Source organism: Vicugna pacos, chromosome 2, assembly GCF_048564905.1.
Source record: "Vicugna pacos chromosome 2, VicPac4, whole genome shotgun sequence".
Taxonomy (NCBI): Eukaryota; Metazoa; Chordata; class Mammalia; order Artiodactyla; family Camelidae; genus Vicugna; species Vicugna pacos.
Window position 1 is genome coordinate 88,285,989 of NC_132988.1, and position 72,089 is coordinate 88,358,077.

A 72,089-nucleotide genomic window follows, 5' to 3' on the forward strand; every position below is an offset into this window, starting at 1 on the left:
TCCATGCTGCTTACTTTCCACATTCTCCTGTCACCTCCAAACAGGTCCTCAGGTCAGAATGATGGAAGTCCTTCTTGGTACTGACTCCCCACACAGCATTATGTCCTATCTGTTTTACCTCCCTTATCACTGGAAGTCCCCATTTCTCCCCATTTCCACCTTACTCATGTATCTGCTGAACTGCGGCAATAGTCCTTCTAACTAGTCTACCTCTATACAAATATGTGTTTAATTAATGACTTAATAGTTGAAGGAATGAATGAGTTCCAATTATCACCGTTGGAGCAATTTACTCCCTACCTAGAAATTAACTCCTGCTCTAAGATCTGGGACCAATTTATTTCTTTGGATGCTTAACAGATATTATCACTTTAGGTCCTCCTTTTCTTGACATTATGTAACTCTAGGGACTCCTTTCGGTTGATTTATGAAGTTCTCTCTCGTAACTTCACAAAGTCTGTGCAGTGTGAGAGACAGACCTTGAAATTTCTGTGGTACTAGGATGGGGGCATTCAGTGTTTTTCAAGGTCCACTGCTCTAAGCTTTAGGATAACCTCTTCTTATGTCAGAAAAATGAGTTCTAAGACTGAGATTAGTGAATAGGTCTAGTGGAAGTCGTTTAAGCGGAGAGAATACAAATAACCTTCCTTGTAAGTCCCAGCTTTCTCATCACTTCCGGGGGTTTTCTACATGGTTACTTGTCTTTTCTACAGGGATCCCAAGTGCTTGGCTAGAGCATGACTCTGTAGTTCAGTGCTTTAGGATTTGTCTGTCTATAACAACTTGAAATTTATAAAAGTTCTTCTCCATACCCAGCTCCTATAACTGTCTGATTGTATTTATTTTTTCCATCTTGATCAGGGTACGATGTCCTGAGACAATTCCTGAGACAAGAGACCTGCTTACCTTGTCCTCATTCTCTCTGAGAAATGGAATCATCCCTGAGACCTGTTCTTGGTATTGCATCCTTGATTCCAGCTGGACATTTTAGGCACTCCTGCTAGGCTGCTTTTTTATTCCACTGTGCTGCCTGATGTTTCTGCCCTTATCCACTACTGAAACCTTGCTTAGAACTCTTTTCTAGACCTAGGGAAGCTAGTTTTGCTCCTCTCATCACTGAGCTTATCCAACTTGCAGGGCCCATGGCATTCTGTGTTTGTTTATTTTGATCTGATTAAAAAGGTAACATTTATCCAATACAGACAATTTGTAAGACCTAGAAAAGCATTCAATCACAACACAAATTCACACATATACTCACAGTCACTTGTTAGAGGACTAGCATTGAATTGAAGTCAAAATGTCAAAATCTTGGATTCTAAGATTTTAAACCACTCAATGCTTTGATACACTTGAAATATATTGACACACCATCTGACACCTCCTTATTATGGCTGCATATTGATCAAATAAATAGTATAGAAGTAATTTAATCAGCTGAGAGAAAGAAGACTCACTTGGTGACCTAGTTAATAAATGGATTACAAAATTATAACCGATATTGATCATGTTTTACTTTATTCAAAAAATTTTTAGCAGGGAGGGTAGAGCTCAGTGGTAGAGCAGGTGCTTAGGATGTACAGGTTCATGGGTTCAATCCCCAGTACCTCCTTTAAAAATAAATAGATAAATAAATAAATAAACAAACCTAATTAACTCCCACCCCCAAAAAATATTTTTCAAAATTGTATTTTTTTTCTTTTTGGCATAATAATAATAATAATAATAATAAACAATTATACCTTATAAAGACAGGTTCAATAGAGTGTAAAATGTATGATGCATAAAAAATAAAATAATAAAATCCAAAGTGAAATAATACAATCCAATATATAATATACAAATTCAAATGATATTGTATGTGAAAGAGTCTAGCCAACAAGTTGACATTGTGTTGTTATTTAAAGAATAAAAGGATATTTTAATGGAAACCTACAGGCATTTTAGGAAGAGCTTTATGATAAAATGGAATATTTAGTATTGGAGAACGTATTTAAGGCCAAGGTTTATTTATTGAAAGAATAGTGATGAGGGAGGGTGTAGCTCAAGTGGTAGAATGTGTGCTTAGCACACACAAGGTCCTGGATTGAATCCCCAGCACCTCCTCTAAAAATAAATAAATAAACCTAACTGCCACTTCCCTCAAAAAAATTAAATAAATTTTAAAACAAACAAAAAAACCCCCAAAAAACAAACAAACCAAAAAAAAAAATAATGATTCTCTTGTCAATGCTGTCACTTCCCTTAACTGACGTTAAAAAGTTACTGGTTTATACCCTGCATTCTCTTATAGAATAGAAACTACAAATTTTTTTCCACAAGGCTGGATCCCAAGTAGGTATCAGAGTCTAAGTGATGAACAAAGGTCTGCTTCTTGTGGGAGTAGCACACATTTAGCAATCTCCTGTCTATTATATTTTTCTTCCAAGATTCTGCTCCCTTAATACATTTTCTGGAACACTTTACTACTATATCAGAACTGCTGAAAAATGACTCACCTATTTCTTGGGGTAAATTATATCGCCTTTCTTACTTCACAGCTGAGAATGACCGAACAGCGAGGAGTGAAGTCTCCCAAATGGAAATTTCAGCTTGAGCACTGCTTCGAAATTATGCCAGCTCTCCCCGAGTGTTAACTGTTCTACTCATGGTTGTTTAATTCTTTAAATTGCAGGTTTGAGTTCTGGCTATGTTAGATCTACAGATAGAAAAATTCAGATGTTTCACAGGAATTCGGAGAATTAATTTTTCATCCTAATAAGATTTGCTATGTCCTAGAAAAGGAAGTAAGTTAATTATGGTGTATGATTTAATAAAATTCAAAGGGAAAAGGAATGAGTATCTTTATATTTACACAGAAACTTCTTTATAAGAGGCATTGAAAATGTAGTTTGATCCTTAATTTCCTCAATAGTTTAATTTGCCTTATTTTGCTTCCTCTTACCAGAAAAGTGATGTCTAATCCATTGGAGTTTGTCTTTGGGATTAGTTTAGTGGTGGAGAGAAAACACTAGCCCTGTTATCTTCCCTGTGAAGCTCAGAACAGCTTCATTTGAATCCACTAATGATTCCAAGTTAATTTTATGTCTTTAAGGCATACATAGAGTAAAATATAAAATGGGGCCATGCCTCTCTCAATGGAATTTTAAACGGATAGTTTAAATATCACACTAATTTGTGTTTTCTTTCTACCCTTGGAGCAATGACCTAAGAACAGGAAAGAATCTGTAACTTAATCTCATTAAACCCTGGAGAAGAGAGAAGAGCTCATCTTTGACCTCATCTTTTTTTTTTTTTTTTTGGCTCTCTGCTGATGCTCTGTGGGATAGGAGAAGGAACAGAGAGATGCCAGCATTATATATGGTTTTAGACTTCACATTCACTGAGGGCTTAATTTCCCTATTTAAAAATGTATCTAAATTGCTTTAAAAAAGTGCTGACCAGGATTTGTAGCATGTTCAGCAGACTTTTAATTGATGTAGCATATTAAAGATGCTGAGTATATAACTGTGCCCATTTCTTTTTTTTTTATAATGATAATATTAAACTTTAGACTGACAAGAGTATTCTCTTTCAAGAGCACTCAATGTGAACCTCACTTCTTCCCAGCAACTCCATACGGAGAAAGCCATCTTTCTGCCTATCTGCTGGGTGCCTAACAGGCTACATATTTAAGTAGGCTGACCATGTGATTTATTGCCCAGACAGGGACGCTTTGGAGAGGAAAACGGGATGCTATTAATAATTAAACCAGGTATAAATAGGGATGTCTCAAGAAAGGCAAGACTTAAAATGACAATAGAAATTGGGATGAAGTAGGACAAATAAATGATTGAACTCGGATTTGGGGGAGTTTAACTTGACTTTCATGATCACCACAACTCTCTAGAGATTAGTGACATGAAGCCCCAGATTTACTATTCCACACTTTTAACAAATGAAAACTATATTCTAAAGATATCATTCTTTGCTTGACTCTCATGGGTTTCTCTTTGCTTTTTTCCAATAAGTTTCTTTGCTTTGTTTTGGTTGTTGTTGTTGTTGTTATAAATCAGGATTATGAAAGTATAATTTACATACAGGAAGATTTACCCTTTTAGGTTTACAGTTGTTTGAGTTTTCCCACAACATCATCAAGATATAGAATATATCCATCATCCACAAAGTTTCTTTATGCCCTTTTGTTGTCACTTTCCTCTGCCCAAAGTCAGAAACTGACAACTACTTAGCTACACGTTTTCTAAAATGCCATGTAAATGAAATTGTATGGTTTGCAACTTTTTGAGTCTGGCTTCTTTCCCTTTGCATACTGCATTTGAGATCCGTCGATATTGCATGGATCTGCAGTTTGTTTTCTTTTTATTGATCTTTTTGATAAGTGGCATTCCACTGAAGGACATTTGTGTTTTGGGTAATTATGATTACAACCAATATAACTCCTTTTTTTCATCCACACAATGTTTTCATCACTCATCTTTTTATAAAAATTTACAACTAATATAACTCTTGCATACAGATCATTGAGTGGACATTGTTTTCATTATCTCAGAGACTTAGGAGCAGGATTATTGGGTTGGATGGTAAGTGTGTACTTGATTTGACAAGAAACTACCGATTTGTTTTCCAAAGTGACAATACTGTGCTTTATTATGCCAGCACTGCATGAGAATTGGTTTTTCTTCACCTTCACCAGCAATTGATATTGCCATTAAAATCTTTTATCCATTCTTATAGATGTGTAGTGGTACCTCATCATGGTTTAAACTTGCTTTCTCTATTGGTAGTCATGTTGAGCATCTTTGCACATGCTTTTTTATCATCCATATGTTTACTTTTATGAAGCACCTGTCCAAATTTTTGCCTACTTTGAGTCATGATCTTTTCTTATTGTTGAACTTTTTGGACCCAAATCCTTTATAAGAGATGTGTTACGCAAATATTTTCTTCCAGTCTGTAGCTTGTCTTTTCATGTTTTTAATAGTGTCTTTGAGGGGTAGGAATGTTAACTTTGATGAAGTCTAATTTATCATTTTTTTCTTAATGATTTATACTTGTAGTATTCTATCTAGGAAATCTTTGCTTAATCCAAGGTTGTAAACGTTTGTCTCATTATTTTTCAAGAAATCTTAGATTTTTACATTTTACTTTTATGTCTATTATCCACTTTATGTTAATTTTTCTATGTGGTACAAGGTTGAAGTGAGTTTTTTCTGTTTGTTTTGCTATGGATGTCCAATTGTTCCTGCACCATTTGTTGAAAATACCATCTTTTCTCTATTTAATTGCCTTTGGCATCTTTATCAAACATTAATTGACCACATATGTGTGTATCTATTTTTGGACACTTCTGTTCTCTTGATATATGAGTCTATGTTCTTGTCAGTACTACACCCCCTTACTTACAGTCAGTCCCAACATTAAGTAGTGTGATTCTTCCTTCAACTTTGATTTTCTTCTTCTCTCTCTCCTCTTACTTCCTCCTCCCCTCCCTTATTGTCCTTCTCTGTCTTATTCTGGTTATTCTAGTTCCTTTGCTTTTCCACATGCATTTCAATACCAGCTTATAGATTTCTCCAAAATGAACAAACAAACAAACAAACAAAACCCTTGCTTGGGTTTTATTTAGAGTTTTATTGAAGTGTATAAATAAATTTGGGGGATTTGATTACAAGAAGAAATAATGACCAAAAAAATGGGTATTTAATGTGAATCCATGGGTGTTGAAATTTCAACTCCAGCCAAGAAATATGTTACAATCCTTTTCAGCTTTGCATCTGACCCTTCTGCCATCTTTCCTTCAGTCCTGATACTGCCCAACTGGACTTGGTGTTGGCAGACAGTGTGAGTCAAGAAAGCATTTGCAAACATTGGGATCCTGCCAGACTTCAGTTTATCAGGACACCTATACATCAGCTGACAGCGACTTGTTCATGACCAGCCATGGGAGAATGCTGTTCTGGCTACAGGAACTCAGTCAGACACACACCAGGACCCAACAGTTGTAAGTGGAAGCATCAAAGTCAGAAATGAACTGGGCAAAAGTAGCTGCTTCATGACACTGAGGCAATTCGTGGTGTCTGCTACCTGCCTCATGACCCTGGTTTGGGCAGCAGGCTTGACATGTACAATGGACAAGCCAATGTTAATGAAAATTTTGAATAACAGTTATGTCACATTCACAAGAATTAAATTAAAAGAAGGATTTTCTTGTGCACATTCATGTACCCTGATGCTGGAAGAATATATTTTGAGCAGAGGCTTCAAAAGTATTAGCTGAATGAACGAAATTATGTACAATTTTTACTCAAATTCATAGCATTAAGAACCTTATTTTAAAAATGTTTAGCAGTATTAAACCATCAGCTGGCATATGAATCTAATGAGTGCCTTTTCTAAACAAGTAATTTCCAACATTTTAAATTTTCTTTTTAAATATTTTTTTTAATTGGAGTATATTTCATGTACAAAAGATATAAATTACAGGTATACAGTATAGTGATTCACAATTTTGAAAGGTTATACTGCATTTACAGTTATTATAAAATATCGTCCGCATTCCCTGTGTTATGCAGTATGTCCTTGTAGCTTATTTTGTATATAATTGTTTGTACCTCTTGTACCTCTGCCACCATATTGCCCCTCCCCCTTGTAACATTTTAAATTTTCTCCATTTTGCTCATTATGGGTGATTTGTCAGTTTCCTTCTTGTGACCTTCCCAACTTTTCTTGTCTTTTAATCTAACAGGAACTTAAGTGGATCACTTGAAATCCTAGCTCTGTGGATACTGATATCTGAAATTTCTGGCCTGCATTCTTGATTACTCTGAAATGCATGTATTCCGTAAGAAAAATCTAAAAGAAAAGGGGAAAAAGTCTTGGCTACTTTGTTCTTTATTGTTACGTTATACATGAATTGCCTAGCCAAAAAAAAAAAAAAAAAAGTAAAAAGTAACAATGTTTTTCTTTTCCTCACCATGGTTTTCTCAACTTCCCTTTAGATGAATTGCCTGGAGGAGCGACATTGATCTTTTTTCCTCTGACTTTTGTTCTTCAGAATGAATTTGCTCATCTACTACTTGGCACTGGGTGGTATCCTGCCTACTTCTACTGACAGTCTGCACATAAACTGCTGCCTCGCTGTGCCTCGTCTATTTAAATTGCATTCCTTGCATTGTGAAATGAAATGAGCTACGATTTGGGGGCTAAAATCTGGGGCTATCAGTTATTGACATTGAAAAAAGTAAAAATCACCACACATAATGTTGGACTCAAGTACCTATTAAAACTGTACCCTAAAAGACAAACTGAAAATGAGATTCAGACACTCTCTTTACACGAGCTCACCTCACCTCTACTGAAATAGCAATGAAAATAAGCCATAATCTTGAAATCGCTTTGGAAAAAGTCCTCAATTACGTTCTAAATACCAAATCTAATCAACTCATTTAACTTTTGCCTTATTTCAACTTTCTCCTTTGCTTATCATTTTCTCTTTCTTTGCAATGACTTTTCTATAATAGAAATCATATTTGGTAATTTCAGAAAATGTGAGAAATCCACAAGTATTTTTTGAAAAGAGGAAAATCAAGGAACTGGTTAAGAAAATACCATATAGGAGTAATTAATTACTTTTTGCATACACACATAGTGTGCATTATATATATGCACACTGTATGTGTGATTAATGTAATATATATATGCAATGCTTTATACAATGTATATTACATATTTTACTCATATGCATTATGCAATATAGAATATACAGTAAATAGTTGTGAATAAAACATAGAAGTTGATATGTGCATATAAATGATTAATTTTTTACATTTGACATTATAGCTTTTTTGTGTTATAAAAATCACACATAACTATATTAGTGCAGATATTCTTTTTTAACATGTTATTTTATTCTTGCAAATATTTAGAAGTAGAGACATTAGATTAAAGGTTATATACATTTTAAGGCTGGAATATTTTACCCAGGTTACTAGCTGTACTTCTGTATTCTTTTATCAACAATGTATAGGAAAACCTATTTCACATCTCTGAATAATGTCATGCTTTAAAAAAAATGTTAATGTGATGAGAACAAGTAATTCTTGATGATCGTTTTTACTAACGTCTTTCATTATTACTGAAGATGAATATTTTCATGTGATTATTAGCCTTTTGCATTTCTTCTTTTGTGAATAGATTGTTCAAGTCATTTGCCCTTTTTCTTTTCTTTCTGCTAAACTCTATCTCATTGAAACTTACTCCTGCTTTATTTTCCATAAAATCACTTGTACTGATTCTCCCCCACCCCCCAGTTCTCAGAAATTTACTTGTCAAGCTCATCACGAGTTATCCTCCTGGGAATCAGGAGTAATTCTGCTATTTTTTGTATGTCGGGACTGAGAGAAGACACTTGAATATCAATCAAAGTTTTCTCCCAGACTCACATTCCAAATTTCCCTGGAGCATGATATCGCCTTCCCAGCCCTTATTCCCCAAACCCCACATCCCAGGAAGAATTCATATTTGTATAACAGGAATGCTTTTGAGTTTCAAAAATGACATTTACAAAGCACAGCTTTTTAAATTGTGAGAATTAGGCTTTTAGAAAGGAAAGTGACTCCTATTCTAGTATTTGACTTTCGTTTGTTGTTCGAGAAGTCTTTAGGAATCAGAGTCCAAAGCTCATGCCGTGAACAGTGACAGGGAACATGCTGCTGGCCAGGCTGCCTGAGGGGGGAAGCAGAGACAGGAGCGAGGCGGGGAGTCGCTGGTATATGACTCTCAGATGGGGTCCTTTCTCCCTCCTGTGGGAGAACATAAAAACTCTAATTAAGGTGGAAGAATCTGGGAGTGAAGGAAATGTGTTCCTCACTGTCCAAGTTGTAGCTGAGGATAAAGGTAAACTTGGGGTAAAGTCCCAAGCCAAATAGGACACTGTACCAGGAAAGCCACACAGAATTCTATTCTCTCCAAATTTTTGAAGGGAGCAGCAGAAATATCTCCCACCCTGAAATATGGTACAGACATAAATGGGAGAAAGAAAGATTAGAAACACATGCTAGAACATCTTAATGGTGTTGTAGCCATCCTTTCCTAGAATGCCCTTTGGAACATTACCAATCTAGTTTCCTGCCCACACTTTGACCATAGAACTTAAATTTTTATTTCAATGATTGTTCTTGCTTGCTGTACCCCAAACTCTTTGAACACAGAGCTGAATTCCATTCATTATTTGATCCTCAGTGATTTAAATTACTTCTACAGCATAGAAGACATTCAAATAAATAATCTCTTAAAAAGTCGAGTGCAATTTGCAGGTAAGCTTTTAAGGGGAAGGGACCTCTGACTTGGCTTCTTCTTCCTCCCATGAAGACTTTTTGAGGCTCCAGCCTGACTTCATGGTGGAGATAGACTAGAAGGCAAGAAGGAGAGGATGTGTTCATGCTCTTTGACCTCAACTATTGTTAATATAGTCCAATGAATGTCTTAACATCTCACCAACCAAATTGTGAACTTCTCTTTCAGAAAAGAAATGGAAAAGAAGCAGGCAGACTAGGACTAATGGGAGAGGTTCATAAATGTCCTCTCTCCTTTCATTATTATGACTCTTATTTGATAGCTTAGAAGTCAGAAGATAGGATATTGTTATTTTATCAAGATCACAGAGCTATGAATTAACAAAGCCAAAATGGAAACCCCAGCTTATCTGGTCACAAACAACATACTCTTTCCTCTACATCAGGGCTTCCCAGTAAGTGCAAGGAGAGATTATAGGTGAAATGTTATACTGATTCAGTCAGCCGACATGGCCTGGGGCATCTGGAATCCCTGGTTTATTGCCTCTGACACAAGCAGTCTCGTCAAACAATCCCAGAATATACAAAGGTGACCCTTTTCTCTGTGTATCTTGGTATGAAAATGGCTGAGAGGCATCACATCATTCTGCAGTTCCAACTTTTTTTTTTTAAGAGAAGGAGCTGGAGAAGCAAAATGTGGCTGCAAATATATATGAATAGATAACAAGAGAAGAGAGGGTTGTGGAGAGAGCATAATGAGAGCAGGTATACATTCCAGAGATAACAAAGACAATGGATGTCAGTTTACCAGAGAGCAACAAGTAGAAACTGAGTGAGCAGAGCACAGTGAGAAGTTAGCTAGACGAGTCTAGAATGAAGAAGTGAAAAGTCTGTGATGAACATTTGCTAAGGGACCAGGTAACAGTTATAAAATTTGGAAGGGCAGGAATAAGATTTTCACTAACCTGCAAGTAACATCAGGATCCCTAGTTCCCAAGTGTATATTACTCTTCTAAGTGATCAATGCCCACATTAGAACCTGATTTGCTCTATTAGGTTGCCTTGCAGAGGTGTCACCACGTAGGTATACAATAGAAAACCACAGACTTCTTAGTGTTACATGTTTCAGATGATGATGTCTCAACAAATGACATGTTAATTCATCTAATAACAAGCTACCTTTGCCATATCAGTTCAGGCCTCCTTATTATACTCTGGCTTCCAGAGATACACGGAGAAGACAGCCCTGCTTACAGACCTCTGGGAAGTTGTATATATGTTTCCAGGACTCATGGGATTTATACAGGTCTGACATGGAGAATGAGATTGTCATTAAGATAACAAGGAGCTTCAGGCCACCATTACAATACTGTATCCAGGCCTCCAGCAATTATTCTGCTCCTATTTTTAAAACAACTCTTACCCCTTGGAAAGCCATTTTGCATAGTGAGTGGTCAACTCACAGGCTATAAAACCAAACTGCTTGGATTGGATCCTGGCTGAATAACCCTGAGCAGATTACTTAATCCTCTGTGCTTTGGTTTCTCATCTCAAAAGAATAATAACAGTACCTCCTTCATGGTGCTACCACAAGGGTTAAATGCGTGCAGTGTGCTGAGAACTGTGTCTGACACACAGTAAACCTTCAGCAACTGTTAGTTCTTCCTAGCATCACTTTTATAAGAAGGAGCTGGAGTCCTTAACCGAAGTGCTGACTTTTCTTGTTGAACCCTTGGGAAGTGTTATTTTTTATTAGCATTTCAGAATCTAAAGTACTAGCAATTAATTTACAGCCTGCAATTTTCCCAGCCTTTTTGACATCTCATAATATTTAAGTCCATAGGTGTTTTCCCAATATGTAATCTACATACATCAAAACTCTGTAAGTTTTAGACCAGCATGAGAACTTCCTTATTTCTTAAATGCCTTGCCCACATGAGATGCTAAACGAGAAAGTCCCCAGACCATCTCTTAAAATGTGGTGTATCCAGGTTATATATACATAGTAGAGGGCAGAATACAACTAAAATTTCACTAAGAGATAAAAAACAAAAACAAAAAACTGTAGGAAATATGAGCTTTATGAAGACTCCAAGTTAGAATGAACAAGAGGGGGAAAAAATTTAAATTCTCAATCCATCTATGTTTTCAATACAGTTCACTTTAAATTCTATTGAATAGTATGGTGCCAATTGTTAATATTAGGTCTTTGCACTAGTAATAATTCTTAACATCTATCTCACAGGACTGTGTGGGGAGATACTTTTATTTGCTATTTAAATGGCAAGAATCATCTTTGGTGGTATTCTTGAGGACGCCATTAATGGCCCCTTGTCTAAAAGCATCTCTCTCACCTACACAACCAAAGAAAGACATTACTTCTACAGTGTTCCCTCTTTTTTATTTAGCCTCATGTAAGTGTGTAGAGAGACAAAAGAACTTCAAGGCACGCTTGCTTACTTCACAGCTTTATCTATGCCTGACTTCAATAATTGCAATGAAGCTTTCTTTACTACGAACTCAAAACAGTTGATCATGCCACCTCAAGTATTGTCATGACAACCTGGAAACAGTGAAGGGCAGAGTGTATTTTTTCCCTCATCTACAAACTGAGCCCTGGATAAAGTTATTATGGATTTCAAAGTCCCATTACACGGTGAGGGCCAGACAGGTACTAGGACCACTGTCTGTTGGCGGTGTACTGAATTCTCCAAGGACTTCCCTGTGCCAATGATGCCTCCACAGTAAATACACAAACAAAATCCAGGCTTATAAAAATGCACGAAATCAAGAGTAATACTCAGATAGCCATGGCTGCACTTAAGAAACTGTGAATGTCGACCTATTAGATAAATCTTTGTACTCGTTGTTAAATACAGAATTCTTATGAAATTGTTACTGAAACTCCTTTGGTGGACTAGCTTATCCTTGTGAAAAGTCAGCCTGAATCAGATTGTCCTCATTAGTGTATCTTGAATGATGTCCTTACTGCTGTTACATGCATATTAATGCCTTTATTGAAAATACCGATAAGATTGTCTCCCTAAATTAAGGAGTTTGCAAGTTGTTTGGTGAGCTAATATTAATATACATAAAATAATAGCAGAAATAAAATAAACGGATAAAATGTATTAGTACTCCATGAATTCATAAAATGGTAGTTTGAAATAATTCTTTCATAAAGGAGGAAAGTCAGTGTGCTCTGGAGAGAATGAGAGAACAGTGGACCAGGAAATTGGTTTGAAGGAGCAGACCCAGGGTCTGAATAAGAACACACTTCCCCTCCAAGGTCGCACGCCTCAGAACTTCCCTCCGGCAACTCTTGAGCATCGCTGTCAACCCAGCACCACCATGTGCCACCTATTCTTACCCTTTTTGAGTGTGAATATTTGCTAGGATTATCATGTTTCCATACCACCACTGTGTACTACCATTACCTTTGGGTATATGGTGGGTGTATAATTTGTCTTTTTATTTCATAAAGATATAAATCAAGACGAGTCATATCCTGACCTGATATAGACATAGAATGTCATAAGATCAGATCAGTGTTTGATCTTGTGTGTTGTGTGCTGAGTTGTCTCCCTTGGAGAGAGAGTGAGTGTATTTTGCAAGCAGGAGGGAGGAAAGTAAATATTGTGACGAAGAAAGTAGACTGTAGTAGACTTCATAAATTTTCAAAATATTATCTGCTCCTCTTTACAGAAGATACATCCCAGTTCTGTTGACATCAGGCTTAGCTGTGGGATTTTCTGTCCCTCTTCATGTGAGGAAGAAGTACAGCCCCACCTTTTTAACATCAGGCTTCACCAAGTGACTTGTTTTGTCTAGTGAAATGTGAACAGATGTGAAAAGTTACAATTCTGAGCAAAAGCTTTAAGAGGCTCTATCACGTTGAATTTTTTTTGCCCTCTACAACAAGAAAGCCAAAGTCCTAGGGGAGACTACTATATCAGCTTGAGTTCTAGAATAAAGATTGTATGAAGAGAACCCCAGAGAAACTAAGATTAACACAGTATGAGTGGGAAATTAGCTTTTTTTCTTTTTTGTCAATTGCAAAGAACTGGGCGTTGTTTCTTACTACAGCATATCTTAGACAAGCTGACTGATACAGAGTGGGAGGATCTGTACTGGTGAAAGGAGAGACACGTCCTCATATAACAATAGCAGACATGAGTAAAGAAAAGATGCTAGAGGAGTAATAATGAAGAGGTAAGCCTGGATAGAACAGAAGCGTTACAAAGAGGTGAGGTGTGAACATTTGTATGTAGTTCTATTTTTTGGTGATGGGAAATCTGAAAACTAGTTGTAGGGTTTAGACTTGCAGTAGTAACACTGGTGAACATTTAGGTTTTTAGGTAGGAGGTCACAAGATGAACATCCATCTGATGGCAACTAACTTGGCTGTCATAAGTTTGAAAATGTAATTGGGTGAGAGAGGAACAGAAATTCCGGAAAAGTTAAAGAAAGCACTGTTAATAGTCATTTGATGATTGTGAGTGAACTGTGGCCTATGACAGTGGAGACAGGAAGAAGGTGAAGAACAAAATAATTCTTTGCAAGTAAAAATGCAGAGATCTTTGACATTTACAGAATATAGAGAATAAAGGAGAGGAATAAGTCAAAGATGACTTTGTGGTTCCAAATCTAAGGAGCTGGGGCAATGGAAACACCATGGACAAAGACAGGTAACCTGGAAGGGAGGGCTAGTTTTGAGGGAAAACTTTGTGTTTGGATTAGATATGTTAGTTTTTTATACTTGACATGAGCCATTCAGTGAAATGTTAGAGAGCTCTTCTGCCTGGATCAGAGATCAAGTCCCAAGATAGAAATTTGTGAGTCATCTACACATGGATTATTACTAAAGCCAAAAAATGAGTGAGTCTTCCGAGGCAAAAGACATGCAGTGAAAATGAAAGAAATTTAAGAAAAAAGCCATGGATAAGGGGTCAGACGGAGGCAGATAATTATAGAATCAAGAAGTTAGATGTGTATATATACTAGACATATGTATTATCACAACATTGATTTTTTTTCCAAAGATGTTTAGAATTATCTGAGGCATGAGAGAGAGCAAGAATAGAGAAGATGGAAAAAAAATTCATTGGGTGTATCAATTCTTAAGGTCTGTCTGAAAAGTCATTTGGTGATAGAGATAATTGAGATTAGTAAAGTTTAGAGATGGCCTACAGTTGGAACATCAAAGATTCTTAAGAAAAAAAGAAAGGGGATGAGTGTAGAAAGAAGGAAGGTAATTTACACACCAGAAATGGATGGCTTGAGAGATGCAGGTGGAGGGATTAAGTTAGCTCTTGGTGAGACAAGTGCTTGCATTTCATTTGACTTTGGGCTGGGGCGAAAATAATAAAAATAAACAGAGATTGAGTTCTGATTATGTGTGAGGCATTGTAATGAGAACTTGACATATGTTATGTCACTTAATCCTTCAAACAAACTTATTGATTAGGAAGTGTTATTATTATCATCATTTATAGGGGAAAAAAACCTTCTAAGGCAGTGAAAAGTAAAATGAATCAACATTAAGTCATTAGTCAGTGGTAGAATTGAGAGTCAAACTCGTAAGTTTAGATTCAGAATCAGTACCCTAAGCCACTATGTTTGGGATAAAAGTGAGGTGTTCAGTTTGAAACAAGGAAAACTAGGTGTGGCCATTGTAATGAGCAAACTGAGGGGACTAGCAGCATTTCTTTTAGTCACTATATGTATATATATTTTTTTCTAGTAACTACCATTTCAAATACTAGGACATTTCACAATAAAATAAATACCTAAAAAAAATCCAGTAAGTGATTTAGCATAACTCTTCATGGTTAATGAGTCATTTATATTATCTCATTTGATTCTTACAGGAAACTATGTAATAAGTAAGACTGGTTTTATTCCTTCCCTTCTGCTTGCTTGTTTGCTTGCTTGCTTGCTCTTCCTTTTTTCCCTTTCTTTCCTTCCTCCCTTCCCTTTCTTTCCTTCTCTCTTACAGATAAGAAAAACAAAGGTGTAGAGAAGGAAGAGTTTAAGTTTATCAAAGTTGCCCACTAGAATGTGACAAAGTTGAAGTTCAAAGACAGGTCCATGCTTTTACTCCAAACTCAGTGTTTTTGACACTTAGCTAACTGATCTGCCAAATACTCATTCTTTTGCAAATAACAGCATATACACATGCATAGCATTTGATAAAGTCCTCTGAGTTTCTCTAATTATTCCTGAAAAAAGCATAATATAAGAATCAGAGAAATATAACTCTCCAAGAGATACGGCTCCCATCTGGACTGGCTTCCTGACTTCCTCATTCCTGCACAAATCCCACTTATTGTCTTTTTTTTAACATTTTTTTATTGAGTTATAGTCATTTTACATGTTGTGTCAAATTCCAGTGTAGAGCACAATTTTTCAGTTATACATGAACATACATGTATTCATTGCCACATTGTTTTCTCTGTGAGCTACCATAAGATCTTGTATATATTTCCCTGTGCTGTACAGTCCACTTATTGTCTTTATCACAGAAATATTAATAGTTTGTTCAGAAGGAATGCTTCAGACTTCTTTTCCTCTTATTTTAAGAGCCATTTCCCTGAGGTAGTAAAGATGCTCCTGTGTAGCCCTTTCATCATTCCATCCAAAACATAAAGTATTATTTTACCTTTGAAACTGAGCATCACTGGGGCTGGAATGGCATAATTTATCCCATGTTCCTATGAGTCACATATTTTAACAAAGCCCAACTTGTGATCTTTTGTTACAATGCTGTAAAAGCTTTTCTTCAGTATTATTTCTGTTCTTGCTTAAGTTATTAGGAATAATTTAAGCTATAATTAAAAATAACATTTTAGCTCCTATTCTTCAAGTAGGCATTTTACAAATTATTTTTGTTTACTTCAGTCCAATACTGTGATATTACCAGCAAATGTTTGGATTTTGGTCTAAACAAAATAAAGTATTTATTGGGTAAAAGATTTTTAAAAAATGAAATTCATTGCCATTGTTACTAGCTGTGCTCTTTTCCCTAAGTTTAACTGAATAATTTAGCTTCATGAACTAGCATAATTCATTTTGAAAAAGTAAACTTAGTTTGTTGTTTGAGCCTAGATGTCTGGATTTCTTGATTAACAATAATAATAGTGAACATAATGATGCTTAGTATCTTGTATGGAGGCCTGGTATGTCCACGGTCCTGTTCTCCAGAATCTAGCTACTTTCCAAGAGATGGCATATGAAACTTTAGCAGCATCCTATTGAAACAGTTGATTGGAACTCGAAACTGTCCATCCATGCATTGTATAATTCCCAGGAGAATAAAATAAACTAGGTAGAGCTGATTTGAGAAAAGCTTGTCAAATCTGGAATTATCTCAGGATATACAGAGCCAGTTGTCAAGAGAAAACCTGGTGCATGTGGTCCCTAAGCCTCTGGATTCATATTGCTTGGGAGTATGTAGGAAGATGAGCCATTTCATTTCTTCTGCAAGGCAAGAGAAGTCTCTATTCCAAATAGCTCCTTCCCCTGAAATAGTAAAGTCTTACCAACTGAAACTCCTCTTCTGGCTTCATTTGGATTAGCAGGTCATCTTTTAAAATGCAAATATCCCAGACCAGTTAAGGGATTAATACTTTAGGGGGAAAAATATCTTTCAATCAGGTTACTTTTTTCCCTAACATTGAACAAAATTCATTCTCTCTGAAGACAATTAAAGACCAGACTTCTGAGGATCTTGAAATTCTCGCAGCCTTTGTGTGGATGTGTTAGGCAACCACCATACTTGCTGATGCAAGAGTGAAAAATACTACGCAAAGAAAATTGGTTAGTAAGACGTTTGGGGTGTGGCTTAGACCATTACAAAATGATAGATGGGCATGATCCCAGACCCGTGAGTCAGTGGACTTTCCCTATTCTCTGCTCTGTCACAAACCTACTAGGTGATCATGACCAATTCGTCTGTTTCTTAGTTTCAGGTTTATCATTTCTAAAACAATGGTGTCAAGCAGCTTCTTCTAATAAATAGGTGGGAGAGCTCCATATTTATAGCTGGAGCTCTGGAGTTATACCCACCTGAGTCTGAATTCCTGTTCACTAGCTGAGTGACCTTTGGAAAATTACTTAATTATATCATTTATTTTATAAATATCATTACTACTATTAGTGTTGCTATTACTGAATGACTGTCTCCTGTGACTAAATTTTTGTTAGGCTCCTTTAAGCTCTCTTTTCAACTCTCTCTCTGTTTCCCTCCTTGCCAAGCTCAGTCTTAGCAAGAATGCTGCTTAGTCAGTTCAGCGAGAATCCCCTACCCTTGATAGATAATCTGGTCTGTCTTCAGTAAAAATCCTGTTAAGTAAGTTTAGTAAGACTCCTCCTGTTCCTGACGTCTCCTCTTAGTAATTTTTTATTTATTGACCCCCCTGCCCCACCTGTCTGCTCATTGGCTGTAAATCCTCAGCTGTCTTTGTTGTATTTGGAGATGAGCTCAAACTCCCTTGTTGTAATAGTCTTGAAGAAAGTCTTCCTTATCATTTTAACAATGGTCAGAATAATTTTCCTTTCACATTATTCTCTAATTATTAGAAAGTTCTCTTTCATATTGAGCTAAGAGCCTATGTTTTATCACTTCCTCCCACTCGTGCTATCACTTCCCTTCTGGAGACATAAGTAACATTTCTATTTCCTCTTGCATGCAAAAATCTTTCTAATACCTGAAAAAAAGTGATCATATGTCTCGAATCTTTTTTCAAGGTAAACATCCCTATTTTCTTCAGAGTTCCAGATTATTATTATTACTTTGGTCCCTCTTATATGAATGTTTGAATATATCACTGTGACACCTAGTTATAACACTTCAGAAGTAATCATAACACCTCAGGGCCCAGTGACACTATTATCTTGCTTGGTCTAAGCCCTACAATTCTCTGAAGTTGACCTAAGAAGTAGCCCACAGATGCATTAATTTTTGACAGCTGCGTTACAACTTTGATACACAAATACTGATAGGAATCTGTGTTTTCTCTAACCTGGAATTTTTGCAGTTGATTCTTGTTAAAATTAACTGCAGGATTTAATAACAGGATGTGATCATTTAGGATAGACTTCCCCAAAAACTGGCATTTCTATTTGTCTCATGAAACAATGATGGACCTGCGTCTTGTGAACTGAACTTGAAAGATGATGGACACTGTAATGATAAAAAGTGAATATTTTCTAATGGTAGGATGGAAGAATGAAAGGCATAGAGATAGGAATTAGCAAGTGGCATGTGCATAAGAAGGATGCAGTGTGGTGAGTAATGAAAAATCAGCCTTTAGCTGAGATATTACTTTCTTTGAGAAATACCCATTGCACGCTCTCCTCCAATATTGGTGGCTTCTCCAGAGCAGCTTAGATACCAATTTCAAACTGCATTTTTTGGACATGTATCATGTGTTATTTTTCTGGAACAAAAAAAGCAATTCCTTAGAGAAAATTTTGGAAGCATAGAAAAGCTCATTTGATCTGAATTATCTGTGGAGATATACATATGAATACATATATATATCTGTCACAGTATTACATGTGTATATTTATCTCATAATGCATTATAAATAAATAAATTAATTAAACTTTTTCCCTGCCAATTCCACTTCCGGGACATAATCATCACGATGTACCTGTCTGGGTCCTTCCCCCTTTAGGCTGTAAGTTCCTTGAATATATGTAAAGTGAGTTATATTCAGGGTTGTAAACCCTGAGATAAAGGATGAAGTCTCTATAAAACTAAGATCCTCTAAGTTTTCAGTCCTACCAGGTATGCAGTCAGTATGCAGTCAGTATTACATATGATATAAAAATAATACATGAGGGTGAAAAAACAGACTTCTACCCCAAAGTATAATTACCAGATAAGTGAGAAGATATTTTGTCTGGAAAAAAATCTCAGTACAAGCTAAGCAATCCTGATGCCATTTCGATTTTTAAAAATTACTGTGGGAAATAAACTTCAACTGCACCCCAACAGGGAAATTTTGCCTAAAGACAGTGTTGTTAGCCTTTTGTGCATCTCAGCAGCATGCAACAGCACTGAAAATGAAAATTGGATTTAACTATAGCAACAAACATTGTCACATAGCGTAGACAGAACAAAAGTAACTAGGAGAACAAGCTTTAGAGATGATAAAAGCTCAGTATCTTGGCAACCTTTTGTGTTGGGTTTTTTTTTAAAAATGGATAATATTGTGCTCTGTTTCTAATTTATTCAGCCACTTGCTGAGTGATAGCAACATTATAACTACAGAAACTGTATGTCTTCTTGACATTGGATTTCTTAAATATAATTATATTTGTGGGGTTTTTTTTCTTATTTAGTTTTGCTTTGGTAGGAAGAATTCCCTAAAGCAATACTTAACATGATCAGCTCAACTCTGTCGTCTAGCTGACAAGTCACTATATTTTGTCCAATCATTTTTCTGGTAATTTTGAGAAAATTCTTTTAATGTTTCTATTAGGCAAAGATTTGAGAAAAGATGACTTCAGTCTCCCCTCATCAGCTAGAAACATCTTTAAAAGAATATCCTGGGATTTAATTTATTTAACTCATCATTATTAATTTATTAATGTATTGGTCTGATATCCGTGAAATGCACTTAGGATGTACCAAGGCATAAGTAAACAGGGTTACTAATACACAAGGGAACACAAGAAAAGGTAAGTTCCACGAGTTAAATGCTATCTCTGGGCCGGGCGCTGTGCTGGGTGCTGGCTATGTATGCCCACAACAGTACGGAAAAGCCTAGCCTTTGTGTGGTTCACTGACCATTAGCAAATAATCTCTCATAATTTTCATGATTTGCATCTTTCAAAGATCTTTTAAATGTACCATAAAAGGAATAGCTTAAAGTTCATTTACATACAATTCACAACTGGCTGGCCTCTCCGACACTGTTCAGAAGGAATACTAACCTTTGTTAAATTCATGCGTTTCTGCTCCTCCTCCTTCACCTCAGGGTGATGAATTGAGGTTGTTCAAAGCGGCTCAAGGCAAATCCAAATCCTCTGTGAAGCCTGCCTCCTGCCCTATTCCCCAAGTGCAACTTCTGGGTTGAGTCAGACTCACGAAAACCTCTCAAATTTGTGAAAAACCAGACCAGGCATGTTCACATGAGGCTGTGACAAATCTGTAGTGCCCTGATTCTCTTGCTGTAGACTGTTATCCCACTGCAGTCACCATCAAGGTCGTCATAATTTAATATAACACAAACAAATGTGTGCGGCACTCATTAATCTCTTTTTCTATGTCATTTATTTTCTCTATGAAATTCTTTTCCCAACTTCTTTTAACTATTTCTTAATGCCTAGCACAGTCAATAGTCATTAAATCTATAAATAAATTAGTAGAATGAATGAACAATTTTTCACTCTTTCCGCTACCCCCTCGAGAGCATTTCACACCCTTGTTTGCTCTCTTTGCTCATCTTTTTTAATAATGGCCCATGAACACTTTCGTTCTTGTTACGGGACATGATACGGTGGGCCGGTGATGCTGGTTGGTAAAATAACTCACCAGAGGCCGAGGAAAGAATAAGAACAAGGAAAAATTTAATAGTTACAGAGCTACAGACAGCAGCGGGCCACACAGAGGAGAGGTGCCTGTGTGAGCCCCGAGGGTGGGCGTGCAGGGTCTTTTATTGGGGGTGGGGGCGGTGCACACAAGGAGTAGGGGCTGCATGATCAATTCGTGTACAGGTGCCTGATTGGCTATAAGGTCTGTTGGGGTCTACTCTGAATAATAGGGTTTTGGACTTTGACAAGGGCAGGGTGTGAGACTCGCCCCCCTAGGGTATTGTGAGATGGGCTACTTCCTGGGGCAAATGGGTTTTGTTAGGATAAACACACATCAAGAGATGTTCTTTGTTTGTTTGTTTGTTTGCTTTATCCTGCAGAAATGCAGGTATGCAGAGTGGTCCTACAATGGGGAGTGAGGGTTAAGGTGACAATGGCTCCAGGCACTTGGAGAGCCCCGGGGTGGGGTTTTATGACTCCAGAGAGTGCCAGCCTGCTCCACGCTCCACAGATCTGACTAGGTTTCATCCCGTCCCCCTCCTCCTCCGTAGCCGAGGGGCTCCAAATGCCTTCGGTCGTGTTGCTTTGTCTCCCATTTCTTGTGTATGGGAAGTGCTTTTTATGTTTTTGTGTTTTGGAAAACACTCCGTATCAGTGATTTCTAGTAGCCACACAGAAGCATATCCAAGACTCTCAATTTCAAACTCTTCAATTTTATTGGTCTTCCTGGGTATCTGCACCAGGGTTCCAGGACCCCCATGGACACCAAAATCTGAGGATGCTCAAGTCCCTTATGTGAAATGACCTAGCACAGTCAGTGTTTCATTTCCCAGGCTCCACAGTTGCGGATTCAACACACTGGATCCATGGTTGGAGGGCCTATCGTATTCCCATGATGTCTTTTTTCTCCCTTGTCTGAGCCTTTAGATTTAGAAGTGCTACCTCTTCTAAAATCTACCACAGTCTTTGAGCACCTCTGTGCTAAGCACCTTACATAATTACCCCGTTTAATTTCCATTATAACCTCAGGATACTGACAGACAGCTGTTTTACGCTTTCTACATATGAAAAGCAAACAGAGACTCCCTTTGGGTGACTGGTCCAGCCTCACATCTGATGATGGAGGAGCTCTGTGCCTGCCTTAGCTGTTGCTTTCCTTGCTGGCATGTTTGCTACATCACCTCTCCCAGTTTTTGCCACCTTCTACCTTCACGTATTTGAAAGACAAAAACGTCGACTGATTAACTACTTTGGCACTCGATCATTTCATCCTCTCGTGAGAAACAGGGAGCCTCCTGTCTAGTTTTTTTTTTTTTTTTTTGCCCTCTTGTTACAATGACTCATTAAAGAAGGAGCTGCATGCAGTTGGTGGAAGCTGTAACGCACAAAGATTTGGCACTTGGCAAAGCTTAATTATATGTGTCTTGCATTCTAATACTTTCCAAATCCCCTGTGTTTATTTTTATCTTCTATTCTGTTATTTTCATTGCCCTAATGTCATTTGCATCATCTACCTCCTCAAAGCAAATCACACGTTGCCAGTGGCCCAGCCTGCACTTTGATAGCGTCAATATTATCAGAGCTCCCTTAGCACTGTGCCTCCTGCTACAGCTTTCCTGGGGTACCCTTTATAGATTTTAAGTATTCTCAACTTTGATTTGTCTGCCCCTGTCAAGACGATGTTATCCCACTAAGGTACCTAGGTTTATTAATCTATGATAGTATCTCTTCCTTTTTTTAATCATTTTCATTTGTCTTCTCTCCAGTTTGTTATTTGTTTTCTTTTGAGAGTGTCTACAGAGCCCACATGGAAATAAAGGACGATGTGGATAGACTTGCCTCACTCTTCTTGTCACGTTAATTTATTTCTTCCCCCACCCACTGAGCATTAGCATGTGGGTCACTTTGGTATATAACATCCTTGCTTATTTCAGCAGCTTATGTGGCAAACACGATTTTGGATCCAGATTTAAAGAAAGAATTATAGTTAATCAACAAGTCATATTTTAAAATAAACTAATTAGTAATTTTCCCACCTCTCTATTTTGGCCTATTTCAGATCTTCTCTGAAATTCACAATCAGCTATTTTTGGATGTCTGGCAGATCATTTGCCCTGTGTGTCATGCCTTCTGCTAAGCTTGCGAACCTTTGCAGCAAGACATCTACGTAAGTCTTGTGATCAGTGTTCAGTAAGGTTAGTGGTCTCTAGATTCTAGTGCTTTTCCTCTCTCCATAATAATTATTATTGGGGATTTTCCTTGAAAAGAGTACTTTTCTCTATTCATATACCTTCACTACAAAGGTTTCCTTAGAGTTCTTTTTTTTTTTAAAGAGCTAAAAGACAGCAGAAAACCATCAAATATCAAACCCAAGAGAAACATCAAATTCTACCTAATCACACTGCACAATGTTTGAGTTGATATGTTAGCTGTAGAATAATTTTTAAAGTCTTGATGAATTCTTTGACATGGGCACATATTACTACTCTTTTATGTGACTTTTTTTTCTTAAAGGACATTTCCTTAATTTTTGATTTCTCTTTCTGTGTCATCTTATTGTTTATTTTTAATATCTTAAAACTAATTCCAGCTTTCCCTTCTTTGCATATTTCTGTTTTCTCTGATATTTTATTCTTGTCTGATATTTTATTTATGCTTTCTACCTTGATGGTATAGATAGATTCTCTCACCTGTACCTTGAATGTTGCTATTTTAGCTTTAATTTACTCTTCTTTGTTTTCCTACTCTTGCTGTCTCCACCAAATGTTTCTGCAGCCTTATGGAATACTGACTTCCTTCTTGAAAGCCTTGTCTTTACTCGGTCCCCTTCACGTCACCTTTCACTTTCCAGTTGCTCTCTGACATCTTGAAAGAGCATCCAAGCTTCACTCCCTTAATCAATCTTCTTATAAATTCTTCCTGCTCTAACATCTCCTCTATTTACCATTATAAGTTAATTCCTTTAGCTCTAAAATCATGCCACAAAAACATTTGTAGACTCTTTCCAAAGAAAAGGTTGTCTGCTTGATTCCGAGAGAAGGCAGGCCGGAAAATTCAGTAGAAGGCAAATTCAGTAGAAGGCAAAACGCTGAGGCCAAGAAGCAAATTTCCCATTAAATCCGAAATGGTTCTGCCTGGCTAAGTAAGGGCCCATTCAAATACGCATGCGTTTTTATATACAAGCGGGGCTTTGGAAAGTGAAACAGACGTTACTTCTTTGCCAAGACTTATAGGAAAAGGACATGATTTGGGATCTGCAGCTCTAGCATCTTGGCCATTTTCTTAAATTATTAGGTTCATCCTCATCATCTCTTCCTCCCGGTCCTGTGAACTTTACTTCATTTCTCAAATGGACCAACCTCATCCTCCCTCAGTTGGGGAACTTCATACTGTTTCCTTTTCCTGGAACATTTTGACCTCCCATCCCAATGTCCAGTTACTCCACTTTATGCATCAGTCTTCACTTTAGATGATCTCTTTCCTGGTCTGAGTCCCTGGGTTGGTTACTTCTTCTACATGCTCTTACAACCTTATAAATATCTCAGTATTTGTCACCCTTATAACTAATTAGAAATAGCTCCTTGTTCCAGTCTGTAAGTGTTCTCAGAGCACAAGATCATCTCAGAAGCACCTTCGGCATGGTGGCTAAAGGTACAGCCTGGAATGATGCCAGCTGTAGCAATTTACTAGCTTGTGTACTTGGGAGAGGTGATTACCTCTCTGCGTTTCATTTATTCATCTGTAAATCAGAGGTCTTATTACTACTTGTTTTGTAGCTTTTTGTTTGCGAGAATCAAATGCTTAGAACCATCACCATCCTGACTCATAGTAAATACTGTATAAAACTTTCTATAAAATGTACCATATTATTATTATTATTATTATTATTGTCATTATTTTAGAAACAAACACATTCTCAGGATATCTGGCAGTACATTGTCATAGAATAGTGCTCAATCAATTCTTGTTAAATTAATGTTTGTTGAACTAATGAGAGAATGAATTGTATTGAAAATAATACAGTCAGATGAACAGTCTCTCAAGACAAGAGAACATGTACATCCTGGAATATGTAAGAATGAGCACTTCCCGGAGGCTGGATTGCTCTCTTTTTCTCTCCTTCTGATTGACAGATACAGCTAGAAAGGAGCAGACCTTCCAGAAGACACTTCCCCTAAAGATAGCTGGGCACTGATAATTAGGATGCGCTTTAGAGATGTCCTTTGTTATCACGGGAAATTTCCTTTTTGGCTTCTTCTCAAATTATACTTCTGCCAAATTTCCCAGCTTACGAGTAAGTTCTGCTTTTCCGATGGCATTGTAAGAAAAGGGAATTTCTTTCATATTTCACAAGCTAAGTTCCTTCTTACACACAAATCCTATCAGCCCTGTCACATCTCCCTTCTTACTGACTTTGTTGCGGTGTTAGCACGGGCATGCACATAAACACCCTGCAGCCTGCGCGCTTTCAGACCATTCCTGGCTGTTTCTTGTAAGGATCACTCGTTGTGGCTCCCATGGCTTTCATTCCTGTCACCTTTATGGTCAGGCAGCCAAAATCCTCTCAACTGGTTGCATGCAGAGACAAACAAGGTGTTTATACATTCCTCATTTTTTTCTATTTTCTTTTGAAATATATATATAGTCACATGTCACACATCAAAATTTCCCTGAAATGACTCCATATCCGAATATTAATTTTCCACAATCCATTTGTGCATTTCACATTCATTGACTTGATATCTGTTGGAAACTTACAATGTGGTACAAAGAAGGCATAGGCAGGAGGCCTTTTTAAGACATGTGTGGTCTTTTCATAATGTAAAATAATTTACAGTGTTAGCATATAATAAGTCTAGTAAAAATAACGTTTATTTAGCCTTTCCTACGTGGCAGACATTGTGCCAAGCATTGTACACTCATAAACCCATTCAGTTTTCACAATAAGCCTGTAAATACTGTTATCATCCCTACATTACATATTAGGAAACTGGGTAACAGAGATCCCAACAATTACTTGTTATTGAACAGACACTTGTTAAATAAAAAAATGTAAAAAATAAAAATTAAAAATTAAGTAGTATATTATTACGAATCCAATGAGGTAAAAATACCTGATTTTAATATACTGGTTTATGAAAGTTCCAAGGAACCAAGGAGTGTTACAATATATGATGACTAGAGGTAAGTTTTGAATGATGGTTAGTTTGGACACTGAAGGGGAGATAAGGTTCAAAATGGTTATGAGGAGGGAGAAAGAATGAATAACCAAAATTCACCGAGTGTAAACTTTGCATTTGACCCTGCCCAAATATTGTACCTTTAGTATCCAATGTAAGGCTCAAATTATTTTCATGAGGTAGTTCCTATGATGGTCTCCATTTCATAGAAGAGGAAATCCAGGTTCAGAGAGAGTCAGTATATTGCTAAGGTGACAGGCTATACGGTAGAGGAAGATTCAAACCAGGCAGTCTGACTTTAGAACTCGACTCAACCCCTGCAAACAGCTCTCTTGCTGAGGAAGAATATTTCAATTAATTGGGGACCATGCATAAGAAAAGAATGGACACAAAATCCATACACACACACACACACACACACACACACACATCCCAAAACTGAAGGGAGAAATACTATGTTCAAATAGTCAAGAGACTTGAAATTTACAGACACCAAACTGATAGCAGTAACCTCTATGATTTCCAATGTTGTTATCAGATACCATAAAATAATAAAATTGAGCTTTGAAACATATTTATAGAACTGTTTGTTTTAGCTAGTGTTTCTAGATCCTTTTGTAGGTGACCTTCAGTAGAAATATATCACTGGTAGTCTGAAAGATGGAGAAGGATTGCAAAAGCCAGGAGTCAGCAGGTCCCAGAATGGCCCCAGTTGAGAACACTTTATCCTGAAGTAGAACTTATGTTGTGATCAAGTTGGGACTGAATTTACCTGGCAGGGTTCCCTAGGCACCTGTCTCTTTCTTTATTACATATCACCAAGTTTAAAGTCCCTGAACCAGTCTAACTGGGTTACAGGTTCAGGCACACCAGAACCTCAAAATTCTTACCGGTTTTTTTATTAAAAGCATACCCTTAACAGCTCCTCATAACTTCTTAGAGAATCCTTTGTTTCTCAGATGTGCATAAGCTGTTTCTGAGACCCTTCTTGTTTTCTTACTCTTATGAAAATAAATCTCATTTTTGCATCTATAAAAAATAATTTCCAAGTAGACTAAATGCTGAGTTTCCTGTTGCTGCTTTAACCAGTTACCACAAACTGAGGGGCTGAAAACAGCACAGACCTATTCTCTTGCAGTTCTGGAGGTTAGAAGTCTGAACGAGCCTTAGGAGGAGAAAATCAAGGTGTCATTGGAGCCACATCCCTGTGGAGACACTTGAGGAGAATCTGTCCTTGCCTTTTCCAGCTGCTGGAGGCTGCCTGCATTCCTTGACTAGTGGTCACATCAGTATGACCTCTGATTCCATCATCATATCTCTTTCTCTGACCAGAAACTCCTGCCTCCCTCTTATGAGGACCCTTGTGAGTACATTGGTCCTACATGGATAATCCAGGATAATCTCCCCATCTCAATATTCTTAACTTACTCACATCTGTGAAGTCCCTTTTGCCATCCTAGATAACATATTCACAGGATTGTGGATTAAGACATGGGCACCTTTGGGAGGGCATCCTTTGACTACCACTAAAGGTAAAAATAAAACTACAGAAGAACAAGAACGCACTAGCAGATAGGAATCAGTCTTGAGATGGAAAAGAACATCATAAGCATAAAAATGAATGAAAAAAATCATAAAAAAGAAACTGACAGACTTAAAAAACCAACTTAAAAAAAAACCTACATACATGAGGACAATATACCACATTAAGTAAAATAACAGGCAAATGAAACCCTAGAATATTAGTTGTAGCAGATATGGCAAAGGGTAGATAAAGTACCACTATTGATGAAAAGATAATATTATCAATCACTAAGAAACAGATGAATACCTCAGTCGAGGAAGGAGCAAAGGACCGGAATGAACTATGTATAAAAAAGGAAACTCAAGAGACCAATAAAAATATGAAAAGAGTTCAACCTTACTAGCTAAGAAATGCAAACTGGTACAAAGAAGTACCTCAAACAATATTTTAAAAACCATACTGACATACTGACTAATGATAATAAAGTGGTTAAAGAACATATATGGCCAACAAGAGTTTTAATTGTCACAAACTGTATGATGAATAATTTGCGAATATTTATCAGTGGTCCTTAAAATATTCAGCACTTTACCTGAATGATTCTATTTCCAGAATTCATAAATACATAAGAATAAAATATTGATATTTATCCACAGATCTTTTTACTATGGCTGAGTTGATACTGGGCAAAAATCAGAAAATAACTCAAGTCTGAAAAAGTAATTAAATGATTGGCTATACACATTATAGCGGATGCTAATAATGAAACATTTTATTGCCCTCAACATGCTGTTTTGAAAGATGATTTTTCAGAATACATTATTAAAGGCTAAACGTCAGATACAAGCAACACTGTATTAGATTAGGATCTGCTGCAATAACATATCAAAAGGTCAGAGGCTTAAAGAATACAGATTCATTTCTCCTTCATTCAACATCTGCTGTGCAAGAGGAGACTCAGGGCCTCAGTCTGCTCTGCTGTGGTGGCCCTGCCCGCTCCATCAGAGACTTCAGGCTTCACCCTCAGTCTTCCGTACCTCACCCAGTAAACTCAACTAGCCATATGGTTCTGGGTAGCAGCAAAAGAGAGGGGACATATGTTCTTTTCACCAGCCATAGAATGCGACAGAAATTAATGAGACTAAAAGTTTCTAAAACAAGTATATATCATTTGGTCTTGATTTTTTTAAATTAATTGTTTATATCATGCATATATATATGCAGATAGATGGACAAAGCAATATATACATCTATGTGTCTAAACTAAGGGTAGGCTTGATATGGCCCTCATTAAATTTGGCTGGCTGCCTGTCTTTGTACAATCAGCCAGCTAAGAACGCTCTTCAGAATATTTACAGGGTTGAATAATATTTGGTCACACATGAAAATTGTATGAAATACAAATTTAAGTGTCCATAAATAAAATTTTATCAGAAATACAGTCATGATCCTTTTATTTACATTTGTTTTTGGCTGATTTCAGGTACAACAGTGGATCTGAGTAGTGGTGACAGAAGTCATATAACCTGCAAAGCCTAAAATATTTACCATTTAGGTCTTTGCAAAAAGAGTTTGTTGGCCTCTACCCTAAACACCTAGGAAAAGTAAGCATAAAAAGAAAAGCCTCATAGTGGTTACTTGCAGGTTTGGGATTTAAGATAATTTTGAGTTTTTATACTTTGCTGTATTTTCTAAAAGTTCTAAAACGAATAGATATAGCCATATTTGAGAAAAATTAACATAAAGAAAAATAACTCACATGTAGCATACCTAAGAATATTCTTATATCATTAGTTCCAGATAGCTGCCTTTCTCTGGAGGCCTCCCGTCAAGCAGAGGGACCAGGGAATCATTGCTAAAGATGGTACCCAGGCTTCCTTTTCAGTCTCTTCCCCAGCCCTTTCCCCCTCATTCTAGTCTCTAGCCACCTTCCCTGTCTCTCGATTCTGCAAATAAACCAAGCTGATTCTGTCATCACGGCCTCCAGACTGGCTTCTCCCTGGAGAGCCTTTCCTCCAGATTTTCACATGGCTGACAACTCTGTCGTTCAGATCTTAGCATGGATGTCACCTCACGAGAGAGCTTTCCTAACTCCTCTGTGTAATGTTGTACGCCACCACCGTCAGTCTCTAGCACATTCCTCTGTCTTATTTCCTCCAAGAACGTATTACTATCTGCTTTATTTCATTTGTCTATTTATATTCCTACTGTCTGTTACTGCACTGGAACTGGAAATCCATGAATGCAGACTCCTTACCAGTCTTTTCATCCCTGCTATATCCCAGAATATTGGATAGTGAATGGTGAAAGATGAATAAAAATTGTTTCAATTATCACCTTAACGTGTAATGGTCTATACACATTGACATCTTACGGAATCCCAGTGAAAAGCCAGATCTTTCTGCTGGGAAAGCCTCTCTAGCTCAGCAAAATCTCTAACTTTGTGTTACTCATCTATGGACACTTGAATTTTGAATTTAACTACGCCAGTGACAATAAAAAAGTTAGTGGTTCTTACATCTGACGTGATTTATTGCTGATGGAAGGTAAATATGCCATACTAAGCAAATAAGTGAAAATAATTAAGAATTTCTTTGAAAAATCGTATTTGTGGGTCCACTTAAAATGGTCTGTTTTCTTGAAAACATGCTAAGGCTAGAAGGACAAAATGTATAAAAGCGAACACGTACATCATCTATAGAATTTTGCTTCTTTTCTACAAGTCTTTACCCATCACATGCCCTTGGATTTCTTTCGGCTCTTCACAATTCTCATTTATTATTTTGGGGTTTTGCATATCTTCACTTAGATTCAACATTAATCTCTTTTAAGTTTCCAACTTAGAGACTGAAAATTTATATCAGTGTCAGTTAAATAACACTCCCATGAAACACAGCTAATTGATGGAGGAGGAGTACACTTTGACAAGAAGCAGAAAATAGCTAATTTAGGGGGAGGCGGCAACTATAACCTGCTTCCCTTGGAAAATGCTTTGATACTTAGTGCAGAGGGAATGACCTTGGTGTGTGATGTGGAAAAGAAATCTCGACAAGCTGTTTATTGACTGTCCAAAGATGTATTAAGCCCCAACACTGTGGTCACAGAGGGATATTTAAAGTCCTACTGTTCCTGCTTTTACAGATAGTGTTTTTGTCTATATTATTCATGACCATCTCTCAAAAAGAGCATTCATGATACAATTTAACATAATGGTTTTTATAAACCAAATGCTGTGGTTTCTTTTCCAACACTGTCACAACATCAGCTATTTTCATCTAAATCTATTTCCTATTCCTCCTGAAGATAAAATAAACAGCTCTGCTGTACTCGCTGGCTTTGCTGTAGTCACGTGGAGATGTAGGATCATGCTTGTCAATGAGGGGCGGTGAATGGAAGCTATTGCATCACTTCAAGGCCTGGACCTTTGACACCTTCACCTCCCCAGGCATCAAGTGGTTGATCTGGGCTGCAGTTTTAGCTATCGTCAGTGCCTTTCTCCTGACGTCTCTGGTCCCTGAATGAGCTAAGAAGCAGGGTAACCCTCATTCCTCCTGCTGCCTGTAATGTTCACTCACGTGTAAAGCATAAACTACCACTCTCTTAAGTCACTGAAGTTTCAGGGATTATGTTGTATCACGGGGGCTGATTACATTAAACAATAACAAAAGTTTACAACCCAATATGTCTAACCGTGTTGCTATTCCGCCTTTCTCCGTGGCCATGATTAACTCTCTGAATTCCTGTAGGCATTTGCCCAGAAGGACTTTCATTAATTTAAATAGAGGAAAAAGAATACCCATTCATCGCTAATAAATATTAGTTGATCATCTCCTTCATGCTAAACTCTGTGTCTGGAGGACACACAAAGATACCGTCAATACACTGATCCAATACACTTGAGTGCTGGTGTGTATCGTAGGGAAGGGTGTGTGCGTCTCCAGCCAGGAGCTGTGGCATCAGTTTGCCGTCTCCGCAGGCAGCACCTTCATGGTGGAGCAGCAGCATTTCCCTTGGCAGCCTATTTCTGTTGCATCTTTGGGAATCATTCCAAAAGATCGCATTTCTTTTGACTTCCTTGGGATTCTGAAAATCACTTAATGATTTTCTACACTAAATCTTTTTCTACTTAAACTAACTTCAGGGGATTCTGTTCTCTGAAACTGAAATCTGTACCCCAAGTATTCAGCATTTCAAGAATATATCTACAGCTATCTGGGTTTTGGACTTCAGTTTGAGAAGTGTTGCATTTAATGTTAAATGTTATTATTTTAGGGTCTCACTTGGTAGGAAATGTGTGATTGCAACCTTAAATTCCGAAGCAGGACCTGAAATGTATCAGTATTCAGTTGTAAGATGATCATTCAGGTAATGCAGAATGAGCTCATATTGTTTATTAACAAAAGGAAAACAGTACTGTGTGAACTTAACACTCAGGATGATATGCTTGATCCAAGACTGAAAAATTCCTGCTATAAAGCGTAGAGCTACATAGCGCTTGCCACAGTCATGAGGAAGCACTCAATCAGTTGTCTATAATTTAAAACATAATGCTATTGTCAAATACCAAATGAGATAGTAATGAGGTAGAGAACTTTGTAAAGTGGTAAAGTGCTCTACACATTGTTGATAATATCATCTACATAAATACTGTACATTTCCTAGTGCCATAGTGACGATGGCTTAGTGTCACATTATTGTAACTGAAGGATAACACCCTGTATATCTTATCTACTGAAGGCATAGATAAAAATTACACAAAGGACCCTTCACTCTACAGGCAAAATTCAAGTTAAGTAGCATTAGTGTAAACAAAAAAAGGAGTCCAATAATTGAATGCCCATAGTGATTCTCTCTCCATCAAGGTAGAGGATTACGTGTAGACAACTTTAAATTACTGCTTCTCGTGGTCTACTTTACGTCCAGAATCTCAAGCTGCCATTATAACACCTTTTACCAGACTGAGCTTGCAATTGAAAATAGATCAATCTTGAAGTGATTGAAATTACTATTGCCTGACTTCTCTCACTGTGTCATTCCACAGGACACCAGGCCTGGCAGTGGATAGAGAATCTTATGTTTTTTCCCTCTTACATTTTGTGGCATCACATGCCTCAAGAAAAATTAATTGTAGCACCATTTTTTCCTATGAACACTAAGCCATGAATTATAAACTTTAGTATATGTTTTCTATATTTATTTTATGTATATTTTCCTGTTTATATGTCTTCTACCTCAATATTAAAATCTCCTTTCTTTGAGTTCCAATCCTTACAGTTCAAAAACAGAAAAATATTATTTAACATACTATTAATATATCATCCTTTGGTATCCATGGCCATTAGTTCCAGGATCACCCTAAGGATACTAAAATTTGTGGATGCTCAAGGCCCTTATATAAAATGGCATCATATTTGTATATAATCTACACAGAGGCTCCCATATACTTTGAATCATCTCTAGATTACTTACAATACCTAACACAATGCAAATGATATGTAAATAGTTGCAGGGCATGTGGCAAATTCAAGTTTTGCTTTTAGGAACTTTCTGGAAATTTTTCCTGAATTTTTTTTCTCCTGAATATTTTTGATTTGTGGTTGGTGGAATCCACAGGTACAGGACCCTTGGATACAAAAAGCTGATTGTGTGTGTGTGTGTTATATATATATATATATACACACACACATACATATATATATCTGTGCATACATGTATGTATATGTGTATGATGATAAGGTGGTATTATTTATATAGTAAGGTGAATTTATTTATAAATAGTAATATTTATTTGTATATAGAACAGATACATACACACACACACACACACACACACACATATATAATGAATGACCCAACATTCATGGAACATCACCCTGATTAATTTACTATTTATATTCCACTCTATTTGAATTCATTAATATTTTTAAAATTTTGCTTTTTATTGCAGTGTAGTGGATTTACAATGTTAGTTTCAGGTGTACAGTAAAGCAATTCAGTTACACATATACATACACATATATATATATCTATTTTTCAGATTCTTTATATATATATAATATATATTATATATTATTATAAGAAATTGAATACAGTTTCCTGTGCTATACAGTAGGTCCTTGTTGTTGAATTCATTAACTCTACTTTTATTCTGCACAGCATCTACATACCCATTCATAGAACTATATTTTTGCCCCCACTGAGTTCTTTAATCCCTTTCTGCCTTTTGAAGACAATGAAGAGAAAAGGCTGGTAGGTGTTTACTAACACAGGGCTGGTTTTGACCCTCCCTTTCGTTCATTCCTTTATATCCAAGTAATTGGTATGTTCTTTTCCTTTGTCTCCTAGTCTCTCAGATTGCACCTTTCCTTGTCATCTCCTCTGCACCGTGCAGGTCTCATCCTCATTGACTCACACCTCACTAGGGCATTAGCCACTCTACCAACTTCCTGACACAATCCTCCTTTCCCCTCTCCACCTGCGCACATTTCCTCCAGCAGGCTCCAGCCTCTGGAGCATGATTTTTTTTACCATGATGCACACTGGTTCAAGAATCTATACTCATTCCCACCATCTTCTGCAAATCTAACTAAACCAAAAATCTACTAATCATTCGAAAAAAGAATTCAGTGTCTTAAGGGAACAAATGTGAAGACGTTTCCTTGTGACACAACCCCATAGAATCTACAATATGGTAATACTGTAAATTGTCATGAAGGCATATGGTAGGTGGCAGTTCCCAAGCAGAATATTTTCTTCTTTTGCAGGAGGAGGGGGTTAGCATTCATATCTAACATCAATGTTTTACAAAACACCATTGAAGAAAAGCTAACCTGTGAAAATCATTTTTAAAATGTCTACTGTTAAAGTCTATTAAACAGCTCACCAATTTTTTAAATCTCCTCAAGAATTGTTATGAGCCATAGTCCAGGTGGTGTCGTGACAAGGCCCACACAAAGCCGGTTCATCTCCACCTTAGTGACTTCGTGCGCTGCGCTCTCAGCAAAGAACATCTCCCATTTCCTCTTCACTGATTTTTGCCCAGGACCACCATGATTTAGGTCAGAATCCCCCTCTCCCAAAAAGCCTTTCTTAACCATCTCCATTTTAGGCTGTGATGCTCTTATTTTAGAACCATAGTAGATATGCAAATTTTTTATTCTGTCATCTAAAGATTATATCCTTTTATATATCAAACTTGTTTTTTCTGATTAAAATGTAAGCTTCTTTTTCAGGTGTGGCATTTCTGATTCTTTTACTTGCTAAACTCTTGCTGTTTATGTTCATGTCTTTGGAATGAGTTACTAGTTGTAATATCTTTACATGAAACTTTGCTCATCTATTATTCGTTTGTATCTACAAATATAAGATATCCTTCTGGCTGCTACAGTGAGTAAGCATGCTGTCAATATTCGTGGATACATTCGAAATGGACAGTAGCAGCCGAGTGAGTCAACAGCTGACAGTGACAGTGACAGTATGGCAACAGACACCTCAGTAGTTTCGTACAAATGAACATTACTCCTGACAGCTTATGCATGACTCAAGAAAACAACTTGCAATGTACTACAAATGAGAGAAGGGACTAAGGGGCTTTCACTAGGGACTTTGTAATGTTGAATAAGCTAAGGGACAGTATATGCATTTATCATATGTATAACACAAACTACGTAAATTTAAGTATCAAGGAACTCAAGTATTTAAGAATGAAACATACTAAAATTTTAACATTTGGCAATTCTGAGTGATGGAAATACAGAGGATTATTTTGTCCTTTGTACATTTGTATAGATTCATATTTTTCACAAAAATGGAGATGGCAATAACAATTCGGCATAATTTACAGGATTGTTTGTGAGATCAGTAACAGTTTATACCTTGATGCCATTTTATTTGAATCTCATAGATCATCTTGCTTTGAATCTATACTTTCTAAGCAGCTTTCTGATTATAATTGCCTGCCTGAGTGACCTTAGTGTGCTGCTTGGCATGAGTTCTAGTTTCCATTTTAACTAATATGTTAGCATTTTGTTATGCATATTGCTTCCCGTGCACTTGGGTGGTATGCATCTGTTCCAGACAGATCCATACTTGCTGTACTTAATTTTTTTTCATCTTTCTGAGTCTGTAAGGGTGGGGGTCAGAATCTAAAGCAATTTCTCAAAGTGTGGTCAAAGGACAACCTGAGGCAGAATCATTTGGGTGAGGATCCTGCATTTAGGTCTGGTGACCAAGGATCTTCACGCATGAATCCTAAGCATCTGTAACCCATATTTATGTGAAGAAACATTGTCCCTAGACCACTGAGTTAATGCAGCCTTCTAAGTTGTTTTACTATAGGTGTCAGACTTCTCTTGGTACCACCTCAATCTTAGCAAATTCCTTTTCATCACAACTACATTAAAACTTACTAATCTATGGACAAATTGGTGGAAAATTTCCTCTACAATTTATTATCAAATATTAAAAATAGAAAGCTCTTCCATTAAGAGCATAATTCTATAATTATAAATCACAATTTTATAGGGAATACTTCATTTCTTATTAATTTATACTTTTTATGCTTAAGCAAATCTAAATCTAAATCTAAAATCCATGCAAGTCAATATATTCACTGTACAACTCTATTCTCTTTATTCAGTGAATAATTTCACAAAAGATATGCAGAGGCTCCATTAACATTTCTGGGCTTTTTTTTTTAAGAGGGGAGACAATAAAATGAAGATTAATAACCTAAGGTTTAAAACACATACAACTTTGCCTCCATAGCTTGGATTTTATATATTTATCAAGACATTGGTTTAAATTTGTCTCTTCGCTGAAAATGAGTTGGCACAATGTAAAATTGTAAATTAAAAAAAAATATTTTTAAAGGAATATTATCCCAGGTATGTTCTGTGGAGAGTGAGTGATCGCTCTACACTCTGAAAGAGGATATTTAAGGTTTCATTTTGACTAACACGTGAGAAACAGTCAGCATCGCTCTTTGTTTTCAGTGTCTTGTCTCCTCGATGTTTTGTGCTGAAAGGGCAGCATAGATAAAAACCATGATGGAAGCTCTTCTCAGAAATATTCTGCTATTGTGCTTGGATACATAGTCCTTTTTTGCTGAAGAACAGACCTTTATTTCTATAAGAGTAATAAATGAGGTGATTTTATTAATAATAGAATATAGATCATGGATGTTTGCCTGTAAAAAATCTTTTCATAGAGATATAAAATAGCATCATTATTATAGTTTACATCAAGTGCATTCTCTTTTTGTTCAAAATAATCTTAGCTCAGTGCCCACGCCACTCTGATTTCCATGTTGTTTTGTGTTCCTTATTATAAATAATTGAATGCCACTAAAACTTCTGACTTAAGTCCTTAAAGGAAAATATTTCCTTCTTAAAGTCATGGTGGGATTTTAAAATATTTTATGTAAGTATAAATTACCCTTTGTGGTGGAATCTAAACGTTTCACTCTCTACTTTAAGTCCGCGTTTAGAAGGAATCACTTTTTTTTCCTCAATGAAATTGATGTACGTCACTGTTTAGAGGAGACAAGTAAAAGTTGTGAGTCTGTCTTCTATATACACAGTCTGTGGGGAAAGGTCGAAGGTAAGAGACTGAAATAGCTGTGCAAATTAAAGAAGAACATAGTTTGAATGTCCTGTATTACTCACCCTTGGCAGTAACATGAATAGCCAGAGAGAGAGAGAGAGAGGGAGATACTATATAGACTCTATAAAAACATGTACAGTTGCCCTTGAACAGTGTGGGGGTTGGGAGGTAACCCTCTAAGCAGTCAAAGATTTCTGTATAATTTATAGTTTTTCTATTGAAAACAATCCACATGTAAATGGACCCCTACAGTTCAAACCCATTTTGTTCGAGGGTCAACTGTATTTACTATCTTTACTCACATATGGATATGCTGTATTTATTTATTTTTCTTGGTGTCTGTAAACAAGATGAATGTACTTTTGTCCTTGCTGTTGTTGTTGGTTTTTTTCCTCTCCCCTCCTGATTTCTCTGAAATGGAGTTGAGTTCATCATAACTCTCAGGCTGTGTTGCGCTGTCATCACTGGTCAGGGCACAGTCCCTCCCCTTCTATACCCCTTCCACCTTTAGTCCTCTTTCACTTCCTTCTCCCTTTTCCAAAAGTACTTTCTACACCACATCTGACATATTTTCCTAAGTATATCAAGTGAGCAAGGCTTATTTTCAGTTTTAGAGTCCAAATTTATTAAGGAGTTAGAGCAGTGAATAGCTATGTTTCAAAAGATCATTTATTTGACCATTCTGATGAAACTAACCAGTTGTTAACATCCAATTCAGCATTTACCAGGACCTTACTCAAGGAAATGCAAGGACCACTGTGGGCTGAGAATCTTCCAGACCATGTTTTAGGCACTTTCCAGAAATTTTTTCATTTAATTTTCACTATCATTACAATTCACTTTGACAATCCACATTTTAAAGATGAAAAAAACTGAAGTTCACAACGGTTGAGTAACTTTTTCTAATTTAAAATAGTAAAAGGATGTGTTAACACTGAATAATTTTATGATAATAAATCCTTTTTGTATGAAAAAATAGCACCTTTAATGCAATAGTAAATGAATTAACATGACACACCCTGCCCTTGATAAGCTTATATTTACTATTGGGGAGTGTTTACTATTTGAGGAAAGAAGAACAGTTGTGAAGAACAGTTGTGAACAACTGGAAAATTCAACTCTGACTAATAGTAAAAGCTAAACGTCTTATGCAGATTAATTGAGCTATATGAAGTCGGGAGAGGTGAGATCAATGTGAAGCATTTTGCAGAGCGCAAATGTACAGACAGCTGTAAATTTGTCAATGAAACCTATGAAACCTTCGAAGAGCACAAAAAACATTAGCGAAAAGTAGTTCTGCTTTCTTGTTTGCTTTTTGCTTTGCTCAACATGAGCAAAGCATGTTGCTCATGTTGAGCAAAGCAAATATCTGCTGACTGAAGCTCACTTATGCCTAAGTCAATAAAATGGATGGCAGGGCAGCCAGCGAAGCCTTTCCGGTTCACAGTGCCAGTTTCGTAATCAATACCTGTAGCAAAAGCTGCAGTGACTGGCCTTGACTATTAAGATGCACTGAAATGAACCATGGAGGTTGTTTTCTGTATCTTTATCCTTTTTTCTCTCCCTCACAGAGCCATGGCCTCATGAAGTGGGTTCATTCACTATCGGTCTGGCTGGACTTAAAGCTTTAATAACCATCTAGTTTTTAAAAATTTCTATATGGTGATTTACAAAGACAAAAATCTGTGCACTGGGCTCTGTTATAGATAAAATTTAGTCCATTTATAAACTTTCCGACAACAAGCTTCCTACACAACTTCTGTACATTACTATGTTTGTATAAGCCTTTGTGAAAAAAATAATAATATCGGCTTTGCTTTAGAGTTGAGTGAATCACTGGGGCAATTTTTATAAAATGAGAATATACAGTGAATAAACTGCATTTGTATAAATACATGATTGTTTATATATTAACCTTCACATACATGTTTAAACCCCTGTGGACATACTTTTATACCATCTCTCTCATCCATGTTTTAATTTTAATGGCCCCATGACCTTTGTTAAATTAAAATAATCCTTTTTACAGAGGTGCTGAGTATCATACTAGTTTAGAGAAGGAACCTGGCATCAGACAAACCTGGGACACAGTCATTTACTAGCTGTGTAGCATACACCATACTATTTGTTTTTTTCACCTGCAAAAAAAAAAAAAAAGGATAATCATAATAAGAAGTTTATATGTTTTTCTTTTAGGTTTAAAAGGGATAATGCATGTAAAGTCACTCCCCAAAGTACCTGGCATAAGGAAACACTTATGGAAACACATAAGGAAAAATGATACTTATTAAGGACCTCTATATTATTTTTCTCATCTGTTAAAAACGGGCTTACTCACAACTAATAATCAAGTCACAATTTACAAAGAGATGTTTGAAATTGAAAAAACAATTTGGACAACTCAGATCTCACAAGTTGAATATGAAATACAATGAAATTGAAGTACTGCCCCCAAAAAAGTCAATTGCTATTTCAATTTACTGGCTGAGACATGGCCTACCTTAGTTAGAATGTAGTTAGACAGATGAAAACTGCGCATTTATAGAACAGTTATCACCTTGGTTCTCTCCCTCATTTGTTCTCTACCACGACATGCCTTCAATGCATTTTTAGTTGGATATTTTATTAATTAAAATTTCAATTAATCTAAAGTTCCTCAGGAAGATTGGAAGCTGCCAAATTTGTTTTTTTTTCTTTGAAAACTACATTGTGCAGTAATATTCATAGCTACACCCACTCTCCAGCAATTTTGAGTCGTGTGGAATGAGTCATACAGACATATGCATGTGTATTTTTATCTGGCTAGAAAATGTCATGCCCATCGAATTCTCGGTCTTCCAAATACATGCACTTCTGGGCTTCAGATTTCTTTCTAACACACATGGAGTGCAAGATAGGGACTGCTATTCTGTAATGTATGTAAGTGATTTTTTAATTGCCCAATAGAAAGTATTGGTGCTTTGAAAATGTTCTTTTAATGAAACTGTGAAAATGAATAAGGAACTCTCATTTAAAATGGAGTCTGGAAGCCCTGAAGGGGGAGCTCTCATGATTGTGTCCCTGACCACAGCTAACAGACCCCACAGGGAGAGAGACTGCTTTCTGACCCAGGGCCGACAAGCTGCCTACTGTCTGCAACCAATGAAGAACCGTCACAGCCCTCTACAGTTTGCTCCCTCCCTCTATAAAAGCCAGACCCTTGCCTTGGTTCTCTGGACTTGTTTATGGCTCCCCATAGTTTCCTTATCCCAAACTGCAAGTTCTCTGCTATTCATGAAAAAAATTCATTTTGCTGGTAAGATAACTGGCTCTTTTGTTTTTCTAAGGTCAACTAAATTTACCGCTGTATTTACAATTTTTTTGATAAATTATTTTTATAAAACCTAAAAGAAAAATAAACACAGCTTATTATTTAGAATACAAAATGTGAAGCTGCCTATTAATCAATAGAGATCTTTTGATATTTTTGTTTGATTTCACATACATGTTATTATTTTACAGATAGCTTATGTTTGGATTTTTCTAAGAAAGTAGAGTGAAGATTTTGATCAGACTGATCAAAAATATTTTTGAATAAGAAAAATTTTAAGATAAATTTCCAAATTGTTTAAGGAAAATATCTGCTAATTATCCACTATCCTATTGTGTGCCCTGTGATAAGTTGGTTTGGCTGTCATATTTCATCAAAGCAACTACTTCTAGGCCAGACTTTATCACTTTTATCTTTTGTAACTAATTATATATTACTGTCTTTTATTTAAAGTTCTTTTGACATTTCCTTCGCCCTGAGATCTCTTCAAATCTTGAGAAAATCAAATACTTTGTTTGGTTCAAGACTGTCTCACAGTCCACATTAACCGTAGAGATATTTGAAGCAAACTAATCTGACTGATCTTGCTATACATCCTAATTCCTTAATCATGCTGATAAAAACCAAAAATAAAGATAGATTGTTTCTTCAGACAGAATATCATCAAAAAATTGTAAGAATAGGCACTGTGCCCCCAAGTTTACACTCGCCACCAACCCTCATCTCTACCACAATCAAGCTCATTTGACTCCAGGCCAAAAGCCAAACTTATTTGCATGAGACTCAAATTCCTTTGCATTCCGGCCAGCTGCTACCACCTTTCTAGCCTAGTCCCTAAATCTCCCACAGGGAAGACTCTTCCTTTCCTCAATACTCAACCCTTCCCAGCTTTTGCACATGCACAGTCCTCTGAGGAAAAGAGATGTTAATTCAGGTGGAATTGGGATGTACGGCTGGAAACGAGGAAAGATGGGGCTGGAAAGATAAATTGAGCCCAAAGTATGAAAGGTTTGACCCTTTGGCTGTCAAATTTGAGTTGCTTTTTATTAAGCAACAGGAATATATTTATGATGTTTTAGTCAGGATGTGCTGTAGAAAGATCAGTTAGGCAGCAGTATATGAGAAAGCTCAGATGGAGTAAAAAAGTGATGAAAGACTGCATGAGGAGAATGCATTTGAATGGAAAGGAGGAGGAGGAGTACAATATATTAATAAGAGCATAAATTCATATCCTGGCTCCCCTGCTTACCAGTGGTATGGATTTGGAGAAGTTATTCAATTGATCTAAGCTTTACCTTATTTTACAAATGAGGATAACAGAGCTACTACTTATAGGTTTATATGAGGATGAGAATTTAATGAAAGGATACATACAAAGTTTTAGCATAGAGCCTAGCTCATAGTCAGTGCTCAAGAAATATTGCCCATTTCACTACAGTTATTGCAAAATCAAATGAGTTTGACAGCAGATTAGCTATGAATGTCAAGACAAAAGAGAGTTGAGTGCCTGGAATAAGAATGATATCAACTGAATTTGAGAATGCAAAAGGCAAAAAAGCTGTAGAGAGGAAGATATTAAACTAATGTTTTGTTATATCTTTAATTTTAAGGGTTGACAAGATGCCCAGGTGGAACTTTCTCAGTAGTCAGTTAGAGGTGTGGCCCTAGTGTTTAGGAATAAGCTGTCAACTCACAATGTTGTACATAGTTAGACTATAATAAGATCTGATCAGATCATTGCATTTTTAGTTTTGCTTTTGCTTTTTTATCCAGTGGATAGTTTTCACTAAACTGGTCATCATGCTCACACAGGAATCTAAGTGTGTCTAATAAAATCTAATCAAAGAGATAAACCATTTCACAACCAAGACTTGTAGTCTCATGGCTACAGACTCTTGAGTCATTTCCTACACTTATATAATCATATCGTATGTTTATTCAGAAGAGGAATGCAGACATAATTTCATGCATTTTCATTTGTAGGAAGATGTTTCTGTTATCTTAGGAACACTAAAGATGACTCAGGGAATCTCCCTATAATCAATTCAGGGAATTTTCCCAATGTTGATGACTCCAAGAATTGAACCCTGCTATTTGGCTTTAGCTGGGTTCTCAGTGAAGATAACATTATTCGTATCTTGGTGATTTGCCAACACATTGACTGTAACGTTTTTTTAAAGTGTCCTCTTTTCCTCCACCTCCCCATTCCATTTCATTTACCTGTCTCTCTCAGATGATCACATTTCCTTTTCCTTTGGAAATTAAGTTTGATTTCTCAGTTCTGCCTATTTTATGTAGAATAATTTGCGTGATTGCTCTCATCTTCTTCAATTTCTACCTTGCTTTACGATCACTCACTTTAGGATTTTCTCCTCCGCCCATTGATAAGGTACATGCTTCTAGAACAGCTCCAAGATCTGGTCCCCTCGTTAAGCTTTTCGTTTTAACACCGTTGATCTCATTGCTTCTGCTCTTAAACATGTCTGCTCTGTAGTTTCTGAATCATTACACAATGAAATGTTGTGTGTCTCATAATAAACGTTAGTAAATTATTTTCCCCCAAAGATTAAAACGCACAAGATAACTCAATAATGAAGCCACACAAATAAAAAGTTACTCACATTAGCCTTCATCTTTACCCTTAGAAAAAAAAGTGTTTCTTCTTCTCCTTAACATCTTTACTTTTTTATTTTCTATATGCCCCATAAGTTTCTGGTCTTACAATGCATTGTGTTGGATTTATTTTTATGTTTTCTGTCTTGCTACATAGCAATCACCTTGGAATCTGACTTCATGTTTCATACATTCTTGCATAAGTATGGATCGTAAGATAAGGATTGGCTGAAGTATATTCGAAGCCTTGTTGTATTAAGATCCTTCCTTTAAAAAGAAAGCTTATAAAAATGAAGGCTTTACACAAGGTAATAGCTGATCTTTTATGTGAACAAAAAAACACAGCAAGTCCCATCAGCAAGGTATTTTCAGGAGTGCCAGGGAGAAAGTAATCACTTTATTACGTTCATTATTTTTGTTGAGTCCTGTCATCTGATTATATATGCCATCTGACTTAATCATTCCCTAAGCACATTCAGATGGGGCTGGGAATTTGCCCCTTGTTCCTGTATCCTTCATAGGTTGAACTTTTACCATTAAAATAATTTCTCTCTGAGGAGAGGGGAGAGGAAGAAATTGCTGTTCAATGAGTATAGAGTTTCAGCCACACAAAATGGAAAAGTTCTAGAGATCACGCTGTGCTTACAGGTAACAGTACTGTTCCTTGCACTGAAAATGTGTTAAGAGGGTAGGTCTCATGTTATGTGCTTTTTTACCACAGTAAAAAAGAATAACTTCTCTGAAACATGTGGGCCTTTCAGACTTTACCAATTCCCTTATAAAAAGCAATTGTCCATAAAAGAGAATGCATTCTGGCTCCTGGATGCTATAATAACGCTGCTCAAAGTGTGGTCCGAGGACAGCTGCTGGCCTCTGAACTATTTTTATGCTTCTGGAATAAGTATAAAAGGTTGAGAGTACACACTTAGATGTTTTTACAGAAATATGACATTGCCACATTTAAAAATTTTATTTTACAACAGGATGTTTCTGCAACAGATCAGAGGGAAAAAGAAAGGGGGAAAAAAGGTCTTTTCTCACAGATAATTTGAGAAGCATTGCCCTACAGTGCTTCTCACTGGGGACTTGTTCTTAAGATCCTGTAATGCTAGAACTTGTGGATATAGCTTGATATTTGAAGGATCTTTAGTACAAGAAAATGGAAATAATTACTTTCTATAATGGAAAGCATCCTTGTGGAATTCAATGCCCCAGAAGATACCATAAGCTGAAAACCCAAACAGGTATAAAAGACATGTAAATCATTTTAAACTTGCTGAAAAATTGTACTTTATCCATAGTTGCAGTAAAAGATGGCCAAGGGTTATTATTTACTTTTAGAGCAACTTTTTTTTTATTTTGGAGGGGAGTCAAAGACTCCTTTGAGAATCTGATGAAACAAAATACTTATTCTTCCTGAGAAAAAAGTTTTAAAGGTGGATATAGACAAACATATGCATTTAATTGGGGGATGTTTGTGGTCTGAGTTGGAGGTAGTCTGATTAAAAGTAATACACAGTAAGAGAGTCGATCTTAAAGATTCTCATCACAAGAAAAAATATATAAATATGTGCAGCAGTGAATGTTAATTAGATTTATTGTGGTGATCATTTCATGATAGACACAAGTGGTGAAGCCTCATGTTGTACATCTGAAACTCATATAAAGTTACATGTTAATTACATTTCCGTTTTAAAAAGTAATATACGGGAAGGCTTTTGGCCTTCATATTTCTACCCAGTGGGAGTTTGCTTTAATCTTGAACCATAATCACTTTCTCATCATAACGTGAACACCATGAAACGTGCTTTTGGTTCCCGGGGTTTGGTGAGACCCAGAGGTTGGTACTAGGGGAACAGGAAACACAAAGATAAGTGGGAAGAAAGCAAGACGCCCTTGCAAACTGAGAGAAAATGCTACTGCAACAAAAATTCATTATTAACAGATATCTTGGAAAGAACTGTCCTCCCTCCATAGCCTCTACTCTTAATTTCTCCCATCCCCACCCATCAGTTAGACCCTCTCTTACATCTGCATGCAGTACCCTCCCTTCCATACTGCCTCATTTTCGTAGGTGAGCCTTACTCATTTTTTATGATTCAGCATAATACTGATGATAATTATGATGATAATAACATAAATAATGGTGATAATTGCTAACGTTCATTGGTTTATTAGGTGGCAGTCTTTATAAACACACACACACACACACATGCACACATATATGAATGAAACTTACTCTTTCAAAGGCCGCATAAAAGAGGTACCATTTTACAAATGAAGAAAGTGATGCAGAGAGGTTAATTCATTTGCCCAAGGTAACATGGCTGTTAAGTGGTAGAAGTAGAGCAGAGATATCACCTTTGCTGTGATTTCTAAGATAGAATCATTTCCTTTCCTGTCTGTTCTCAAAGCAATCAGTGTTAATCATATCATAAAGCTCATCACAACTGTAGGTTATGGTAGCTTATAGTTCACAGGAGTCTTCTCCAACTAGCCCATGAACTTCAAAGAAGAAAGAGAGTATCATGTTTATGTTTTAGGTAGCTCTGTTAGTGAGCTCCAAACAGCTAGTACAGGAGAGGCACTCAATACGTATTTGTTGAATACAAGCACAAATGAATGAATAAATGCTTGGATGAACCAATGGATCTCAAAACTAAAGACTGTAAGTGATAACAAAAATCTTGTTAGGAAAAGTGACATCCTTGTTTTCCAACTTGACTGAGAAAGAATATTTCTGTTGTTTATTGAACAACAGAGGAGCAATTCCCTTGACAACTCTGCGCAGATCATACAATCATGAATTAACAGCAACAATGGAATGAGGGACCATATGCTACTGATCTCCATTTCTCTCTTGGTTTCAACTGGAAACACCTACACTGAACATGAAGCTCTATCAAAATAATGATAGTTTTCGAAAGAAAAAAATCATGCAGCTTCTTTTTTATTAGTCCATGTAGTATCAAAAGTCTTGCAGGAGGTTTTCTTAAGATTGACTTGTCAGCCTCATTCAAGTCAATTTAGTTCTAAGTGACAACCTTGCCTAATGATGTGAATTATGAGTATAGCTTTTCCTCATAAGAACAAATTTTTGCAATGGTCTGTTCACTGACATTCTGCTTTCAATATTTCCCATCCAACCCTTCACATAGACACCAGATTTCTCTTTCAAGAAGAATGTTTTCACCATTGTACTTCCCTGCTCAAAACCTTCAAGAATTTCTCACCTACAGGGATCAAGATCAGAGTTCTTAGCCTGATGTCCCAGGCTTCCAGAGTCAGTCCAGTCTTGGTGTTTCTCTATTTCTGACTCTTCTCTTACATTAACTTTGTTTCATGTTCTCTGGACATATCGTGCTCAGTCTAATGAGGTACCATGCACAAAGAGTAACACTGAAAAATCTTTCCTCTTGCCTCCGGAATCTCCCTATTGTACTCATCTAACAGGCCTAATAAAATGCCATCATTTCTGCTGAGTGCTCCAGATCATGATAATCTTTTCTCTTTTCAGTTTGTGGTATTTATTTTTAACAACATTTATTTAGCATTTGATTTTATACTATCTATGACATCATTTTTTTCTCTTTCTCTTTTTTTTCTGTGATTGATCTCTAGTTTCATGCCATAGTGGTTAGAAAAGATGCTTGAAATAATTTCTATCCTCATAAATTTGTTGAGGCATCTTTTGTGTCCAAATATGTAGTCTGTCCTAGAGAATGTTCCTTGCATACTTGAAAAGAATGTGTATTTTGGTTTTGGGGGGTGTATTATCTAAAAATATCAACTAAATCCAACTATTACATTATGTCATTTAGTATCTTTCACCTTATTGATTTTCTGCCTGGAAGATCTGTCCGATGATGTTAATGAGGTGTTAAAGTCTCTTATTATTAATGTGTTACTAACAATTCCTCCCTTTACGACTAATAGTATCTGTTTTATATATTTAGGTGCTCCTATATTGTGTGTATATATGTTAACAAGTGTAATATCCTCTTCATGTATTGCTCCTTTATCATTATATAGTGTCCTTCTTTATCTTTCCTTATAGTGTTTGTTTTCAAGTCTGTTTTGTCTGATACAAGTGTCGCTACCCCTGCTTTCTTGTCCTTTCCGTTTGCATGAAATATATTTTTTTCATCCTCTCACTTTTAATCTATGTGTATCCTTCACCCTAAAGTTGGTCTCTTGTGGGTAGCATATTGTAGGCTCTTGTTTTATTATCCAATCTGCCACTCTCTGTCTTTTGATTGGAGCATTTAGTTTATTGACTTTTATGGTAATTATTGATAGATGTGTGTTTACTAACATTTTAAACTTTGTTTTCCAGTTGATTTGGTATTTCTTTTCTGTTCCTTTCTTTTTCTTTTTGCTTTTCTGTTTGTGGTTTGATCATTTTCTTTTGTATTAGTGTGGTTTCTTTTTGGTTTTTGTGACTTTATTTTATGCTTTTGATTTGTGGTTATTCTGTTTTTCAACTATATGTGTTTGCTTTAGATTGGTAGTCATATAGGTTCAAACACATTGTAAGAACAAAAAGAAAATCTACATATTCTTTCTCCCCTCTCCCACACTTTATGATTTTGATGTCCTCTTTTACATCTTTATGTTTATTCTCTTGCAGCTCATTGTAGTTATCACATTTCCAAGTATGATTTTCTCTTTTATATAGGTTTCTGCTTCTTTTTTATTTAGAGAAGACCTTTCAATATTTCTTTTAGGATAGGTTTAGTATTGTTAATTCTTTTAGTTTTTGCTTGTCTGTAAAATTCTTTATTTCTCCTTCTATTCTAAAGGATAGTCATACTGGGCACAGTAGCCTAGGTTGCAGCCTTTTCTCATTCAGAACTTTGATTATATCTTGCCACCCCCTTCTGGCCAGCACTGTTTGTGTACAGAAATCAGCTGAAAGCCTTATGGGGCTCCCTTGTAACTAACACTTTGTTTTTCTCTTGCTGCTTTTATAATCTTTTCTTTATCACTAACTTTGACCATCTTAATTATAATATCTTGGTGTAGGTCTGTTTAGATTCATCTTGTTTGGGACCCTCTCTGCTTCCTGTACTTGGATATCTGCTTCCTTCTCTAGGTTTGAGAATTTTTCAGTCATGATTTCTTCAAATACCTCTTGCATCCCCTTTTATCTTCTCCTTCTGTGACCCTCATTCTGCATAGATTGATGGGCATGCTTTATATTATTCCATAGGTCTCTTACATTGCTTTCATTGTTTTTCATTTGTTTTTCTGCCTGCTCTTCTGATTTGGGTGACTTCTATTATCCTTTCTGTTAAACCACTTATTTGTTCTTCTGCAATATTTAGTCTGCTTTTGACTGCCTTTACCTTGGCTTTTTTCCTCAGCAATTGAATTTTCTTTTAATTGGCTCATCTTTATAGTTTCTATTTCCTTTTTATAGTATTCTGCACTTCTATTGATAGTCTGTCTTATTTCATTCAGTCCTCTTATTACCTCCTTTTTGAAGTCAGGATCGAGTAGACTGTCAAGGTCTGTTTCAATGTTCATTTTTTCGGGGGACTTCTCTTGTTCTTCTAATTGGGAGTAGTTCCTAAGCTTTGTTATTTTACTTATATTTCTCTGACTCTATGAATTTAGGAGTAATAGTTATCAACTTGTTGTCTCGAAGGGCTGTTTGTTGTTGTTGTTTTAAACTGGGAGCCATCTCTGTGAGACTGCATGTCTAATGATTTTGTTGCAAGTGCTGTTTTCAGTATGGATGGTTGCCAGGTCTTTCCTCCATGTGTACTGATACTGTCCCTTTGATTGGGGGTGTGGTTGGTGTTGTGGTGACAAGAGCCTGCCCTGATTATTGAGCAGGGCCTCCTGTTTGCTCTGTGGTAGTCACAGCCTTGCCAGGTCTGCTCCTCTGTTGTTGAAATAGAGGCTTCCAGATCTGTTTCCGAGCTACAATGTATGGTAGGTGGGATTAGAGCACTTTGGCTGGTAGAGGAGCACTGAGCATTCCTCTGCAGGAAATGTCCATCAGGAAGTGTTGTCTGTCACTTGGTATGTGGGCTTACGAAATACACTTGTTGATACTGCCCTTGTTCCTGCCTCAATCACAGGAATTTTGGCAACCCCCTCTAGTATCCTCCAGATTCTGCACCCTCAGAGCCACCAGTGCAGATCCGCTGACATCAGGCACTAGGACCCGCCAGAGTGCACATGCAGTCACACACCTGGATACACCACGAGCCACAGGGTCAGCCCAGACCCCAGCCCCAAGTCCACGAATGGTACACAGGCCCATTGTTAATGCCCAATGCACCCCTGCTGTACACCAGAACTCTGCTCATTTGTCTCAGTAGTGTGGGTGCATAAAAGCACCAATGGAGCAAATCTGCCATTGCTGCCTGGGGCTAGAATCAAATCTCAGTCCTGCCTGCAAAGTTGCCAGAACCTTGGATATGTATTTAGGTTTCAGCTCTGCCTTCACCTTGGAGCCACGCACCAATGATTATGCCCTTCCAGAGCAAGCAGAAAAGATGGCTGTGTGTGAACCCTGCCTCTGTTCTTGCAAGAATGCACACCAGCAATGGTGCCGAGCAATGCCCTCCGTGCTTGTGGAGATGGCTGCTATGGCTAGGCTCCATTACACGACTGCTCCCCACAGGCCCAGCAGTGGTGCTTTTTATGGGGGTCCCAGGCTGTTCAGTTCTGCACATTCCCAGCCTCAGCCAACACCACATCCCCTCCCTGCAGGACAGGTCTCACACCAATTTCCTTTTTCTTTTCTTTTTTTCCCTACCGGTTTTATGAGGATTTCCTTGTATTTCTGATGTGACAGCTATTCTGCTAAAGTTCAGTAGGTATTCTTTGTGATTTGTTCCATATATAGGTGTAGATTTTTCTGTATTTGTGGGAGAGGGTGAGCTAGGCATTCTGCTACTCCCCCATCTTGGCCCAACCATGACATCCTTTTCTTTCTTTTTCTTTCTTTTTTTTTCTGATTGATTCATGCCTTCTTCTCTTAACTTGGTGCTTAGCATCTTGAGAACAGACACCAGGTCTTAGACTTCTGCTGTACTGCATATGATCCCTATTTTCAATACTGATTTGCTAATAAATATCTGTTGAATGCATATAGTTATGCTCCTGGGGTGAATGTCTGACAGGAGGTACTCAGAGCAGCACATAATTCCAGACAGGAAGCTTGCCAGGCTGAGTCATTCAGCAGCTGCATCATGTTTGTGACATGTTTTCTTATCAGAGTGTGGGGATTAGGAATAAAGAAATCTCAGTTTGGTGTGTAGGGAATAAGCTTGGGTTTTGTGCCTTCTTGCAATTTAATAATGCATTTTTAGAACTATAGTTGTGCATGATTCTTTCCTTTGATTCTACATAGATAACATGATTTTGGCTGCAAGTAACAGAAATGGCTTCAATAATAAGGGAATGATTATAGCAAAAGATAAAAAGAAAACAAAGGAAAAGTTCAGAGATAGAATGGTTTCAGATTTGATTAATGCTGTAAGTCAATAATGTAATCTGGGGCAAAATTTCTTCTATCTTTCCGTTCTCAAGCTTCCTACTAGTGTAATTCCCTCAGGCTGAGTTTCTTTTTAATTGCAAAATGGCTGTTACAGATTCTTCTCCTTGTTGATGGTACCACAGGTGTTCAGTGGGAGAAACAGAATCATATCTTCTTTGGTGACTCTAGTTGGGAGTGAAGGCTTTTCCAGAAGTCCCTAGCATATTTTTTTCTCATCTCTTATTAGTTGAAACTGGATTACATGCCTGCTCCTAAAGAAATAAGTGGAAGGAAGGATGAGACTATTACGTTTGTCTTGGCCCCAGAAGAATTCTGGTCACAGGTGGTAAATGGATGGCTATCGGAGTAAACCTGAGGCTTTTCAGTATGTTTGAAGTCAAAATGTCTGCTAGCAAAACACCCCATGGTTGGCCTTAGACCCCAACACAGTACTGGCCAATGACCCCTCTCCAAAAGGTAAGCAAGCCTCCTCCCTCTCTTGTTTGTTTCCAAAGGATTGAATAGGCTAATGCACTTTCTGACTCTGGGGGATACAATCCAGCTCATCAATGGTTGGAATCCTCTGCCAGAACATTTTAATAGTCTTAATGACCATAAATTATATATATTGTTTGCATTAAAATATTGGCTATGACTAAGCCCTGAGGTTTCTCTAGGGCAACTTTTTAAAGTAATAAATTTTAGACTAGCTGCCTTCCTTAGCCAACTTATAAAACAGAGTGACCTTGCGCTCAGTTCTCTTCACCTCTTTTGCTCCTTTACTTCACCTACCCAGTGACTTCAAACCTTCTTCCAGAGGCCCCAAGCTATGTCAAAACCTGCTCTTAGAAGTGTTCTAATGCCAGTCAGTTATGCTGGAGGGTGAGTTTGGACATGTGTTCCCCTATTGGAATATGTGAATGAAAAATTAACTTCTAATGGTATAAAGAAGGACTTCTGGTTTTGCTTGTCAAAGTTGTAGTTATCAGCTAAGAGAGTATGTACAATAACTAAAGAGATTTTAGGAGTTTTCTGGCTCCCTACACTACTCAACATAAGATTAAAGCTGTGAGACATTTCCTTTAACCAGGTAAAGTGTGTGTGTGTGTGTGTGTGTGTGTGTGTGTGTTTGTGTGTGTGGTGTGTTTGTGCCAGAGGTGGAATGGAGGAGACAATTTGAAATGCATGTTTTATTTTGTGATCCTAATTAGGTTTATATATACTCTCTTCTTCCATCAGTTTATACTATTTCAGTTCAGTTGAAGTTTTTCTTCAAATGCATAGACAAAGTAATTAACTGAGTATATAATGACAGAAATATAGGATGGTGTTCTAATACCACTTGGAAATAATTTTGTTTCTGATAGACTGCCTCTCAAAAATATTTTCTCAAAGATTATGAAAATGAAATATCAAAATGTTTTCAGTTTTCATTTTTTCTTTCTTAAAATATCTTTCAACCTACATTATCTGCTTAATTGTGCTGAATGCTACACACACATCTAAAGTCATTGAACTGTTCAGATGCCTGATGAATTTTATGTAAATATTAAAAAAAAGATTTAACTCAGATGATGTCAGGTTTCTACCATGTATTATGCCTCACTAATTACATTATTTTTTTCTGTATTTCCTTTGGTAGACCAATATGAAAAGTATCTGTATCAAATTTGTCAAGGAAAAGGAATGCTAATTAGAATAAAGTTTTCAACACAATTTATAATATCTAAGAATAAATTATGACCTCTTCATCAAGTCACTTTATGAGAAGTTAAAAGACATACTTTATATACAGAGATTTAGCTAAAAGACTAAATTAGCACAAGACTCTCCAACTCAGCTATATCGAGCTCACTATAAGCCCTTCCCAATTTGGGTCCCTATGAAGTATTTATATAGCAATACTTCTTTTTTTTTTTTTTAAACTTATCAGTGCATTGTATTTATTTGTATAGTTTCCTCAACAGCAAGCATTTGGAACTTGAGCTTTTCTAAATAATCTCTGGGTGCTCAATATTCAGCCAAGTGTCCAGCTCACACTAGGTGCTCAATGCCCATTAGAAGTGCCTTATTTATTTTTGGTTCCTGAATTTGGACCACCTTGGTACTTGGTTAGGATTGGAGTTATGCTGGACCTTCCAGGAAAGAGGCTAACAGTAGGAAGTCAAGGTCACCTCGTTTAGGATTTTTCCTCTTTGTAGTCTAAATTAGCTCCTCCTTGAGTGCTCTTACATTCTGCTCTTATCTCTAAATTCATTCATTAAAAAAAAATACTGAATTCACAGCGAAAGAAAACGTGACACTGAATGTATGTATGTTCATGTATAATGGAAAAATTGTGCTCTATACTGGAATTTGACACAACATTGTTAAATGACTGTAACTCAATAAAAAAAAATGTTAAAAAAATACTGGATGTCTACTCTGTCAGTCACTGCTTCAGGCTCTGGGATTCATCTGTGAGTGAAACAGACAAAATCCATCTCTCACGGAGTTTACATTCAATTTGTAGAGACGTGGAAATAATCAAATAGATATAAATTATAATGCTAGGTAGTGAAAGTGTCATGAAGAAAAGAAGATAAAGGGACAGAAAGTTCCAAGAGAAACCAGTTTTAGCTAACGTGGTCAGGACATTTTCCCAAGGTGGTTATATTCGATCAAAGACAGTGGATGTCTGGGGAAGGGAGCTGAGACATGAGGCGCTCCCTCATGTCAGGTCAAAGAAAAGGAAGGAAATTTAGCAAAAGACTGACAGGGAGCAGCTCATGAGGAAAACCAGGAGTAGATGCTGTCAGAGAAGTTAAAAAAAAAAAAAAAGAAATAGCTAGTAATAGCCTATTTATTTTGCTTTGAATATATTCTTCCCATTTTCTGTAAACCTCAAAAAGTGAGATTGATCTTGTGATCTAATTTATGTATTAGAAATTTTCAGTCTGAAACTCACACGTTCAATCTCCACAACTTGTAAAGCAACGTCTAAATGGCCCATTGTGGGAAATGCTGTTCCAGCTTCCGTCAGTTGTTAGCTTACTTACCCTATACTTAGCTAATCTTACAGCAGAGGTAAGAAGCTGTTCCATGGGTGGCCCAGATGTTTGGATTGCATGCATTGGATTTATTCAGACTCAACCTCTGAAGAATATTTTATCTATTAAGATCAATTTTGCTAAAAAATGTATAAATGCTTTGAAAATAATTACAGTAAATGCCTTCTTATCTGGCCTTTTAACAATTGGCTTGAATGTTTCCCATTCTCTCCTTCAAATGCGCTGACTGATTCCCTAGTCAGCAATTGCTCCCAGCCATGATTTTTCTCTCTACAATGCCTGTGACCTCCTCCCTCTTGGATTAAGATGCTTCACAAAATGGCCTTTGTTCCCAACTTGCATATGTCAGTTGTATTTATCAGGGCAACACTTAACTTGAAACATTTGTAACTTGATACCATTTGGAAACAGAATATACTGTGTTGCTAAGTATTGAATGTGGACTGCTAAAATAATTCTGATGATTTGGTTTTGGAGAGATTGAAACCAAGTACCCCCAAACAGAATTCTGCTGCCGAGTTTACGATGAACTTCTCTGTCCAAAACTTTATTCCCTTTCTTGTCTCATCCCTGTTGCCCTCAGGATTGAGGAGTATCAAAGAAAAGGGGGCACTGAAACTGAGGGGGCTCTCCTGGATACAAAAACTCCCTGCCCCATGTTCCCTATTTCTTGTTTATAGAAAAAAGCTTTAGTTTCCTAGGCCTACCCTGAATTCCAAAGAGCAGGCACAGGCAGTTACTAATTAGGGAAGTGAGGGAATGCGGAAACAGAGGAAAAGCAGTTAAGCAAGAAAAGTAATGACAGCTTAAACGGTAGTTCAGGGAGAAAACAGGATCCGAGTTCCTCCTCAAGGGATAGGCATAATAACCTGATACGTATCTTTGAGTTTCGTAGAAACTAAGAACCCCCCCAACCCCAGGTGGAGGATGGTGACCTGAGCACAAGCAGGTAGACGCCAACCAGCTGGAACCAGCAGATCCTCCAAATATCACCCTGCTACCTCATCACCAACCTTTCAGAAGGAAGTCCAGGAGCTGCGACCCTCACCCAAATGTTGCCTTTAAAAACCCTTCCTTGAAAACCGTCAGGAGTCCCCGTCTTGATCACTAGCTGCCTTGCGCGGCACCCTGCAATGAAGATTGTCCTTTCCTTCAACACAGCTGAGCATCAGTGGATTGGCCTTTCTGTGCACAGGCCAGCAAACCCAAGTTCAGTTTGGTAACAAAATAACTAAGAACCAGGGTGAAATGATAAAGGTTAATGAATGATCGTAACCAAGTCCTGAATTATAATCAAGATTTGAGTCTGATTGCTTCCCCTGCCTCTTCAGACTCTCGTTATACTAGGAAAAAGGAAAAGAGGGAAGGAGGGAGGGATACAAAATGAAATCCATAAAGGAAGAAAAAAGAAGAAATAAATGAAAAGAGAAAAATAATTTGGAACTGTAAATCGATGTGATTCATATAAGAGGGACAATATAAAACTTTGAATTCAAAGAAAATGCCACATGTCTGCCTCTCTATATCAAAATATTAGCAAGTAAATGCATATGTATGCTTTTGTCAAGTTAAAATGTTTAAGAATTGTATGTATTATTTTATTAGATTCACTGTGAAAGTGAATTTTATACCTACTTTTGATTTTCTTATGATATTGATATTTATGAGTATGTATATATCTGTGGCTTAGAATAACTGGTGACTTTTATTTTGAAAGGGCAATGTTGCTGCAGAACAATCCAGGCAAAAATAGCTTCTTATGATGAAAAAATTTAAGAATCAGTTGCCTGGTATCTTCCTGAAGCTTTCAACCTATTCTTGTCATTATACATTTATTTATTCTTGTCATTACATATTTATTTAAATAAGGTTTAAAGTTAAATTAAACACATATATGGCTCACTTTACAAATTCAGCCTTAACACTCCATCAACAATATTTATCAGTTTCTTATTTGTTAATTTTGAAAAACATAATACAAATAATTTAAAGTGCTTATTTGGAAAACACAAAATGAAACAGAGGAGTCTTCTGAAAAAACAAAAAGTGAGAGAGAGCGAAAATCACTTCATAAGAAGAGAGAAATAGCAGGAAGAAATACAAAGAAAAATAAAGGGCTCCTGATTCAGTTTCAAATTCTCAGAATAAAACAGATTTGTGTCCAGTCGTGTAGAGAATTTTTCTTAAACTTGAAAATCTGTGTTAGCCAATTTTTATGTGATTTATTGAAAAGAGAGTATCCTGGTTCTAAGCTTAGCTTTATCGTGAGTCCCCAGTGAGATAGTTAGCATATGTGAGTATTTACTCTAAACCAGGCACCATACGTATCCCATCTAATCCTTCTATCGATCCGTCTGCATAAATATTGTCACCCTCACTTTCTACATGAGAAATGGAGGCTTAGAAGGAGGTGAAATACACAATCAATGGCTGAATAGGAATGTGAGCTAACCTCTGTCTGAGGACAAAGGCTGGATGTTCAACCACGTCCCGTAATGTCTCACCTCATCTGTTCATGTCTCGATTTCTTCTGCAAATTGGGGGTTAAGTCATCTGTCTTCCTCAGAGTGGGTCAAAAGAAATGCAAAATGAAAAAAAAAAAATCCTGGTGCTTTGCAAATGTCAGGTAGTGTTTATTGCTACCATCACTTCTCAAAGAAGGTTGGAGAATGGAGAAAACCTGAGTAGAGCAGCATATTTTAGAGAAACGGAAGCACGTTCAGCCCTCAGTCCCGACTCCAACTTACCCTGTCTTGTCGCCCTGCGTTCTCCCAGTAAGGGCTCCACCAGGCTGGACATGGGCCTGCATTTTTCTGCTGCTCATCAGTGGGTCAGAGAATCATCAGATTAACTTTTCAAATGACTTCCTTTGGTAAAAAGGAAGGACTAGAGGCTGCATTAAGTCCCAATTCTGATTTTGACAGGGGCCAGTGACCAGCTACAGGCAAGCGTGGTTGTTTCATATTATCTCCCAAACTTGACAGACATTCCTGATGAAAAGAAATGATAAAAGGGACACCACAGTGAGACATTTGACTGTCCATTAGGTAAAAGGGCCATTATTTTGAAAATACACTTGAACGCATGCCTGGTTTTGTTAAAGTATGGCCTCTCTGTTGAGACATGTATAACATTCCTGCAAACAAAGAGCAAAAACCAAAGCAAAAGATGGATTTATATATATATATAGAAAAATCCTGGGTGAGAGCTAACAAAAATTTAGTGTCTTATTCAATAGGGCTTAATCAATCAGTTTCTAAAATTTGTCAATGAATTCAATAGTTCTGGATTATATCAGCAGAAAAAAAAAAATCCAGGGATTAGACGTTAAAATGGATGGCTGGAGAGAAGGAGACAAGTGGCTTAGGGGTAATTATAATCAACATTTTACTGAACAGAATTAAAGATGGAGCATCCTCGGAGTGAGTTTTAGGGCAGCCAGTGTGAACAGCAATAGCATGTAAGTGACCCCTGAGAAGGAACTTAAGAATCGTCAGGAGCATATTCTTTTGGAAACTCACTCTTCATAACTATTTTTATTGTCAAACAATGTGCTAGCTTTGACTTGATATCTCAGTAAACAGAGGGGCTACAGGAAGGGAGGGGAGAGATAAATATATTAAATAAAAAATAAAAAAGGAAATGTTCAAATTCCCTTCCTAGGGTGCTGGTTTCACAGTGTCAACAGATGGTGTTTCTTCTGGCTTCCCACAGTGTCCTAAATGAGAAAGTTTTTCAAGATACTAAGCCGAAAAAAAAAATATCAGAGCCTTTCAATGTAAAATTCAAGTCAAATCAGAAAAGAAAATAAAAGCAATATTTAGAGGTGAATTTTTGTTATGTTCTTGGGTTCAATACAACAGCTAGTGTATGACTTAACTAGAGTCAGTTGGTGAAAAATCCAAGTTTCAAATCCAGATCTTTTCATTACAAAGCCTGTGTTCCTTCAGATACTCTGCTGCCTATCAGCCAAATACTAATCTGGATTGCTCAGGCAGTTACTGATGGAAGAACTTCTTCTTTCTGAACTCTTGAATTTAGTATTTTGCATTTGTGAAATTGACATAATAACACAACATGAGAATGGTAATTTAAAAAATAACAGTAATAATACCATCATGCATTTTCAGCTCTCTGTAGTTGATAAAGTATTTTCTTACATGGTTCATTTAATGCTCATAATAACCCTGCATGGTACATAGAAGATTGTCCTGTCGCCTTATTATAAGTGATAAAATGAAACTTGGATAAATACTTTTGTCAAAAATCCTGTCATTCAGTTTAAAACAGAATGAAGACTCTAATAGGCATGTCATCTGGAGGGAAAAAAGTTATAAGATAAATAAGTAGTAGGGATGTCATGTACAACATGACAACTGCAGCTTACACTGCTGTATGACATGTAAGAAAGTTGTCCAGTCAAAAAATGAGCAGAAGGCCTAAATAGACATTTCTTCAAAGAAGACATACAGATGGCCAAAAGACACATGAAAAGATGCTCAACATCATCAATTATTAAAGAAATGCAAATCAAAACCATAACAACATATCACATCACACTGGTCAGGAAGATTACCACCAAAAAGTCTACAAATAATATATACTGGAGACGGTGTGGAGAAGAAGAAACCCTCCTACACTGCTGGTGGGAATGTAAATTGGTGCAGCCACTATGGAAAACAGCATGGTGGTTCCTTAAAAAGCTAAAAATAGAGCTATAATATGATCCACCAATCCCACTTCTAGGCATATATCCAGAGAAAACTCAAATTTGTAAAGACACATGCACTCCAATGTTCATAGCAGCACTATTTACAATAACCAAGACACGTAAGCAACCTACGAGTCCATCAGCAAATGGATAAAGAAGATGTGAGATATATATAGATATATATATATATAATACACACACATATACTGGAATATTATCCATAAAAAAGAATGAAATGTTGCAATTTGCAACAGCAACATAGATAGACCTAGAAATTATCATACTAAGTGAAATAAGTCAGAGAAGACAAATATTACATGTCACATATATATAGAATCTAAAAAATAATGCAAATGAATCTATTTACATAATAGAAACAGACTCACAGACATAGGAAACAAACTTATGGTTACCAAAGGGGAAAGCCGGGGAGGGATAAATTATGAGTATAGGATTAACAGATACACATATATTTGAATAAATTCAAATGTATTTGCAACAAAGATTTACTATATAACACAGGGAACTGTATTCAATATCTGGTAATAACCTATAATGGAAAATAATCTAAAAATATGTATATTTGGATAACTGAATCACTCTGTGTGTACCTAAAACTAACACAATATTGCAAATCAACTATACTTCAATAAAAATTTTTTAAAAAGAAAACTACAAAAAAGAAAGTTGTTAAGAGAGTGATCTTAAGAGTTCTCAATACAATAAGAAATTTTTTTCTTTTCTTCTTATTTTATCTATATGAAATGATGGATGTTAACTAAACCTAATGCAGTAATCAGTCCACAATGAATGTAAATCAAACCATCATGCTATATACTTTAAACTTATACAGTGATATATTTTAATTATTTCACAATAAAACTGGAAACACTTAAAAGATTTTTAAAAAGAAGTAAAGAGAGAGAGGACCTCAGTAGAATTCCTGACCTCATGAACGTTTGAGAAAACACTCCAGGATATAATCAAGAAAGTGCAAGATAATTAAAACTTCAGGGAAAAAGGAAATACTGTAAAAGAAATAAAATGGAACAAGAATTTCCCTACTTGGCCGTAACCATAATCATGTATGCACTATTTATTCATTCAACTAGAAATAGTGATAAAACTAAATAGGGCCAATGAGATAGAGAGGTGGGGAGGTAAGGGGGCTAAATCCTCAGAGCAGGACCTCTGGAGATGATACTTGAAATCAAATAACCAGAAAATATAAATCTGTGTATTTTGCTTGAATATAGAGGAAACAACTGTTAAGAAAAAAAAATGTTAAAAGGTTAAAAGACGTTTTTGCCTCTGAGATGGAGCAACTTAGGGGTGAAAAGCAGAGTTTAAAATTTCAGCATATATGTATATAATATTGGGGGTTTTAATCATGTATATATTACTCTGATTGGAAATATCGCTTGTTTTAAGTGACTTTAAAAAATGAAAAATGCTCAAAACTGGTCAGAATTTTATATGTATATATAATCTGTCCACTCCCAACCCCCTGAGGGCAGCTTGTGCAGTGAGCTGAGCTCCCACATGACTGGAGTGGAAACCCAAGCCTCTCCTACACAGCGATGCAGGTGTGTAGGGTAGAGGATATAGGGAGGCCAGGAGAGATGCAGAGAACCTTTAACAGCAGTTTTCAGTCTAAGTAACAGACTTCAGTTTGGACAAAACAGTAGATTCAGTGAGCATGAGAAGAATTCTAGATGTTTTGAAAGTAGAAACAGAACTCCTGCAGATGGATTGGGAGGGAAGACTGGGCGTCCACGAGGACTTAATATTTGGGATCTGAACAACGTGAAGAGTGAAACTGCCATTTATGGAGCTGGAGAGGACCATGTGGAGGGCATATTTGGGGGATGATTACCCCAAGTTCAGTACTGGACATGATCAGCTTGCTGTGCCTATTAAACATCCAAATGGAAATGCCAAGTGAGCACATAGACATGTGAGTCTGGAATTCAGGAGCAGTTCTAAAGCAGAGATTAGACTGGAGGGTCAGCATACAGATGGTATTCAAAGCCAGGAAGGGATAAAGTTACCTAGTGGGTGAACACAGAGAGTAAAGAAATACAGACTGAGAGTGGAGCCTTGGCCACTCTGAAGGTAGAGGAGATGAGCGCTCAGCAAAGGAGACAAAGAAGGAATGGCTAGAGCACTATGAGGGTGACCAGACAAAGTGGTACCTGAGACATCCAGTAAATAGAGTATTTCAAGGAGACAGATGTGAGCAACTGTTTCAAATGCTGTTAATTAAGTGAGCTCTGAGAAGTAAGTGATCCTTACACCTGGCAGCATGCAGGCCATTGGTGTCACTGACATGATCTCTTTCAGTGATGGGACTGGAGTGACAATGACTCCAAGAGAAAAATGGGAAGGCAGTGGAAACTTCAAGTATAGATCTTTTTCTGAGGAATATTGCTAAAAGAGAAGCAAATGGACTAGGCAGTAGCTATAGGAGAACATAAGTTGGAGAGAAGGGTTTTAGGTCCTTGTTTATTTTTAATATTTTATAGTATGTTGGTCTGTGGATGGGAATGAACCTGTAGTCAGGGAAAAACTCAGGCTGTGAAGTGAATGGGGAAAATCAGTGGAGTTATGCCTTTGATAGACAAGATGGAGCGGGGGCCAGTGTACATGTAGAAGACGTGGGTACACATAAAATTTTAGACTTGGTGGCTTGGGCATAGAGAAGCTCTCTCTCTTATCTTTTTGCTTCTGTTTTCTCTGAGAAGCAAAATAATCAGCAGAGAGTAAGGCAGGGAGGAGTTGTGGATGCTTTGAGGAGAGACAAGAAGGAATGAAATAATCATGCAACTGAGTGAGAGACAGAAAACTGTCTAAAGAAATACAGTAGGATGGCCCTGGGGCACTGCGTGTTCACTGGAGGGTTTTGGTCATGACATGTTTCTCTGGGCACGTGCAGCTGCCCAGGTGCCGGCACAGAGTATGTCAAGAGTTGAGTTCACACAGGGTTGGGCTTTTCTCAAATTAGTTCAATAAAGTAAGAGAGGAGAAAGTGAAGGGGTCTATGTAGGGTAATGGACAGGGCAATGCATCACGGAATCTGAGTTAGGTGAGCAATGACAAGCGCATGGTCAAGGAAGGGGTTGCAGAGTCATACAGACAAAATTATGGGACTTGAGGTACTAGTAAAAAGTAGCAAAAAGCAGGAAATATTAGCAGCAAAAATGGGTAAGAGGCTAGATACTGAAGACGTTACCTACAAAGAAGCTGAGCTTTTTAGATAGTAGGGAAGACAAAGCTCTGGATGTTGCAGTGAGTACCAAATACAAGGCCTATCCACCTCCAAGCTGAATGGTACATGGAATATAAGAGAAAAACTGCCCATAGTTTGCAAGGGCTCTAGGCAAGCCTTCTCTGTGAATGGACAGATTTCCAACTGCCTGACAAGAGAGAGAATGCCAATGTATCCTAGAATTTCTTTTGGAATTTACAGAGTATGGTATACTGTATACACATACATCCACACCCATATTATATATCTATTCTTTTCTAGGAATAAACATTCCTAATTTTTTCTACTAGTTTTCTGTGAAGTAGGAAAGTACAATTTATATAATACCTGTATTTGTATGTATGCTTTTGTTCTATTATCATTTTTATAAGAAAGTAATAAAAGGAAAAATTACACACACCATTGCCTGAAATATTACGTACACCATTACCTGATTGCAAAGCTTAGTTACTGTTTCTCTAAATCGCCTTACTTAGCTACAATCTTAAACATTAGCACAAGTGTAACATATTCTTTTGTCCCTTGAATATTCACCACTCAGCGTTTTGCAAATGACTTGTAGTATTTTGTTCGCAATAACTTCCTTTGGCTGCCTTGCCAAGTGGTTGATATCCAGATGCTCGTAAGCACAATAATGTGTGGCATAAACTAATTATCTGCCATGCGCCACTATTTATACATCCTCACTACGTTAGTAAGATATGAAAGCGATTTACAATTCCCTTTAAATAGCCCCATGCACCTGCAGGCAGTTTTGGTTCAATAACACAGAAATGAACGGTAAAGATAGGTTAGGCATCTTTGTTCTTTACAGCTTTAAGAGTTCAAATGATTATGAACAAAACACATCCTTTCATTTTGCAGCATTGCAAATGCTGTGACAATTTTCTTTGTACATTTCTCAATTAATTCTGGAGTGTTATATCTTGGAAGCAAAGGAACTGGAATTCTGCAACCTCATAGAATTCAGGGTAACGTTGATATATTAATACACTTTTTTTTGTTTTAAGTTTGAGAGCAGTGGAAAAGAAGGTGAGGTTGGTGATTTAATGGTGACAGGGTTGAGGGAAGGAAACTGAAGGGCATAGGTTTTTAGCTCACTTCATAGGTCTGAGTTTAATCCTGTACCTGCAGGGCCAGCTTAACTTTTAGGCACAGTAGGCATGGTGTCTATTTTAATTTTAAATTCTCTTAAAATCAGAAAGAGACAACTGACCGTAAGAGCAATGAACATATAATAGTGAATCTAGCCTAGATAATAATTGTCTTCATAGTTACACAGTTAACAAAATATTATTTGTTTGCTTGTTTGTTTGTTTGTTTGTTTATGGAGGAAGGGGTCCACCAAAGGCATAAGTGCCTAAGGGCTTATGGAAGTCAGAACGCAGCTCTGACTGGCCTTGTGATCTTGAATGAATAACTTAACCAGGTTGAATCTGATTCTCCTCATCTTTAAAGCAGAGCTAATATCTGAGAGGGCTGTTAGGAAAAAACTGGTGAGATGCTGTATCTGAACTGCTCTGTATAGTGTCATGTAGAGTCTAGAGGCTTGATAAATGTGAGTTATTATTAAGTTTTACTAAAAATGGAGACGTTGGCTCCATTACTGCAGCCAAAATGAACTGTCTCTCTCTCTCCACTTTCTTTTAACACTGCTTGCTACATTGCTACAGGATGAAGCTGTTTGAGAGGTTTGGCAAATTCGGTAAGAACAGCTGTTTGTAAAGATAATTGATAATGCTCATAAATTAATGGTTCATTTTAATTACCCAGTCATTAAACAGAAATATCTTGGGCTATACAGCCAAGTTCCTTATGCAGATCCCGTGCACTATATGGACTTGGTGTCCATTTACATTTTTTTTAATTTTGATGATTTATAAATCAGTGAAAAATTATATTTTTTTAACCAAATTCTTAAAATGTGACTATAGACTATTTGTTTAAATTGAAAAAAAAGACTGTTTATAAACTCTTTACTTCTACTGTATTAAATATGATAGAATTTGTATGAAATGTAATTTACTAAAGAAAATAAAGTTATTTATAGTATCTCTCCTTTCCTGGCACCCGGTAGTTGCAGCCAGTGTTTCAGCCAAATAGAAAGAACCAGAAGCATTTCTTTTTTTATCTGCTGCTTTTAGAGAAAAAGAACATGGAGAATGAGGAGAAAGGGGGGCTTGGATACTAATTTTCTCCAAACAGACTGTGATGTAAATGTTAATCTGTGCGTGGGGACAATGTAGACCTTCCCAAGGTGGAATGGTACAAAGCTATGCTCAGTTTCCTGTTCCTACAATGTTCTAGCTTTCCCAACTCTGGTTATTAACTCATTAATCATGCCCTCCCCCAAGAAGAGAGTCTAATAGAATTTAATGACTTTTTTAGCCAGTAGCTTAGACTGGCAAACCTTTCATCTTTCTCCTGAGCTCTGATCCACGGCTATAAATCTGTAATCTTTCAATTCCAGTCTTGTCCGTGCTAGCATGTGCCACGGTGGGCTTTCTTTGGGGAAGCATTCTAAGACTTCAAATATCTCTGGCTCACTTGTATACCAATAATCATGCTCAAGAATTAGTTTCTGTATTATCTATAAGTGTTCTGGAAATAAAGTATCTTTTCTGCCACAAGCTTTCCTACTTAGACTCTAAGCTTCTTTTCCCAGGGAGACCTTGTCCAGGTTTAAGAGCCTAGACTCAGGTGTGAGTAAGCCTTCCCTTTCTGTACCCACTCTAACCAACTTGCTCACTGCTGCTACCTTTGGCCCTGTTCCATGTATAAAGCCCTGGCAACTCTTTCTTAAATACTAGCTGCTCACTCCTCGTTTTCTCATTTTTAAACTCTACAGTTCCTGTGAACAGTTCCAGATTACCCAAGTGTGCCAAAACCAATTTGGTCCTTTAGTAAAGTCAGGTTCTTCTGGTAAACATCAATGCCCACCCCAGGTTAGACCTTTTGCAACCTCTCTATCAAATGTTAGGCCACAATGAAAGTAAATCTTAAACCAAAATTTGCCCAAACCAGAAGATATTTATTAATAAGCAGGCATAGTCACAGAACTCTTTCAGCTCAGTGAAGAGAGGTTCGCTCTCTTGCCCTCAGGTTCACAGACCAGCATCATCCTTGAAAAGCATTCACTCTTAAGGGGACATAAGAAGTTCTAATGGCAGCATCTACAGTCTTTGTAATTGGATCCAGGGGCAAGATGACTCCAGGTCAAGAGCCCTAGACACGGAGGGCAACATTTTGGGCATAGATTGTTGCCAAGCTTGGTCCCCTCACATCTTATTCATGCAAGGACACTGAGTTCTCTTAAACTCCTCTTAACTGTTCACATATCTTGAATCCCTTTGCTATGACCAACAAAAGTTGTTTCTCCTAGGGATTATGCAAATTAATTAACCCAAAGGGGTTGATCCATATTGAGACATTTCTTAGGCTAACTAACTCCCTCCAGAGCGTTAGTTAAATTTAACTTGTCCACACACACATGTCATACTACTGATACTGAAATATTTAAGATGAATTAAAACCAGAAAATATAATGAATAAACCAGCTTGTGGGGTGGTGGTAGTGAGAGGATTCTTCAGTAATTTCCTGGATGACTTAATAAGTAAAGTCAATGGGATCTTGAAATTATTCAGTTTTATAGATCAGACACAGTCCTCGGTGGAAGTAGATGGTGGGATAGGTTTAGCGGGCATGGACGTTCCCTTGTTAACACTTGGGCCTGTGATCCTCTAAAGTCAGAATAGTTCTTTATCCATTAAACTTTGTCAGCCTTCTCTAAGACTGTGCTATTTAAGGGGCCAGACCCTCTTCCACTGTTAGGGAAAACTCTAAGAGAATGTAAAGGAAGAGAGAAAACAAGGAAATGAGAACAGAGCTAGAGGGACGCAGAGTTCAGGATTGTGATTTGAGGTCCCAGGAAGACTAGGAAGAAGAAAACAGTAGCTGATTATTTACAGAGTGAGAACATTAAAGAAGGAACCAAAGCAAGAGTCAAGTGTAGAAGAATGAAGTGTGATCCCACTTATCAAAACCAAGTACTGGTTGGAACTTAAGCTCACCCAAAGAACTCTGTTACAGCAACTATAAAGACAGATCAGAATGGAACCCCAGCATGATTGACTTGAGGACTGATAATCAAACTGGTTCCAGGTGTCTCTATATTCTTTTGTTCTAGTTATTTTCAGAGCCTAGGGTGGAATCCATCCTGGGGAGCAGTTAAATGACCAAAGAAAAATATTACAGGAACAAAAGCCACCCCCTTGCTTTATTTTCCCCCAAAGTTTTGTTTATTCTTAACTAGTGCTAAGAATACTTAAGATGTTGCACTAATATTTTCATGCAGTAAATCAGTGTTTCTACTCTATATTTTAAGGAGATCTCCCTCTTTCCATAGCCACCTCCATATTTTGTTCAGATACCCATAATTTCTACCAAATAATAGAGAAGTCAACACCTAATAGATCATATTCATATTCACCTACAGAGAGACCAATACATTAGAATTTCATTTTGTAGACAATTGCTTGATAATTGGCAGACGACAATATCTGAATAAAGAATCCAATTGGCTCTTGACTCGATTCAGTTTCATTTTTATCTCTGCTTTCAGATACACTGATAAAACTTTAACTGATGTGAATTGCTATTGTTATAGTTGTTTAGTTCAGGATATTTTGTGAGTTAAGTAGTAGAAATGTTTTAGAACAATCCTGAGGCAAAAGACATAAACTATGCTGAAATACCAGGAAACTCCTCTGCTAAGTATGAGTAACAATGAACAGCTAACAACAACATCAGTATTCATAGAATTACCGAGTAGGAAAGAATTTATTTCCACAAAACACATTTTTACCTCTCCAGGCCAACCTGTTTCAGGATCTGATGACCAAGAGCTGGTATAATCGTGCAGAGCAGCAGCATTCACTTGACCTAGTCATCTATCCATACAACCATTCATCCTTTCTTTCAACAAATTTTTTATTGAGAACTCATCACTGTGCTACACAGAAGGGTCCACAGTCATAAATCATTAGTTCCTGTCCTCAAGGAGTTCACTTTCCACTTGGGGAGATAAATGAACATTTTGTTTTTCAATATAGTGTGACAACACAAGTAGAAGATGATATGGAACACAGAGGAAAGTCATTCACTGATGTGCTAAATGCTCACAAGTCCTCTTATTTCAGATTTTTGGTGCTGATTATGCGTTCTTTCATCAAACGCTTTCTTGAGGATGGTCACCTTGTTTTCTTTTTTTCTTTCGCTTTTTAATTTCAGATAAGGCCTGTGTAGGGCTTTACATTCTATAAATTGTATATAAAATATTTTTTAATTCTTATTTTTGAAAAATAATTATTTAATTTACCAAGGCATTTTTTGTTTTGTTTTTGATACTAATGGAAGACTCTTCCCCCAGGAGCTAGAAAGGAATCTTCCAAATAGAAATTAAAGGAAGAAGGTGTCTAGGAACCACCCTGTTCAACATTTCTGAATTGCCATTCAGATGGTATGTGTGACTTTTTGAGTTAGTTCAAGGGTTGGCAAACTTTCTGTCTTAAAAGGTCAAATAGAGATGTCAAGCTTCGTGGGCAACGTAGGTTCTGTTGTGACCACTCGGTTCTGCCATTCTAGCACAAAAGCAGCTAAAGACAATGCCTAGACAAATGGGCATGGCTATGACCTAGTAAATTTTTATATATGAAAACAGGTGGCAGGACAGATTTGTGTAGCAACTAACTCACTAACTCTGGAGTCTTAATTGATTAGTTCAGATCATGCTATAAATATATATATATATATACATATATATATGTGTGTGTGTGTGTATATATATATATGTCAATATTCATGTAGTTATATATTTGAATTATGTAAAATATATTTCTCTGAGATTTATAGGAATATGAATGGGACAGATAAACAGTTCATTTGACTTAAGAGCTTAGGACTTAGGAAGGACTGATGTAAAAAGCAAATTCCCATTTGCAATAAAATTCTTTGGGAAATTAGTCCCTTAGTAGATAAGGTGAGTTTTCACACTATAAGACTATAAAAGAAATAAAAGTCATCTTCTATTCCATTCACTACAACTTCTATATGGCAAAGAGCCTTTTAGAATACTTACAGATCCTACCTCCATATATGGTTCACAGGGTCCTGCTAATTAGTCCTACCTTCTAGGGAAATAAGGATAAATCACACCCATTCTAGGCAGAATGTACTAAGGCGAGATATGTTGGGATGATGAATCCTCCAAGACTGGAAAATATCTATATGTGGTCTTATCCTTTGAAGTCAAGAATTCATTGGCTTCCACTATTACCAAATGCTACTGGATGAATAGAAACAGCTTTCCTCATCGTGAACCAAAACATGATTATCTTTCTTATCGTTTCCTCTTACTGGCCTACCTTGATTGAAATATTGTCTCCCTCAGCCATCCCCCTTCCCCACCGAGTTCTAACACTGAGTATCCCCTCTTCTTATTTCTCATAAATGCAGAGGGACAATGGCATGGTCTTGAGCTATGAATTCTCCATAGACTATGAATGTGGCAACAATCCAAGTTACTGGACTGCAGATTTCTTTTAAGGGATATGAGTGGCTACTTTTGAAGGTAATGTTATACATCTAATCCTATGTTACACATTGGTTTATTTATTCATTTTTTTCAACACCTATGTATTGAGTGCTTACTCTACGTCATGCAGTGCACTAATTGCAAGGGTTGCAACGTTAAGTAAAAATAAACATGGTCCCTGAACAATGGGACGTACAGCTCAGTCAATAGATTTTTCTTTTTAATGAGGGTACTGAGATTGAACCCAGGACCTTATGCATGCTAAGCATGTGCTCTATCACTGAGCTATTTCCCTACCCCTAGATTTTAATCAAGTAATCCCACATAATAATATAAAAACAGAGACAAATTCTCTAAGAGGAAGCACATATAACAATAAAAACTAACAGAGAAAAGTAGGGGGGTGGTGCTATGTCAAGGAAGGCTTCTTGAGGAAGTGCTTCCTATTTTTTGTATGAAGGATGTATAAGTGAGTGGAAGGGGTAAGAGATTTCCAGCAGAGGAAACGTGTGCTACAGTGACCTGTGGCAGGAGGAGAACTGGCAGAAGGGAGCTTGGCACATTCCAGGAACTGAAGAAGGTGAAGATTGATGGAGCAAAGGGAATAATGGTTCAAGGCCAGGCAGGAGTCAAGGCGTGCAGGACCAACTATGGCTATGGTAAGGATTTTGGTCTCGATCTTATGAGAAACAGGAACTATGGGAAGGATTTTAAGGTATGAGTGTGATGAACAAATGGCTATTTTGGACAGATAACCCAGAGCACTGCATGAAGACCAGGCTGAGGGTCAAAATGGATAAAGGCAGGACAAATGAACTGCAGTGAACAATACACATACACTTCTTGACACAGCCTGACTTTCTTCTGTTAAGACTTACTGAGTGTCTACACCATGAGAAGTACGATGAGGGATGAAAAGAGAGATATCATAGTTTCTGGTCTCTTAAGAGCTTATTAAAGATGAGTCTATTTTTCTTCTTGCAATTTGCATGTTAAATTTTTGCAATGGTTGGTACTTGCGTTATGTTGATTGACTACCTAAAAGCAATTTGAACCTGAATATTTCTGCGCCAGTGAATTGTATAATAACAACAACAGAATTGGTATTAAAATTCGTGACTAACTTGCCTTTTCTAACTTGTTGGAAACCTCTGGACATGCCTTTAAGATTTTTTCACTATATTCAGGTCAGAGTCAATTTCTTTTGTTTTTCTTTACGTAGTTGAGATACGGAGGTATATTCCTAATGTGAATTCTTCAGCAGAACCAGTGTTCTTATCCACCTCCCATCACTTTAACATCTAGCAGTAGCTGTCCCAGTCAGCCTCTTTGTCTCACCCCTTCTCTTTTTGTCTTTTTTTTCCAGCCCATTTCTGGGACCTGGCTGATGTTTTGGTTATCTGAGCTCTTGCTGGAACTTAGTAAATACCGTACACCTTCCTCCTCAGCACCACATCCAGGGTCTGTGTTTCTGTGGGGCAGGATGAAGCAGAGGTTCAGATGGACTATTTGTCAAGAACACCTGCAGACTTTGTCTCAACCCCTCTGGGTGTTTAGGTGGAGAAAGAAAGCGAAGAACAGTTAAGAGATGGAAATAAAACCAAAGTGTTACCAAAAACCAAAGAGATCAATTGCTTCAGACTTAGATAAGAAACTATTTATATGCTGTGATTTCAGGGTGGTTCATAAAGTCTCTGTGCAGGAAAACATTTTGCATGCCACTCCATCATTCAATGTTTCATATCAAAAAAAAAAAAAAACCCACACACAACAAAACTTCCTTTTCTCTTTATCCTCAGTGGTCAGGTTAGACCAAGTCATTTCATGGTTAAACACCTCCCCCCCAAATGTTAGAGGCTTAAAACAACAAATATTTATTTTTCATTCATTCTGTATGTCCACCGCAGGTCAGCAAGGAGCTCTGACCTTTGTCGTCCTCACTCAAGGACCCTGGAGCGACCATTTGGAGTATCGCTGGCTGCAACCAGACAGTGGAGGAGGCCACATGGTAAACAGACACAGCCACACTCGGCCTCCACGTGGAAATGGCCCGTGTCTCTTTTGCCCAATGATCATTGGCCAGAGCAAATTCCATTGCCACCTCTGATTTCAAGGAGAGTAGGCAAATTCAATCTGCTCATCATCTAGGCTGGAAACTAGCAATATTTGCTGGGTACTACTAATGTCTGCCAGAAGCCTCTTAAAATAGCCCCCCTCAAAAAATATTCTTTAAGGATACTTTGTTAACTCTTAACTCATAAATTCAAAAAGTACTCTTACTTTTATCTTCCAACTGAATAGCATGAGAACAGACCCGGAAGTCACAAAAAAGGAATAATGACTTGAAACCCTATTATAATCTAGTGGATGATCCGGAGAGTGGCTGGAAGCTTCTACGTTGATTAGTGTCTTTGGTTCTCTAGATGTTACCGATATGGGTCTTTTTTAAACAACCGATCAAACACGTGGCAATTTCTTTATTGCAGGAAAATCAGTAGCCAGTTCAAAAGTGAAAGTCACTTGATTTTTCTATTCAGTTCATATAATAAGCCACACAATACACTTGAGTGGATTTAATAGCATGGTTTATAGAGAGACCTATGCACAGAAACACAGACAGGGATGCCCGTGTGTTGGCAGCAGAAGCACTCACATTCCCATTGGATGAAATGGACAATTTCCTGCCTGTATGTCCTCTTATAAACACATCTTTTTCCATATGCTAAAGACAAGTGTGTGCACAGAAGCAGACATGCTATATATAAATATCAAGAAAGAGGGAGGAAAGGGGGACATTAGAGAACTAACAAAAGATGGAAATGCAGGCCGAGCTGGAATGAAAAGGAGGGCATGGTATACTAAAAAGAGGACAAGAAAAAAAGAGCAGAAAAAAAGAGAGCGAGAGAATGAGGGAAACCATGTATTCATGAGAAAAAAAATAAAAGGCAACATAAGAGAATGTGGGTGTATGAGGAGGGCTCCAACCGATCATTCTGTGAAGGTGGGAACCTGACTGCTAGTGGGAAAGAGTGGATGGGAGCATATAGGGAAAGAGTCAAAAAATTCAATAAATTCAAGGGTGAGGAGTGCAACTGAATCTCACACTAAATGTCGAGGCAGTAAGCCAGCGGCTTTCAGACACTTGATACTCTGCACGGTGTTGTCTCTGATCCAGGTGCTGTTCAGTGCACTTGTATCAACTAGTAGAACACTCACATTAACCACATGAAGCTGGTTCTACAATTACCCTTATTCTGTGGGTAAGACAACTGAAGCCTAGGGAGGCTAAGCAACTTACCCAAGGTTGCACAGTGAGTAGGCAGCAGAACTAGGATTTGAACCTAAGTGTTTAGCATCGGAGTCTGAGCGCTTCACCACTACTCTCTCTGGCATCTCATTTCCTCTAAAGAAAGCATGGCGTTTCTCACGTGCAAATAATGGTGCAGATGCTCACGTATTCTCTCACTTATTCATTAGGTTGTTCACTCATTCATTGATTCATTCTTTCTTTCATTTATTCCTCAAGAAGTTCCTGACTTGGAAGGTAAAGATGATTAAGGTGAGGTTCACAGGCATGAGATAGAAAGTTAATAAATAAGTTTAATGTGATATTCTAGGTTTCAGGTTAAATGCCTGCGCTAAGTTCAGCAGGAGCTCAAAAGGACGATGTGAACAATTTTATCTGGACAGGTGAAAAATAGTTTATAGTGTTGCAGCAAAGTGTGTTACAGCTCAGTGTTACAGCTCAGTTGTGACAGCAACCTGGATCAGGGGGAGAGACCAAGCAGCACTTGGAGGATTGGAGAACTCAGGTTTATTATGCCAGCTGGCCCAGAGGAGTTAACATTCCAAGCTCTGGACCCTGTTTGTAGGTTTACACAGCCTTTTATAGGCTACCAGTCTA